The following is a 72,089-nucleotide window of genomic DNA, read 5'->3' on the forward strand; positions in this document are numbered from 1 at the left end:
CTTAATTTAACTGGAGCTGACAGGCACTGCAGTTTTCTAAATAACTCTGCACACTATTTCATACTGGGGAATCAATGTCTCCTTTCTCACTTCATAATATATATGCTGCTTTAAGAACAAGACTTTGAGCTTTAAGTTTCAAGCTTGAACTGAAGAGGATTTAACTATTTCAAAATAAAAACTGTTACTTGGTTTTGCAACTGCAAGTCTGGGCATCTTGCCAAATTCCTCTCTTACTCTGCAGCAGTTGCTCTCAATAAACACAGTTACAAAGTTGCAGCTACAAGACAACTGAAGCATTCTCTGTGACTTGTTAAAAGTATATCTCTTGCAAACCAAGCTTACTTCTTACAAGGATTAACCAACTCTCTCCTGCATTACATGTTTATTTAATGTAAGCTTAAAAAAAAAATTTTGTTCTCTCAAGTTCTTTAAATTAGAAGCATATTTTTCTTCTATCATTTTTTCATTATTTTTTCCATACTGTGCCAGTCTAACAGTATTGGAAATATTGTGCTTAGAATGATTCATGTTGTGATAGTACTAACAGCATTGAACCTCTAACTTAATATTAATTCACCACAGGTTTACTGGTCTATGCTCACCTAAATAGCCCAAAAACCCTGGTGATACAAAACAATAATTGATCTGCAGTTGCGTTCCACTTACATAGTTGAAATAGACTTTACACATGATTAGCCGCACCCAAAGCCAAAAAAAAGCCAAGCGGTCTTGGATTAACACCCATGGCTAACTCGGTTGTTTCAAGTTGTACTATTCTTAGCACTTTCATCTCATCCCTGTTACTTCCAGGCCTCTCGGTGGTGGTCTACATGGCCATCATGATTAGCCGAACAAAATACTACAATCCAACCTTAGCTCAGTCTTCATAAGGCCCTTCATTGGCTGTATTTTGGTAGTTCTGTTCTTATTAGTTTAATACCTGATACAACACCGAATGGTGGCAGCTCTATATGGCCTGCATGATTAGCCGCACCCAAAGCCAAAATAAAGCCAAGCGGTCTTGGATTAACACCCATGGCTAACTTGGTTGTTTCAAGTAGTACTATTCTTAGCACTTTCATCTCATCCCTGTTACTTCCAGGACTCTCGGTGGTGGTCTACATGGCCATCATGATTAGCCTAACCAAATACTACAATCCAACCTTGGCTCAGTCTTCATAAGGCCCTTCATTGGCTGTATTTTGGTAGTACTGTTCTTATTTGTTTAATACCTGATACAACACTGAATGGTGGCAGCTCTATATGGCCTGCATGATTAGCCGCACCCAAAGCCAAAAAAAAGCCAAGCGGTCTTGCACTAACACCCATGGATAACTCGGTTGTTTCAAGTTGTACTATTCTTAGCACTTTCATCTCATCCCTTACTTCCATGCCTCTCGGGGGTGGTCTACATGGCCATCATGATTACCCTCACCAAAATATAACAACAATACGTGCGTGCAGGGAACCATGGTAAGGTTACATCCTTTCGCAAAATCGAGTATAACAGTTGCAGACAGAGGTTCTGACCCTGCATTATGGCTGCACCTCTCCCTAAAAGAGGCATGCGTTACAGAGTCTGTGGGCATGTATGCAAAGAGCTGGCCTGCCTAATAGGAGCATCAAGGCAGTACAGGTCGTTCTGTTTCAGCTGTTTTATACGCTGTCCCATGGCCACAACCCTCAACAGCCACAACAGAATGAAACACCACATATGCCATCCTTTTGAACAATAGAGTACAGGTATGGCATTGATTTTAGTTACACAGAGATATTTATTATGAACCGTGAAATTGAAAACAAAAACATGATTGGACACCCAGTACAGGTCATTCTCCTTCGGCCTTTTTAGAAAAGTGTCCCGGACCCTCAACAAAAACAACAGCAGGAAAGAGGACATATGGCATCCTTTTGAACAATAGAGTACAGGTACATCATTGATTTTAGAAACCCAGAGATAATTTTTGGCAAATGGGAAATAGAAAAAAACATTCATGGACACCCAGTACACTTCTTTCTCCTTAGGCCTTTTTATAAGAGGGTCCCGGACCCTCAACAGAAACAACAGCAGTAAAGAGGACATATGGCATCTTTTTGAACAATAGATGACAGGTAAGGCATTGATTTAAGAATCCCTGAGATAATTTATATGAACCGGGAAAAAGAAAAAAACATTGATTGGACACCCAGTACACTTCTTTATCCTTTTGCCTTTTTAATTTTTTATAAGAGGGTCCAGGACCCTCAACCAAAACACCAGCAGGAAAGAGGACATATGGCATCCTTTTGAACAATTGATTACAGGTAAGGCATAGATTTTAGAATCACTGAGATAATTTTTATCAACATGGAAATAGAAAAAAACATTGATTGGACACCCAGTACACTTCTTTATCCTTAGGCCTTTTTAAAAGAGGGTCCCGGAGCCTCAACAGAAACAACAGCAGTAAAGAGGAAATATGGCATCCTTTTGAACAATAGATGACAGGTAAGGCATTGATTTAAGAATCCCTGAGATAATTTATATGAACCGGGAAATAGAAAACAACATTGATTGGACACCCAGTACACTTCTTTATCCTTTTGCCTTTTTAATTTTTTATAAGAGGGTCCAGGACCCTCAACAAAAACAGCAGCAGGAAAGAGGACATATGGCATCCATTTGAACAATAGAGTACAGGTAAAGCATTGATTTTAGAAACCCGGAGATAATTTTTAGGAAACGTGAAATAGAAAAAAACATTGGACAGGACACCCAGTACACTCCTTTATCCTTATGCCTTTTTATAAGAGGCTCCAGGACCCTCAACAAAAACAGCAGCAGGAAAGAGGACATATGGCATCCTTTTGAACAATAGATTACAGGAAAGGCATTGATTTTAGAAACCCAGAGATAATTTGTTGCAACCGGGAAATCGAAAAAAACATTGATTAGACACCCAGTACACTTCTTTATCCTTAGGCCTTTTTATAAGAGGCTCCAGGACCCTCAACAAAAACAGCAGCAGGAAAGAGGACATATGGCATCCTTTTGAACAATAGATTACAGGAAAGGCATTGATTTTAGAAACCCAGAGATAATTTTTTGCAACCGGGAAATAGAAAAAAACATTGTTTAGACACCCAGTACACTTCTTTATCCTTAGGCCTTTTTATAAGAGGCTCCAGGACCCTCAACAAAAACAGCAGCAGGAAAGAGGACATATGGCATCCTTTTGAACAATAGATTACAGGAAAGGCATTGATTTTAGAAACCCAGAGATAATTTTTTGCAACCGGGAAATAGAAAAAAACATTGATTAGACACCCAGTACACTTCTTTATCCTTAGGCCTTTTTATAAGAGGCTCCAGGACCCTCAACAAAAACAGCAGCAGGAAAGAGGACATATGGCATCCTTTTGAACAATAGATTACAGGAAAGGCATTGATTTTAGAAACCCAGAGATAATTTGTTGCAACCGGGAAATCGAAAAAAGCATTGATTAGACACCCAGTACACTTCTTTATCCTTAGGCCTTTTTATAAGAGGCTCCAGGACCCTCAACAAAAACAGCAGCAGGAAAGAGGACATATGGCATCCTTTTGAACAATAGATTACAGGAAAGGGATTGATTTGGGAAACCCAGAGATAATTTGTTGCAACCGGGAAATCGAAAAAAACATTGATTAGACACCCAGTACACTTCTTTATACTTAGGCCTTTTTATAAGAGGCTCCAGGACCCTCAACAAAAACAGCAGCAGGAAAGAGGACACATGGCATCCTTTTGAACAACAGATTACAGGTAAGGCATTGATTTTAGAAACCCAGAGATAATTTGTTGCAACTGGGAAATCGAAAAAGACATTGATTGGACACCCAGTACACTTATTTATCCTTAGGCCTTTTACACTTCTTTATCCTTCAGCCTTTTTATAAGAGGCTCCAGGACCCTCAACAAAAACAGCAGCAGGAAAGAGGACATATGGCATCCTTTTGAACAATAGATTACAGGAAAGGCATTGATTTTAGAAACCCAGAGATAATTTGTTGCAACCGGGAAATCGAAAAAAACATTGATTAGACACCCAGTACACTTCTTTATCCTTAGGCCTTTTTATAAGAGGCTCCAGGACCCTCAACAAAAACAGCAGCAGGAAAGAGGACATATGGCATCCTTTTGAACAATAGATTACAGGAAAGGCATTGATTTTAGAAACCCAGAGATAATTTGTTGCAACCGGAAAATCGAAAAAAACATTGATTAGACACCCAGTACACTTCTTTATCCTTAGGCCTTTTTATAAGAGGCTCCAGGACCCTCAATAAAAACAGCAGCAGGAAAGAGGACATATGGCATGCTTTTGAACAACAGATTACAGGTAAGGCATTGATTTTAGAAACCCTGAGATAATTTGTTGCAACCGGGAAATCGAAAAAAAACATTGATTGGACACCCAGTACACTTCTTTATCCTTAGGCCTTTTACACTTCTTTATCCTTCGGCCTTTTTATAAGAGGGTCCAGGACCCTCAACAAAAACAGCAGCAGGAAAGAGGACATATGGCATCCATTTGAACAATAGAGTACAGGTAAAGCATTGATTTTAGAAACCCGGAGATAATTTTTAGGAAACGTGAAATAGAAAAAAAACATTGGACAGGACACCCAGTACACTTCTTTATCCTTAGGCCTTTTTATAAGAGGCTCCAGGACCCTCAACAAAAACAGCAGCAGGAAAGAGGACATATGGCATCCTTTTGAACAATAGATGACAGGTAAGGCATTTATTTTAGAAACCCTGAGATAATTTGTTGCAACCGGGAAATCGAAAAAAACATTGATTGGACACCCAGTACACTTCTTTATCCTTAGGCCTTTTACACTTCTTTATCCTACAGCCTTTTTATAAGAGGGTCCAGGACCCTCAACAAAAACAGCAGCAGGAAAGAGGACATATGGCATCCTTTTGAACAACAGATTACAGGAAAGGCATTGATTTTAGAAACCCAGAGATAATTTGTTGCAACCGGGAAATCGAAAAAAACATTGATTAGACACCCAGTACACTTCTTTATCCTTAGGCCTTTTTATAAGAGGCTCCAGGACCCTCAACAAAAACAGCAGCAGGAAAGAGGACATATGGCATCCTTTTGAACAATAGAGTACAGCTAAAGCATTGATTTTAGAAACCCTGAGATAATTTGTTGCAACCAGGAAATAGAAAAAAACATTGATTGGACACCCAGTACACTTCTTCATCCTTAGGCCTTTTACACTTCTTTATCCTTCGGCCTTTTTATAGGAGGGTCCAGGACCCTCAACAAAAACAGCAGCAGGAAAGAGGACATATGGCATCCATTTGAACAATAGAGTACAGGTAAAGCATTGATTTTAGAAACCCGGAGATAATTTTTAGGAAACATGAAATAGAAAAAAACATTGGACAGGACACCCAGTACACTTCTTTATCCTTGGGCCTTTTTATAAGAGGCTCCAGGACCCTCAACAAAAACAGCAGCAGGAAAGAGCACATATGGCATCCTTTTGAACAATAGATTACAGGTACAGCATTGATTTTAGAAACCCAGAGATAATTTTTGGCAAATGGGAAATAGAAAAAAACATTGATTGGACACCCAGTACACTTCTTTCTCCTTAGGCCTTTTTATAAGAGGGTCCAGGACCCTCAAACAAAACACCAGCAGGAAAGAGGACATATGGCATCCTTTTGAACAATAGAGTAGAGGTACAGCATTGATTTCAGAAACCAAGAGATAATTATGGGCAAATGGGAAATAGAAAAAACATAATTTATGCTTACCTGATAAATTTATTTCTCTTGTAGTGTATCCAGTCCACGGATCATCCATTACTTATGGAATATATTCTCCTTCCCAACAGGAAGTTGCAAGAGTCCACCCACAGCAAAGCTGCTATATAGCTCCTCCCCTAACTGCCATACTCAGTCATTCGACCGAAAACATGCAGAGAAAGGAAAAACCATAGGGTGCAGTGGTGACTGTAGTTCAAATGAAAAAATTACCTGTCTTAAAGTGACAGTGCGGGCCGTGGACTGGATACACTACAAGAGAAATACATTTATCAGGTAAGCATAAATTATGTTTTCTCTTGTTAAGTGTATCCAGTCCACGGATCATCCATTACTTATGGAATACCAATACCAAAGCTAAAGTACACGGATGATGGGAGGGACAAGGCAGGTACTTAAACGGAAGTTACCACTGCCTGTAAGAAACCCTTTCTCCCAAAAATAGCCTCCGAAGAAGCAAGGTATCAAATTTGTTAAATTTGAAAAAGTATGAAGCGCAGACCAAGACTCCGTCTTGTAAATCTGTTCAACAGAAGCCACATTTAAAAAAGGCCCAAGTGAAAACCACAGCTCTAGTAGAATGAGCTGTAATCCCTTCAGTCTCATAAGCTAAATGAATTATGCTTTTTAACCAAAAAGACAGAGAGGCTGCCGAAGTCTTTTGACCTCTCCTCTGTCCAGAATAGACAACAAACAAGGTGAACGTTTGATGAAAACTGTAGTAGCTTGTAAGTAAAACTTTAAAGCACAAACCACGTCCAATATTGTGTAATAGACGTTCCTTCTTTGAGGAAGGATTAGGATACAAGCATGGAACAACTATCTCTTGAGTGATGTTCTTGTTAGATACCACCTTAGGAAAAAACCCAGGTTGGTACGCAGGACTACCTTATCCGTACGAAGGACCAGATAAGGAGAATCACATTGTAACACAGATAACTTGGAGACTCTACGAGTCGAGGAAATAGCTACCCAAAAGGAACTTTCCAAGATAAAGATTGATATCTATGGAACAAAAAAGGTTCAAACGGAACTTCTTGAAGAACCTTAAGAACCAGGTTTAAGCTCCATGGTGGAGCAACAGTTTTAAACACAGGCTTGGATCTAACCAAAGCCTGACCAAATGCCTGAACGTCTAGAATACCTGCCAGACGCTTGTGCAAAAAAATAGACAGAGTAAAAATCTGTCCCTTTTAAGGAATTAGCTGACAACCCTTTTCTCCAAAACATCTTGGAGAAAAGATAATATCCTGGGAATCCAGACTTTACTCCATGAGTAACCCTTGGATTCATAACAATCAGATATTTACACCATATCTATGTTCAATTTTCCTAGAGACAGGCTTTCATGTCTGTATTAAGGTATCAATGACTGACTCGGAGAAGCCATGCTTTGATGACATCAAGCGTTCAGTCTCCAGGCAGTCCATCTCAGATTGATTCTATTTAGATGGTTGAAAGGACCCTGGGGTAGAGGGACCTGTCTCAGAAGCAGAGACCGTGATGGAAAGGATGACATGTCCACCAGATCTGCATACCAGGTCCTGCGTGGCTACGCAGGTGCTGACAAAAACACCAAAGCCCTCTCCTGCTTGGTCTTGACCTCCGGAGGAAATCCCACTCCCCCGGAAGAAAAGTCTGACGACTTAAAAAAACCACCTCCCAGTTCTCAACACCTGGGATATGGATAGCTGATAGACAAGAGTGAGTCTCTGTCCAGTGAATTATTGTAAGACTTCTAACATCGCTAGGGAACTTCTGTTCCCCCCTGATGGCTGATGTAAACCACAGTCGTGTATATTGTCCGACTGAATATGATGTACCTCAGAGTTGCTAACTGAGGCCAAGTCTGAAGAGCATGGAATATCACTCCCAGTTCCAGAATATTTATTAGAAGGAGGGTCTCCTCCTAAGTCCACTATCCCTGAGCCTTCAGGGAGTTCCAGACTGCATCCCAACCTAAAAGGCTGGCATCTATTGTAACAATTGTCCCATCTGACCTGCGGAAGGTCATACCCTTGGACAGATGGACCCGACATAGTCACCAGAGAATCTCTGGTCTCTTGGTCCAGGTTTAACAGGGGGACAAACCTGTGTAATCCCCGTTCCTCTGACTGAGCATGCATAGTTGCAGCGGTCTGAAATGTAGACGTGAAAACGGTACTATGTCCCTTGCCGCTACCATTAAGCCGATTTCATTCATGTACTGAGCCACCGAAGGGCGCGGATGGAATGAAAAACACGGCAGAAATTTAGAAACTTTGACAACCTGGACTCCGTCAGGTAAATTTTCATTTCTACAGAATCTATCAGAGTCCCTAAGAGGGAAACCCTTGAGATTGGGGATAGAGAACTCTTTCCTTGTTCACTTTCCACCCATGTGATCTCAGAAATGCCAGTACTACGTCCGTATGAGACTTGGCAATTTGGATGTTTGACGCCTGTATCAGGATGTCGTCTAAATAAGGGGCCACTTCTATGCCCCGCGGTCTAAGGGCCGCCAAAGTGACCCCAGAACCTCCATAAAGATTCTTGGGGCTGTAGATATCCCAACGGAAAGAGCTACAAACTGGTAATGCCTGTCTAGAAAGGCAAACCTGAAAAACGATGGTGATCTTTATGCATCACAATGTGAGGATAAACATCCTTCAAATCCATTGTAGTCCTCTATTGACTCTCCTGGATCATAGTTAAGATGGTACGAATAGTTTCCATCTTAAAAGACGGAATTCTGAGGAATTTGTTTAAGATCTTTAGATCCAAAATAGGTCTGAAGGTTCCCTCTCCTTGGGAACCACAAACAGATTTGAGTAAAAACTCTGTCCCTGTTCCTCTCTTGGAACTGGATGGATCTCGTACACAATGTAAGAATGCCTCCTTCTTTATCTGGTTTGCAGATAATTGGAAAGGCGAAATCTCCCCTCTGGGATATAAATTCCAATGCCTAGGGATCCTGGGCATCTCTTGCCCACGCCTGGGCGAAGAACGAAAATCTGCCCCCTATAGGATCCGTTACCGGATAGGGGTCCGTTCCTTCATGCTGCCTTAGAGGCAGCAGCAAGCTCCTTGGCCTGCTTATCTTTGTTCCAGGTCCGATTGTCTCCAGACCGCCTTGGACTGAGCAAAAATTCCCTCTTGTTTTGCCTTAGAGGAAGTGGATGCCACACCTGCCCTGAAGTTTTAAAAGGCACGAAAATTAGACCTTTCTTGGCCCTTGATTTGGACCTATCCTGAGGAAGGGCATGACCTTTTCCTCCAGTGATATAAGCAATAATCTCCTTCAAACCAGGCCCGAATAGGGTCTGCCCCTTGAAGGGAAGTTAAGTAGCTTATTTATTAAAGTCACGACAGCTGACCATGATATAAGCCATAGCGCTCTGCGCGCCAGTATAGTAAAAAACAGAATTCTTAGCCGTTAGTCTAGTCAAATGAACAAAGGCATCAGAAAACAAAGGAATTGGCTAGCATAAGCTTGTCAAATATATTCATCCAATGGAGTCGCTAACTGTAAAGCCTCATCAAGAGACTCAACCCAGAACGCCGCAGCATCAGTGACAGAAGCAATGTATGTAAGGGGCTGCAGGATAAAACCCTGTTGAATAAACATTTTTTATCCATTGGATCTAAAAAGCACAACTGTCCTCGCCAGAGGTAGTGGTACGCCTAGCTAGAGTAGAAACTCTTCTCTCCACCTTAGGAACTGTCTGCCAGAAGTCCCGTGTGGTCGTAACTATTAGAAAACATTCTTCTAAAAAATAGGAGGGGAAGAGAACGGCACACCTGATCTATCCCATTCCTTATTAAAAAAAAATTTTTAAACCTCTTTAGTTATTGGAAAAACATCAGTACACACCGGCACTGCATATTATTTATCCAGTCTACACAATTTCTCTGGCCCTGCGATTGTACACATTCATTCAGGGCAGCCAAAGCCTCCCTGAGCAACAAGTGGAGGTTCTCAAGCATAAATTTTAAATGTAGAAATATCAGAATCAGGTTAAATCATCTTCCCTGAGTCAAAAAAAAAAAAATCACCCACAGACTAAGCATATTGTGAGGTAGTATCATACATGGTTCTTAAAGCGACTGTATGCTCTGTATCTACCCCCAGAGCTATCTGCTTTCCTTTAATTTCAGGTAGTCTGACTAATACTGCTGCCAGAGTATTATTCACCACCTTTGCCATGTCTTGTAAAATAAATGCTATGGACGCCCTTGATGTACTTGACGCCATTTGAGCGTGAGTCCCTGAAGCGGGAGTCGAAGGGTCTGACGTGGGGAGAGTTAGTCGGCATAACTTTCCCCTCGACAGAATCCCCTGGTAAAATAAACGCTATGGGTGCCCTTGATGTACTTGCCGCAATTTGAGCGTGAGTCCCTAAAGCGGGAGTCAAAAGGTCTGACACCTGGGGAGAGTTAGTCGGCATAACTACCCCCACGACAGAATCCTCTGGTGATAATGTTTTTAAAGACAACAAATGATCTTTATTGTTTAACATGAAATCAGTACATCTGGTACACATTCTAAGATGGGGTTCCACCATGGCTTTAAAACATAATGAACACAGAGCTTCCTCTATGTCAGACATGTTAGAACAGACTAATAATGAGACTAGTAAGCTTGGAAAACACTTTAAATCAAGTTAACAAGCAAATATATAAAACGTTACTGTGCCTTTAAGAGAAACAAATTTTGTCAAAATTTGAAAAACAGTGAAAAAAGGCAGTAAAACAAACGAAATTTTTACAGTACATGTAATAAGGTAACAGAGCATTGCACCCACTTGCAAATTGATGATTAACCCCTTAATGCAAAAAACAGATAAAAAAAACGACATAGACGTTTTTAAAAACAGACACAACAAACTGCCACAGCAGAGCTGTGGATTACCTTCCCTATAAACGATTTTGGAAGTCTTTTTAGCCCTTTAGAAATGTCCTGTAGTATTCATGGGACTGCTGAGGGAATCTGGATGATTCATTTTGTAATTTTAACTGCGCAAAAAAGCGCTAAATTAGGCCCTTCCCACTCATATTACAACAATGGGAAGCTTCAGTTAACTGTTTCTATGCAAAATTTAAGCCAGCCATGTGGAAAAAACTTAGGCCCCAATAAGTTTTATCACCAAACATATGTTAAAAAAAACGATTAAACATGCCAGCAAACGTTTTAAAACACATTTTTACAAGAGTATGTATCTCTATTAATAAGCCTGATACCAGTCGCTTTTACTGCATTTAAGGCTATACCAACATTACAGTGTTATCACCAATGTACGTTAAAAAACGATTAAACATGCCAGCAAACGTTTTAAAACACATTTTTATAAGAGTATGTATCTCTATTAATAAGCCTGATACCAGTCGCTATCGCTGCATTTAAGGCTTTACTTACATTACTTCGGTATCAGCAGTATTTTCTTAGTCAATTCCATTCCTAGAAAAATATTTTACTGCACATACCTTATCTGCAGGAAAACCTGCACGCCATTCCCCCTCTGAAGTACCTCACTCCTCAGAATGTGTGAGAACAGCAAATGGATCTTAGTTACATCTGCTAAGATCATAGAAAAACGCAGGCAGATTCTTCTTCCAAATACTGCCTGAGATAAACAGCACACTCCGGTGCCATTTAAAAATAACAAACTTTTGATTGAAGAATAAACTAAGTATAAAAAACCACAGACTCTCACGACCTCCTATCTATGTTGAGGCTTGCAAGAGAATGACTGAGTATGGCAGTTAGGGGAGGAGCTATATAGCAGCTTTGCTGTGGGTGGAAGGAGAATATATTCCATAAGTAATGGATGATCCGTGGACTGGATACACTTAACAAGAGAAAAACATTGATTGGACAACCAGTACATTTCTTTCTCCTTAGGCCTTTTTATAAGAGGGTCCAGGACCCTCAAACAAAACACCAGCAGGAAAGAGGACATATGGCATCCTTTTGAACAATAGAGTACAGGTACAGCATTGGTTTTAGAAACCCAGAGATAATTTTTGGCAAATGGGAAATAGAAAAAATCATTGATTGGACACCCAGTACACTTATTTCTCCTTAGGCCTTTTTATAAGAGGGTCCAGGACCCTCAAACAAAACACCAGCAGGAAAGAGGACATATGGCATCCTTTTGAACAATAGAGTACAGGTAAAGCATTGATTTTAGAAACCTGGAGATAATTTTTTGCAACCGGGAATTGGAATCAAAAAAATGATTGGATGGACACCCAGTACACTTCTTTCTCCTTCAGCCTTTTTATAACAGGGTCCAGGACCCTCAACAGAAACAACAGCAGGACAGAGGACATATGTCATCCTTTTGAACAATAGAGTACAGGTAAAGCATTGATTTTAGAAACCCGGAGACAATTTGTTGCAACTGGGAAATTGAACCCAAAAAATGATTGGACACCCAGGACACTTCTTTCTACTTCAGCCTTTTTATAAGAGAGTCCAGGACCCTCATATGAAACAACAGCAGTAAAGAGGACATATGGCATCCTTTTGAACAATAGAGTACAGGTACGGCATTGATTTTAGAAACCCAGAGATAATTGTTTGGAAACGTGAAATTGCCCAAAAAACCATGCTTGGACACCCACTACAGGTCGTTCTCCTTCAGCCTTTTTATAAGAGGGTCCAGCACCCTCAACAGAAACAACTGCAGGAAACACCACATATGCCATCCTTTTGCACAATCGAGTACAGGTATGGCATCCATTTTAGAAACCCGGAGATAATTGAGAGGAACCGGGAACATTTTTCAAAAAATGTGCTGGGGCACCCATTACAGGTCGTTCTCCTTCAGCCTTTTTTATACCATGGGCCACGACCCGCAACAGGCACAATAGCATGAAACACCACATATGCCACCCTTTTGCACAATAGAGTACAGGTATGGCATATATGGAACCCGGAGATAATTTAGAGCAACCAAGAGACGGATAAAGATGCTTGGTCGGTCCTCCTACTTCACATTTGGGGCAATTTAATGGTCCACCAGATATGAGTGGTGTGTTAAGTTGTACTATTCTTAACAGTTTAATCACTGTTATGTGCCTTATTTTTTTTGTTTGAGTTTTGTACCCACAGAGCAGCAGCAGAGGCCAGAAAAATTAGGAATGTACAAATGACTGAAAAATTTGGGTATTGTTGTAGCAACTGCTGTAGCAGCGGCCAGAAAAATTGATGTTTGTAAAACATTTAGAAAGTGCCCTAAAAGCTTGTGGCTTGAACACTAGTTGTTGGCGGATAAGTCAAGCAAGTCATCCGGCTTTATAAGAAAAAAAAAAAAGGCCAGCCTGTGTACCAGTTGTAGCCCAAGCCAGCTCATCTCATCATCAGGCCTTTTCTACTCAAATGTATCACCCAATGTCAGTCCCTTCGGGATCCATCCCTCATTCATTTTTATAAAAGTGAGATAGTCAAGGCTTTTTTGACCTAGGCGACTTCTCTTCTCAGTGACAAAACCTCCTGCTGCACTGAAGGTCCTTTCGGACAGGACACTTGAAGCGGGGCAGGCCAGAAGTTCCATTGCAAATTGGGATAGCTCAGGCCACAAGTCAAGCCTGCACACCCAGTAGTCAAGGGGTCCATCGCTCCTGAGAGTGTTGAGATCCGCTGTTAAAGCTAGGTAGTCTGCTACCTGTCGGTTGAGTCTTTCTCTGAGGCTGGATCCCGAAAGGCTCTGGGGATGCATGGGTTCCAACCATCCTTGTTGCCCGATTCATTCATGTTGACAAAGATCCAGTCAAGTTGCAGAACTAACTGCTGTTCTAAAAACCATTGAGATGGCTATTGAACAAGGTATTCATGAATTTGTGATCGGTACTGACTCAAATTATGTGCGTTACAGTTTTGTTGCATACCTGCCAACTTGGAAAAGAAATGGCATGCAGAAAACTAACAACAAACCATTCAAAAATGGCAAGTTGTTCTGCGAGATTGATAATCTGGTGGTGTCCAATGGTTTAACCATACACTGGAAAAAGACCAAAGGTCATTCCAGGATTCTAGGTCTTGATCAGGAAGGCAATGATCTTGTTTATTCATTAGCTAAACAAGGATCCATAACTGGAGAACTCCTTAATATCGACCACTTAATGTGTGCAATTCAGGTAGAAGCCATTACCAGAAACCAGGCTAAACAAGAAAGTGAGCCTAACCTGGTACAATGAAGTCAGGATTCTCCTAGTGAGGACCTGATCACTAGTCAAAAAAGACCCCATTATAGGTATCTTCTATAAACATATAGAAGATCCTGAAAACAACCCCATCTCAAGAGAGGATGGTATTGGCAAGGAAGATTGCAGAATCTTAACGAAGTCCAGATCACAATTCAAGTTACAGGATGGTTTGTTAATTAGAACCTCCAAAACTGGCATTCAGCAATGGGTGGTACCTACCCAGTTCAGAGGTCTCATGCTTCAACATTCCCATGATGCTCCCACATCTGGTCATCATGGTGCCAAATTAACATATGAAATATTGTGTGATAATGCCTTTTGGCCGCATATGTTGAAGGATGTTCAAACCTACTGTAAAGAGTGCCATTGCAGAAAAGGGGGATGGCAATGCCATGGTCAGATATACAAATTGTTTTTATTGGTCCAGTAACTAGGTCATCAAGAGGTAACAGATACATGTGATATGTCTATTCACTAAATGGATAGAGTGCATCAGTGCAGCTAACAATAGTGCTGAAACATGCATAGCATTGCTCATCAACCACATATTTTCTAGATTTGGTTTACCCCAGAGAATCAAATCCGATCGGGGAACCCACTTCACATGCAAAGTAATGACTAAAATGTGGAAAATACTAGGGGTTAAAAGGAAGCTCCATATTGCATATAGAGCTGCCTCTAGTGGTGGTGTAAAGCATTACAACCAAAAAGTTTGTGAGTGAAACTGGTAAAGATTGGGATGTAAAATGACCTCTAGTCCTAATGGCATTAAGAGTAACTCCAAGTAGTACTACTAAGTCACCTTTTGAATTGATGACTGGTAGAAGAATGGTTCTACCTCAGCATCTACTGTACCGTTCATCAGACCAGAACTTGATAAATGCCACCAATACGCATCAATATGTGGAGAACCTAAGGAAGCATCTGCAATATGCCTTTGCATTTGCTCAAAGGAACATACAGAAGGCCGCAACTGCCGCTAAAACCTATTATGATCTCAAAACGTCCAAAAAGTTATCTTTATAACTTTGGAAGAGATTAGGTTAAGGAGAAGAAATGTCTTCCTTCATGGAAGGGTCCTTTTGTCATTACTGACAATATATCTCCAGTTGCCTATAAAATTAGGATACCTAAAAATTATACTTTTATGGATAAATGGGTCCATATTAATCAATTGCGAGCGTGCCATCCTAGATCCCAACTACAAGCCATAGAGGGAGAATGAAGTGTCATATTCCCCTAATGCACTAAAGAAATATTGTAGTTTAATGGTGCCTAGCTAACAAGCATAAATATGAGGATATGAGGATTCAAAATAATGGACTCTCTTCATAATAAGATTGTCTCTGGTGGATACCATCAATACACTCACTAAATAACACTGGCTTTAAGCCAATTCAAAAACATGTGTCCTACATATATTGAAATTGGAAGGGGGAATAGATCGTCTGGGGTTGTCATGTTCCTTGTTCAGAGGAGAATTGCCTGGTATTTCAGGGCTGGACTGACCTTACTTGGCGGGATCAGACTGATATACTTCAAGAAAGTTTTCCTTTGTGAAAAGCACACTGGTCTAAAAGAGGCTGCTTCCGGGTGGTAAATCGCCATAGAACTAGCCGATGAGCTGTTGTTCGTTCCTGGTAGAGTGCTTCTCTCTTTGTATGCAAATTAATATGACCCTGGGGAAGTCTCCCTATGGGTGATGGGGGAAACCAGACGTGGACTCCTTTCCCAGTGTGCTTAGAGGAATGTGGCTACAAATTAATATGACCCTGGGGAAGTCTCCCTATGGTTGATAGGGGAAACCAGACGTGGACTTCTTTCCCAGTGTGCTTAGAGGAATGTAGCTGCACGTCACTGACGAGACCCATAGGAGGCCGAAATGATCGTCTGGGGTTGTCATGTTCCTTGTTCCAGCCTGGTATTTCGGGGCTGCACTGACCTTACTTGGCGGGATCAGACTAATATACTTCAGGAAAGTTTTCCTCTGTGAAAAGCACACTGGTCTAAAAGAGGCTGCTTCCGGGTAGTAAAATTGCCATAGAACTAGTTGATGTGCTGTTGTTCATTCCTGGTAGAGCGCTTCTCTCTTCATGTGCAAATTAATATGACCCTGGAGAAGTCTCCCTTTGAGTGATGGCTGAAACCAGACGTGGACTCCTTGCCCAGTGTGCTTAGAGGAATGTGGCTGCACCTCACTAACGAGGCCCATAGGAGGCCGCAATGATCATCTGGGGTTGGCATGTTCCTTGTTCAGAGGAGAATTGCCTGGTATTTTGGGGCTGAACTGACCTTACTTGGCGGGATCAGACTGATATACTTCAGGAAAGTTTTCCTCTGTGAAAAGCACACTGGTCTAAAAGAGGCCGTTTCTGGGTGGTAAATCGCCATAGAACTAGCTGATGAGCTGTTTGTTCCTAGTAGAGCGCTTCTCTCTTCGTATGCAAATCACACACACTTGCAACAAGATTGGGATATTTTCCCTAGAAAGAAATGCTATATAGCACTCTCTGCCCAGACTGGGGTAGAGCCACTGATACCTTTAAAATTTAACTTTTATTATTCACTTTAAAAAAATGGGTGAACACAAACAAATTAAAATGTCTCTATCTCTAAATAGCTGATGTCAAAAGCTTCAGGTTATTACCAAATTATTCAAGTAACCGGTTGATTCCCAAATACTTTTATATATAGTTATATTAGATCAATCGGTATTCCCTTGTATTGGTCAAGTAAAATTGGTAGGAGCTTAGTAATGGGTGTTTATTTCGTTTGAATGTCTCATATATTTTTTGAGGCTTGTATTGGTGTAAAATTGGTTTGAATTGAGCCTGAGTGACAGTAGGGATTATCAACTTTTATTCACGTTTATACATAGATTTCAGTTGTGGTTGAGTGTTTTAAAGATTTGTTTTTCTTGGTTATGTTGGTGTGCAGATGCCCTGGTTTGGGTATCCCTTACATTCAGATTTTTTGTGTGTATTCCAATTTTTTATATACACTCTTAAATTATTAATTAAGTAACAACACTGGTATGCGAGAATTCCTTGATACTAATAGTTTTTTTCCCTAAGACCCACTGTTTACAATGTTTCTTTCTATAGTTACTCTTATTCTTATGGGTAACTGGGCTATTGTATTTGTATATGTTTCATTCCTTCATAGGTGCTCAACAATTGTTTTTAGTTATAATAGCAATATCCACCTTGGGATTTTATTCCATTTTCCTGCTAATTTGCTTTTTGTGTTGGGTATATTATTCGGGTGGCTATATAAATCCTATGAACATATAGTCCAGATTTGTTATATATCTTACTGCTGGGTGATACAATAATCGTGTAAGTATATTGCGTATTCTTATTCCAACATTCTTAGGCAATCTGTTTGATAATACTGCCTGTCTGCATCTATTTCTTTGCTTGATACTATATGTGCCCCCCTGATAGCAATCTTATCTTGCTGTTACCATTGTTTGTGGGGTTACTATGCTGCTATATTTTGTATTGTTACTTTTAAACCACAAGTATTTTGTAGTTGTAAAGTGTTATAATAAGTATACAATGTTGCAACACTCTAACTCTGGTTCCTTGCTAGGGACTCCAACATTGATTTTCCTTGTAATTAAGGTTCCACCTCTAAATTCGGTTACACTCTGTGCTTATTTGACTGTACCTATTAATTATACCACTCGATGAGTCTTTCGGATTACCTACAACCCGGTACTATGTCTTCATAAATTATTCTAATGATATTTACGATAATATCCTAACTGCCGCTCTGCGCCGTTTACACTACAGCTAGGTTTGGCAGTCTGTCACTAATATAGAGTCTAGTTCGATTGAGATCCGTTGGCAATCGATACTTCTATTTGGCTAAGCCCCTTATGGACACTAGTGGGGATGCACTTGGGTTAATTATTTAAATAAGGTTACCCATAAGTTATATTCCGGTTTTTATCGTAGTTTAACCATTAACCCCCAACATGCATTCACACACTGTTTGATATCTTCCCCATTACTTTTGCAAATTTTCGCTATTTGAGATAGATTGATTTAAAATACACACATAACACACTAGTGGGACCCCATTGTCCCACGCAACCCCCTGACGCGTTTCGCCAGTTACGGCTTTATCAAAGGTGGCGGGCCGCCGATTTTCAAAGCCTTTATTTATTTTCAATTGCGGAAGTTCCGCCTCTACCATAATTTCATTCGTTGATCTCGGCTGTCAATCATGCGTGTACAGCCTATTGGGATCGATGTATACGATGCTGTATTTTGTTTAAGGTCGACTGCTGATTTTGTATCTTAAGGTGGACCTATTCCTCTGCTGGATTTCTTCTGCTTCTATTTTTTTATCTAAGTCCATTATTGTAGTAAATTCAATGGATCTTAGATATGCCGTGTGTTCTTTTGTTATGTGGATGTATTTTCCTCCTATTATATACTGTATTTCGAATAACATTGCTTATATAAATGTCGTAACCGACATGATATACTTATATGTGTGTTCACTGTTTGCTCTTAATTGTATATGTCTTGATTTGAAATGTGGTTTTTAGTTTATGTTTTTATCATTAGTTTGTAATCTTAATTGTTTCGTTCTGAACACATTATTTTTCCTTTATTTTTCCTTTTTAAATATCACAACATCAAATCACAACATTTAAATCTACTATGCATTAATATCGTTTTTTATCACATCAGTCACGAGGCACAATAGAACACAATCACCCAGGTAATATCATAAGTTCACTTGGGAACACACACTGTTATTGAGAGCACCACAAGGTATACGACACTAAGTAAGATATTTAATAAGTAAAAGAAAATGATTTGATATAAAGATTGTAAATACACTGTTTTAATGTATGACGAACCAAAATGACACCCAAGGCACTAAAAACGAATAAATAAAAATTCACAACAACACAAGTCACAACAAGAACAAGTTAGATGGGTATGTAAGCACCAAAAATGAAAAGAATGCTATTTCCTTTCAATATGAGAACATTGTTACCAGTAGACATAGACGAAAGCACGAAAATACACATATGGAAAGATAAAATCTCACTCAGAATTGCAGGTCAATAAAAATTAAATTATACAATAATACTTGAATTGAAGTATATTCAACACAGTCAAAACAAGGACTAAGATGATAAGAAATAAGTCAAAAGCAAGATCTGAGAGAGGAAAAAAGGAAGGATAGTGAAAAAATAACAAACACATGTACACAGGAAAATACACAGATAGTGAAAAATATTAAAACATGTACATAGTAAAACGACGATTATAAAATCTCATGGAGGGGAACAACATCACTAATGCTATCAGTAGAAATAACCATCACAATCATTTGATCATAGTTGTGTTATTGTTAATCATGCGATTTATTTAAAAAGGAAAAATAATGTGTTCAGAACGAAACAATTAAGATTACAAACTAATGATAAAAACATAAACTAAAAACCACATTTCAAATCAAGACATATACAATTAAGAGCAAACAGTGAACACACATATAAGTATATCATGTCGGTTACGACATTTATATAAGCAATGTTATTCGAAATACAGTATATAATAGGAGGAAAATACATCCACATAACAAAAGAACACACGGCATATCTAAGATCCATTGAATTTACTACAAGAATGGACTTAGATAAAAAAATAGAAGCAGAAGAAATCCAGCAGAGGAATAGGTCCACCTTAAGATACAAAATCAGCAGTCGACCTTAAACAAAATACAGCATCGTATACATCGATCCCAATAGGCTGTACACGCATGATTGACAGCCGAGATCAACGAATGAAATTATGGTAGAGGCGGAACTTCCGCAATTGAAAATAAATAAAGGCTTTGAAAATCGGCGGCCCGCCACCTTTGATAAAGCCGTAACTGGCGAAACGCGTCAGGGGGTTGCGTGGGACAATGGGGTCCCACTAGTGTGTTATGTGTGTATTTTAAATCAATCTATCTCAAATAGCGAAAATTTGCAAAAGTAATGGGGAAGATATCAAACAGTGTGTGAATGCATGTTGGGGGTTAATGGTTAAACTACGATAAAAACCGGAATATAACTTATGGGTAACCTTATTTAAATAATTAACCCAAGTGCATCCCCACTAGTGTCCATAAGGGGCTTAGCCAAATAGAAGTATCGATTGCCAACGGATCTCAATCGAACTAGACTCTATATTAGTGACAGACTGCCAAACCTAGCTGTAGTGTAAACGGCGCAGAGCGGCAGTTAGGATATTATCGTAAATATCATTAGAATAATTTATGAAGACATAGTACCGGGTTGTAGGTAATCCGAAAGACTCATCGAGTGGTATAATTAATAGGTACAGTCAAATAAGCACAGAGTGTAACCGAATTTAGAGGTGGAACCTTAATTACAAGGAAAATCAATGTTGGAGTCCCTAGCAAGGAACCAGAGTTAGAGTGTTGCAACATTGTATACTTATTATAACACTTTACAACTACAAAATACTTGTGGTTTAAAAGTAACAATACAAAATATAGCAGCATAGTAACCCCACAAACAATGGTAACAGCAAGATAAGATTGCTATCAGGGGGGCACATATAGTATCAAGCAAAGAAATAGATGCAGACAGGCAGTATTATCAAACAGATTGCCTAAGAATGTTGGAATAAGAATACGCAATATACTTACACGATTATTGTATCACCCAGCAGTAAGATATATAACAAATCTGGACTATATGTTCATAGGATTTATATAGCCACCCGAATAATATACCCAACACAAAAAGCAAATTAGCAGGAAAATGGAATAAAATCCCAAGATGGATATTGCTATTATAACTAAAAACAATTGTTGAGCACCTATGAAGGAATGAAACATATACAAATACAATAGCCCAGTTACCCATAAGAATAAGAGTAACTATAGAAAGAAACATTGTAAACAGTGGGTCTTAGGGAAAAAAACTATTAGTATCAAGGAATTCTCGCATACCAGTGTTGTTACTTAATTAATAATTTAAGAGTGTATATAAAAAATTGGAATACACACAAAAAATCTGAATGTAAGGGATACCCAAACCAGGGCATCTGCACACCAACATAACCAAGAAAAACAAATCTTTAAAACACTCAACCACAACTGAAATCTATGTATAAACGTGAATAAAAGTTGATAATCCCTACTGTCACTCAGGCTCAATTCAAACCAATTTTACACCAATACAAGCCTCAAAAAATATATGAGACATTCAAACGAAATAAACACCCATTACTAAGCTCCTACCAATTTTACTTGACCAATACAAGGGAATACCGATTGATCTAATATAACTATATATAAAAGTATTTGGGAATCAACCGGTTACTTGAATAATTTGGTAATAACCTGAAGCTTTTGACATCAGCTATTTAGAGATAGAGACATTTTAATTTGTTTGTGTTCACCCATTTTTTTAAAGTGAATAATAAAAGTTAAATTTTAAAGGTATCAGTGGCTCTACCCCAGTCTGGGCAGAGAGTGCTATATAGCATTTCTTTCTAGGGAAAATATCCCAATCTTGTTGCAAGTTCAGTATCAGATGCTAGCACCACTCCTCAAAGGAATATAAAATATAGATACTATAAACTAAATACAGTATCTTAAATAATTGAAACTAATGAGGAGCTTGCCTATATAGTGCCCTTGTTATCCTTGTGTGTTGAATAAATCACACACACTATTTACTACTGCCAAATCACAAATAGTACTCATTACTACCAGATCACAAACACTATTTACTACTGCCGAGTCACAAACACTATTTACTACTAGTACTCACTACTGCCAACTCAAAAACACTACTCACTACTGCCAAATCCCAAAATAGTACTCACTACTGCCAAATCACAAATAGCACTCACTACTGCCAAATCACAAATAGTACTCGCTACTGCCAAATCACAAGCACTAATCACTACTGCCAAATCACAAATAGTACTCACTACTGCCAAGTCACAAATACTACTCACTACTACCAAATCACAAACACTATTTACTGCCAAATTACAAATAGTACTCACTACTGCTAAATCACAAACACTACTCACTAATGCCAAATCACAAACACTATTTACTGCCAAATCACAAAGAGTACTCACTACTGCCAACTCACAAACACTACTCGCTACTTCTAAATCACAAACACTACTCACTACTGCCAAATCACAAACACTACTCACTACAGCCAAATCACAAACACTATTTACTGCCAAATCACAAACAGTACTCACTACTGCCAAATCACAAATAGTACTCACTACTGCCAAGTCACAAACACAACTACTGCCAACTCACAAACACTACTCACTATTTCCAAATTACAAACACTAATCCCAAACCACAAATAGTACTCACTACTGCCATATCACAAACACTACTCACTACAGCCAAATTACAAATAATACTCACTACTGCCAACTAAGAAACACTTCTCCCTACTGCCAATTAAGAAGCACTTCTCACTACTGCCAACTAAGAAACACTTCTCACTACTGCCAAATCACAAATAGTACTCTCTACTGCCAAATCACAAACACTACTCACTGCTGCCAAATCACAAATAGTACTCACTATTGCCAAATCACAAATAGTTCTAACTACTGCCAAGCTGGGCAATTATGGGCAAAAAAAATAAAATGTGATTGCGATTTAATTGCGATTTTCTTATAAATGACTATAACACCTTCATTTTGCATTATAAAGTTTATTTAACACTACAGAATCTTAATGTACATGTTTCTCAATGTTCAATACATTCTTGGAGCATAAAAATACAAACCACAAAATAGTTCAAATAAATTTTTTTTAAATAGTAGCCACTAGCCAGTTATTAGGTCTTATGACACACAACATTGTCATGTTTTCTTGGACAGTCATTCTAACTGTGGACAGTGGTATGATTAACAAATGAAGCAGTGTAAGCCACATACACACACACACACACACACACATATATATATATATATATATATTTATATATATATATATATATATATATATATATATATATATATATATATAGAGAGAGAGAGAGAGAGAGAGAGAGAGAGCTAGAGAAAGGCAATCTGCCGAAACGCATTGCTCCTTTTTTTGTCCTTACCCGGCTTCCGTAGCCACAAAGACTGAGTCAAGAAAGTTACAGCTGAGTTCTGATTACGGAACAGCGTAAGCCGCTACATAGTAGCAATTCAAGTGTGAAAGACTGAGCGCCTAAACGGCCACCCACGTTTACCATTCAAGTCACAACTTCAACGTACAGCCGGAGCTTCCAACAAAAGATCCCTAAAGTCTGGATTAGAGATCGATATTCCACCTGGTAACAAGATACCCCCAGAAGCAGAATAACCGGCATGAGGATACAAGACACCACTCCGGTGTAAGTAAGCATTTATACCTTTTTATCACAACTTTTATACTTGGTGACAAGGAATTCCTGTCTCATTTCAGGAATCCCAGAATATCTGTGCAGTTCTTTAAGATTGCAGCTGCTCTGAATAACTCACATCTTCAACAACCAACGATATTGGACTTACTGTATATAAAAAATACTTTTTCGTTGCATATAATTATCTCAATTGAATTTATAGGATTGCTTTTATATGATCGTTTTATACTGCTTTAGTATCTTTTTTTATATATTATCCTGTGCACATGTGTGTTCTTTATATATACTAAAATAGTTTTTTATTTATTGAAATAGTTTTATTCATTAAAATAATTATACTTAAGCCGGATACTATTCTTATTAAGCTCTTTGCAGAGCACCGCAGCTACATATTTGGTGCAACTTTGATTGCACTAAATCTATTGTTTTAAATCTGAGCCACAGCCACATACACACACACACATATATATATATATATATATATATATATATATATAATATTTTTTTTTTCTTCTTTTTTAAACAATTTAATTTGACTGAAAATGAGCCCTGCTCCTTTCCAGGAATCCATTACAGGCAAATATCAGTAGGGGTGGGGGCTGCTCCCTTCAGAAATGCTGTGCCTTTCTGATATAAAATACATTGTAGATGCAATTAAGTTATCCCAGCAGTAGAGGGGACTGCAGTTTTAGCATTTTGGGAGCCGTGGGGTTAACTGCATCTGCTATGTATTTAAGCAGTTTCTCAGAGAGCAGGAGATTGTGTGGGAGGTTCCATAATGTTTACATACCCTAAGTTTCAGACTGCAGATGTCCCTATGGGGAAATATAAGTAAGTGGCTTTCTCTGCTCTTCATTCCTGCATGGGCTCTGCTTTTAGATTTCTAGATTGATCGGCTGCTTATGAGAACAGAAAGTGAAAGTAAAAGAGCCATTTTACAAATGTGTGCTAAAAGCAACCACTAGATGGAGCTGGTTTGCAAGAAATCACAAATAAATCAATGCATTACAGCCACTTCTAAAGGATTTTTTTATGTAGGAATACGATTAATCGCGATTTTAACTCGCATATGTGATTAATCGCGCAACCTTACTGCCAAATCACAAACACTACTCACTAATGCCAAACCCACAAATAGTATTCACTACTGCCAAATCACAAATAGTACTCTCTACTGTCAAATCACAAACACCTACTCACTGCTGCCAAATCACAAATAGTACTCACTTATGCCAAATCACAAATAGTACTCACTACTGCCAAATCACAAATACTACTCACTACTGTCAAATCACAAATAGTACTCACTGCTGCCAAATCACAAATACTACTCACTACTGTCAAATCACAAATAGTACTCACTGCTGCCAAATCACAAATAGTACTCACTTCTGCCAAATCACAAATAGTACTCACTTCTGCCAAACCAAAAATAGTACTCACTACTGCCAAATCACAAATAGTACTCACTACTGCCAAATCACAAATACTACTCACTACTGTCAAATCACAAATACTACTCACTGCTGCCAAATCACAGATAGTACTCACTGCTGCCAAATCACAGATAGTACTCACTACTGTCAAATCCACACATAGTATTCACTACTGCCAACTAAGAAACACTTATTACTACTGCCAGTTCACAAACACTACTCACTACTGCCAACTCACAAACACTACTCACTACTGCTAAATCATAAACACTACTCACTTCTGCCAAATCACAAATAGTACTCACTACTGCCAACTCACAAACACTTGCATTGAGAAAGCCTTTTTTTGTTTTTAGCCCAAAAGATCTGAAATAACTTTAGATCAATGCCCTACAAAAATCTCCTTCCTAGGGCAATCTTTTTTAGGCTAGTGTTTTTTTATTAGAATTTTTTTAGAATAGGGATTTTTTTATTTTTTAAATTGCAAGCTTTGTTATAATAGAAAGTCAACATTACAAGGCAATGGATACAAGAACATCTGTAGCATTTAGGCAAGGGTTACATGAGTGGCATCTGGGGGGAGTGTTCAATAGGTATTGTGAGTCCACTAAGTTTCCCATCCCAGAGGGTCCGAAGGGGGGGTGAGTATTCCTTTTCTGCCTGGTCACAACCGAGGGGATAAGTAATGAGTTCCACTCAAAGTAAAAAGTCCTCTTGCCTTACATAGTCAGCATGCAAAACATTTTATAAGTTGTGCAAACTATATCCCTAAATCGGGATACGTACAGTTAAACACTGCCCAGGAAACCGAGAACGAGAAGAATCAGTTAAAAGGTTAGTTGGTAGAAAGAGAGGGGGCAAAGGGATCGAAGGTCAGGCATGGGTAAGGGTGTTTAACAATGTTGGTTCAAGGGCTGGTGTGCCATTAAGGGGGGGAGGGTCACGTCGGGAGAGGGTTTACACTGGTGTACCTTCCCATAGTAAGCGCATAATTTTGTTGGTATCCGATTTACCAATTTTCAGGTAGTCATATCTTTCAAGATGTAAAGGATTGGTGACGTTTGTCTTCCACTCATAGAAGAGTGGGGGGCTTGGTTTTTTCCAGTATCGAGGAATGATCTCCTTGGCACGGTTGAGCATGATGATGAAAAGAGATCTTTTGGTGTTCTCTTTGAATTTTGGTAAGTTGTGGTATAATAGGAGATCGGGTGTGGTGTGAATGGGGAAGTCCAGGACCATGCTCATTTCCTCAAAGACCTCCTTCCAGAAACTTTCCAATTTAGGGCATTGCCACCAGATGTGGAGCATGGTGCCTTCTCAACCACATCCCCTCCAGCAACTCCCAGAGGCATTTGAGTAAATTTGAGCAGCTGCAGTATTTAAAATGCTAGTGCACTAAGAATATCTAGCTACAGTATATTTCACATGCAGAGAAAAATGATTTTTTATTTTTTTTTAGATATCATTTTTATTAACCAACAATGGGTACAGTTATATAAATCACAGAACAATGCACCATGCAGTGGACAATGTCATAGTGTGTGGTAGATAGATAATTATACAGTAAGTATGATACAGTAAACACAATCATGTAAGTGGCATAAATATATTATCTATGCTAATACAATACTTATACTTTTAGATAGCTTCCACTTTCAGTTTCAAACAATAGAGTATTTACACCATGTTGGGATTTTTGTACCAATACCAAAATAAACACAAAAACAAAAGAAAAACAGAAAATCTCCTTTGGAGTAAATAGCACACAATATCAACATTAGTTTACCACCACTTGCAGGGATTAAACAGATTTACATTAATCTGTTTATAGTCAGCTATATAGTAAAAATAATATGGATACCATAAAATACAAACTAAAACAGAAAAATATTTCTTTCATGTAATTAGCAAGAGTCCATGAGCTAGTGACGTATGGGATATACATTCCTACCAGGAGGGGCAAAGTTTCCCAAACCTCAAAATGCCTATAAATACACCCCTCACCACACCCACAAATCAGTTTTACAAACTTTGCCTCCTATGGAGGTGGTGAAGTAAGTTTGTGCTAGATTCTACGTTGATATGCGCTCCGCAGCAGGTTGGAGCCCGGTTTTCCTCTCAGCGTGCAGTGAATGTCAGAGGGATGTGAGGAGAGTATTGCCTATTTGAATGCAATGATCTCCTTCTACGGGGTCTATTTCATAGGTTCTCTGTTATCGGTCGTAGAGATTCATCTCTTACCTCCCTTTTCAGATCGACGATATACTCTTATATATATACCATTACCTCTGCTGATTTTCGTTTCAGTACTGGTTTGGCTTTCTACAACATGTAGATGAGTGTCCTGGGGTAAGTAAATCTTATTTTCTGTGACACTCTAAGCTATGGTTGGGCACTTTTTTAATAAAGTTCTAAATATATGTATTCAAACATTTATTTGCCTTGACTCAGGATGTTCAACATTCCTTATTTTCAGACAGTCAGTTTCATATTTGGGATAATGCATTTGAATCAATCTTTTTTTCTTACCTTAAAAATTTGACTTTTTCCCTGTGGGCTGTTAGGCTCGCGGGGGCTGAAAATGCTTCATTTTATTGCGTCATTCTTGGCGCGGACTTTTTTGGCGCAAAATTTTTTTCTATTTCCGGCGTCATATGTGTCGCCGGAAGTTGCGTCATTTTTTGACGTTTTTTTTTTGCGTCAAAAGTGTCGGCGTTCCGGATGTGGCGTCATTTTTGGCGCCAAAAGCATTTAGGCGCCAAATAATGTGGGCGTCTTCTTTGGCGCTAAAAAAATACGGGCGTCACTTTTGTCTGCACATTATTTAAGTCTCATTATTTATTGCTTCTGGTTGCTAGAAGCTTGTTCACTGGCATTTTTTCCCATTCCTGAAACTGTCATTTAAGGAATTTGATCTATTTTGCTTTATATGTTGTTTTTTCTATTACATATTGCAAGATGTCCCACGTTGCAACTGAGTCAGAAGATAATTCAGGAAAATCGCTGCCTGGTGCTGGAGCTACCACAGCTAAGTGTATCTGCTGTAAACTTTTGGTATCTGTTCCTCCAGCTGTTGTTTGTATTGAATGTCATGACAAACTTGTTAATGCAGATAAAATTTCCTTTAGTAAAGTTCCATTACCTGTTGCTGTTCCGTCAACATCTAATACTCAGAGTGTTCCTGATAACATAAGAGATTTTGTTTCTGAATCCATTAAGAAAGCTTTGTCTGTTATTCCTCCTTCTAGTAAACATAAAAAATCTTTTAAAGCTTCTCATTGTTCAGATGAATTTTTAAATGAACATCATCATTCTGATTCTGATAATGGTTCTTCTGGTTCAGAGGATTCTGTCTCAGAGGTTGATGCTGATAAATCTTCATATTTATTTAAAATGGAATTTATTCGTTCTTTACTTAAAGAAGTTCTAATTGCTTTAGAAATTGAGGATTCTGGTCCTCTTGATACTAAATCTAAACGTTTAGATAAGGTTTTTAAATCTCCTGTAGTTATTCCAGAAGTTTTTCCTGTTCCTAGTGCTATTTCTTAAGTAATTTCCAGGGAATGGAATAATTTGGGTAATTCATTTACTCCTTCTAAACGTTTTAAGCAATTATATCCTGTGCCATCTGACAGATTAGAGTTTTGGGACAAAATCCCTAAGGTTGATGGGGCTGTCTCTACTCTTGCTAAGCGTACTACGATTCCTACGGCAGATGGTACTTCCTTTAAGGATCCTTTAGATAGGAAAATTGAATCCTTTCTAAGAAAAGCCTATTTGTGTTCAGGTAATCTTCTTAGACCTGCTATATCTTTGGCGGATGTTGCTGCAGCTTCAACTTTTTGGTTGGAAGCTTTAGCGCAACAAGTAACAGATCATAATTCTCATAGCATTATTATTCTTCTTCAACATGCTAATAATTTTATTTGTGATGCCATCTTTGATATCATTAGGGTTGATGTCAGGTATATGTCTCTAGCTATTTTAGCTAGAAGAGCTTTATGGCTTAAAACTTGGAATGCTGATATGTCTTCTAAGTCTACTCTGCTTTCCCTTTCTTTCCAGGGTAATAAATTATTTGGTTCTCAGTTGGATTCTATTATTTCAACTGTTACTGGAGGGAAAGGAACTTTTTTACCACAGGATAAAAAATCTAAAGGTAAATTCAGGTCTAATAATCGTTTTCGTTCCTTTCGTCACAACAAGGAACAGAAACCTGATCCTTCATCCTCAGGAGCGGTATCAGTTTGGAAGCCATCTCCAGTCTGGAATAAATCCAAGCCTTCTAGAAAATCAAAGCCAGCTTCTAAGTCCACATGAAGGTGCGGCCCTCATTCCAGCTCAGCTGGTCGGGGGCAGATTACGTTTTTCAAAGAAATTTGGATCAAATCCGTTCACAATCTTTGGATTCAGAACATTGTTTCAGAAGGGTACAGAATTGGCTTCAAAATAAAACCTCCTGCAAAGAGATTTTTTCTTTCCCGTGTCCCAGTAAATCCAGCGAAGGCTCAAGCATTTCTGAAATGTGTTTCAGATCTAGAGTTGGCTGGAGTAATTATGCCAGTTCCAGTTCTGGAACGGGGGCTGGGGTTTTATTCAAATCTCTTCATTGTACCAAAGAAGGAGAATTCCTTCAGACCAGTTCTGGATCTAAAGATATTGAATCGTTATGTAAGGATACCAACATTCAAAATGGTAACTGTAAGGACTATCCTGCCTTTTGTTCAGCAAGGGCATTATATGTCTACAATAGATTTACAGGATGCATATCTGCATATTCCGATTCATCCAGATCACTTTCAGTTTCTGAGATTCTCTTTCCTAGACAAGCATTACCAGTTTGTGGCTCTACCGTTTGGTCTAGCAACAGCTCCAAGAATTTTTACAAAGGTTCTCGGTGCCCTTCTGTCTGTAATCAGAGAACAGGGTATTGTGGTATTTCCTTATTTGGACGATATCTTGGTACTTTCTCAGTCTTCACATTTAGCAGAATCTCATACGAATCGACTTGTGTTGTTTCTTCAAGATCATGGTTGGAGGATCAATTTACTAAAAAGTTCATTGATTCCTCAGACAAGGGTAACCTTTTTGGGTTTCCAGATAGATTCAGTGTCCATGACTCTATCTTTGACAGACAAGAGACGTCTAAAATTGATATCAGCTTGTCGAAACCTTCAGTCACAATCATTCCCTTCGGTAGCCTTATGCATGGAAATTCTAGGTCTTATGACTGCTGCATCGGACGCGATCCCCTTTGCTCGTTTTCACATGCGACCTCTTCAGCTCTGTATGCTGAACCAATGGTGCAGGGATTACACAAAGATATCTCAATTAATATCTTTAAAACCGATTGTACGACACTCTCTGACGTGGTGGACAGATCACCATTGTTTAATTCAGGGGGCTTCTTTTGTTCTTCCGACCTGGACTGTAATTTCAACAGATGCAAGTCTTACAGGTTGGGGAGCTGTGTGGGGGTTTCTGACGGCACAAGGGGTTTGGGAATCTCAGTAGGTGAGATTACCGATCAATATTTTGGAACTCCGTGCAATTTTCAGAGCTCTTCAGTCTTGGCCTCTTCTGAAGAGAGAATCGTTCATTTGTTTTCAGACAGACAATGTCACAACTGTAGCATACATCAATCATCAAGGAGGGACTCACAGTCCTCTAGCTATGAAAGAAGTATCTCGAATTCTGGTTTGGGCGGAATCCAGCTCCTGTCTAGTTTCTGCGGTTCATATCCCAGGTATAGACAATTGGGAAGCAGATTATCTCAGTCGCCAAACGTTGCATCCGGGCGAATGGTCTCTTCACCCAGAGGTATTTCTTCAGATTGTTCAAATGTGGGGACTTCCAGAAATAGATCTGATGGCCTCTCATCTAAACAAGAAACTTCCCAGGTATCTGTCCAGATCCAGGGATCCTCAAGCGGAAGCAGTGGATGCATTGTCACTTCCTTGGAAGTATCATCCTGCCTATATCTTTCCGCCTCTAGTTCTTCTTCCAAGAGTGATCTCCAAAATTCTGAAGGAATGCTCGTTTGTTCTGCTGGTAGCTCCAGCATGGCCTCACAGGTTTTGGTATGCGGATCTTGTCCGGATGGCTTCTTGCCAACCATGGACTCTTCCGTTAAGACCAGACCTTCTGTCTCAAGGTCCTTTTTTCCATCAGGATCTCAAATCCTTAAATTTAAAGGTATGAAGATTGAACGCTTGATTCTTAGTCAAAGAGGTTTCTCTGACTCTGTGATTAATACTATGTTACAGGCTCATAAATCTGTATCTAGGGAGATATATTATAGAGTCTGGAAGACTTATATTTCTTGGTGTCTTTTTCATCATTTTTCCTGGCATTCTTTTAGAATTCCAAACATTTTACAGTTTCTTCAGGATGGTTTGGATAAAGGTTTGTCTGCAAGTTCCTTGAAAGGACAAATCTCTGCTCTTTCTGTTCTTTTTCACAGAAAGATTGCTAATCTTCCTGATATTCATTGTTTTGTACAAGCTTTGGTGCGTATAAAACCTGTTATTAAGTCAATTTCTCCTCCTTGGAGTTTGAATTTGGTTCTGGGGGCTCTTCAAGCTCCTCCGTTTGAACCTATGCATTCATTGGACATTAAATTACTTTCTTGGAAAGTTTTGTTCCTTTTGGCCATCTCTTCTGCCAGAAGAGTTTCTGAATTCTCTGCTCTTTCTTGTGAGTCTCCTTTTTTGATTTTTCATCAGGATAAGGCGGTGTTGCGAACTTCTTTTGAATTTTTACCTAAGGTTGTGAATTCCAACAATATTAGTAGAGAGATTGTGGTTCCTTCATTATGTCCTAATCCTAAGAATTCTAAAGAGAAATCATTGCATTCTTTGGATGTGGTTAGAGCTTTGAAATATTATGTTGAAGCTACTAAGACTTTCCGAAAGACTTCTAGTCTATTTGTTATCTTTTCCGGTTCTAGGAAAGGTCAGAAGGCCTCTACCATTTCTTTGGCATCCTGGTTGAAATCTTTAATTCATCATGCTTATGTCGAGTCGGGTAAAACTCCGCCTCAAAGGATTACAGCTCATTCTACTAGGTCAGTTTCTACTTCCTGGGCGTTTAGGAATGAAGCTTCGGTTGATCAGATTTGCAAAGCAGCAACTTGGTCCTCTTTGCATACTTTTACTAAATTTTACCATTTTGATGTGTTTTCTTCTTCTGAAGCAGTTTTTGGTAGAAAAGTACTTCAGGCAGCTGTTTCAGTTTGAATCTTCTGCTTATGTTTTCATTTAAACTTTATTTTGGGTGTGGATTATTTTCAGCAGGAATTGGCTGTCTTTATTTTTATCCCTCCCTCTCTAGTGACTCTTGCGTGGAAAGATCCACATCTTGGGTAGTCATTATCCCATACGTCACTAGCTCATGGACTCTTGCTAATTACATGAAAGAAAACATAATTTATGTAAGAACTTACCTGATAAATTCAATTCTTTCATATTAGCAAGAGTCCATGAGGCCCACCCTTTTTGTGGTGGTTATGATTTTTTTGTATAAAGCACAATTATTCCAATTCCTTATTTTATATGGTTTCACACTTTTTTCTTATCACCCCACTTCTTGGCTATTCGTTAAACTGATTTGTGGGTGTGGTGAGGGGTGTATTTATAGGCATTTTGAGGTTTGGGAAACTTTGTATATCCCATACGTCACTAGCTCATGGACTCTTGCTAATATGAAAGAAATGAATTTATCAGGTAAGTTCTTACATAAATTATGTTTTTGTCACAGCAAGATACTTTCATTAGTACCCTAGATATAGAAACAAAGGAGGGAAAAAGAAAGGAAGAAAAAAAAAAGGGAAAGGGGGGGGAACACTTCACTCTATTCCGGCATTCCTTCACTCAATTAAAACAAATCAATTATGGTGCCATGTTGACGTTAAAATATTATTTAACATTAAAACTTCAAAATAAGGGGTTCTATGGAATTGTGAAGTAAGCATATATTGTGTATTGAGATTATACGTCTGGATAATTTATCAAAAAAGTAAGCTATCTGCTTATTGTGCCATAAGGAAATATTATATTGTTCAAATATGATCTGAAAATTGATGGTATTAATAAATGCTCCTATTGCTGGGGCTGTCTATCTCTTCCAGTTTTTGAGAATCAGATTTCGACCGATAAAAATGGCAGTATTAGGGGGGGGGCGGAGCTTGCCAGCAAGGAGAACAGACGTGTGTCCCTGGAGCTCGTCTGCTAAAGCTGATCAAAAATGGGCATATGTCTAATTTTATAACTGACCAAATTACCAAAAAGCTCAGTGATTAGAGGTAACTACATTCTTCAGACCTCTAAGTAGCAAAAATCTGATATTTGTTGATTTTGTAGCTACCTCAGCAACATTATGGGTCTGGAGCCTACAACATCTAACGAGACAGCGTGGACACGACCTCCCTTAACATTTTAAAAAGTACTTTCTCCAAGTGTTTACAAAAGAGGGCGAGCAATCTTATCTTTATGGACACAGAGACCTAATAATCCACCAAAGCCGAAAGACTCAGACAACCCGGCCATCCATGGGGATTTCACTCCCTACACAAATTTCAAAAAACTCCAGCCACCATGGTGGCTGGAGTTTTTTTAAATTTGTGATTGTGCTGAGGACTTGGCAAGTCTGTTGCTCCGTGCCCCACAAGAGAAGATTCAGGTGTGCTGTTTTCCACTTTTTTGATTTCACTCCCTACACAGTGCCATCAATTGCACCATCAGGCAGCGATCATCTCAACTGAACAATTAACCTCAGTAGCCGGTTCAACTCAGCGGACATCTCAGGGACCGGCTCGACTGCACAGTTATTAACTTGGGGGTGATTGTCGGCAATCCACGATCTCCGGCATCTGCTGGCTTGAATCACCATTTTGGAAAGACAGCAGTCTAAGGCCTACAGTGGAGAGAAGCTGGAGTGATTACATTGTGGCTCCATCAAACTGATCCACAACCTACAAGACTGTAGTAAGTTACCCACATTCACTTTTGGGCAGGGGATCACTCTAATAAGAGCACATACATTCTATGGCTGCACCTGTAAATGTACAAATCTATGGCTGGGCCTAAAAATCAGCAGCCCTAGGTTTGGGAAGAGGCCTATATCACCAAACCCATTAGCACCTGATCTGAAATAATGGCTTCAAATGCAAAACTAAAGGAAGCAGTGATCCTTGCCATATTGGAGGATCACTTTAAGCACCTCCATTTACTTATTGGTCAGTGTTTTGTGCCGATAGACTTTCAGTGGCCGTATGTGGCGCAGACTTGAGCAAATTTCACATTTCACTATTTTTCATGCCTCAGGTCCGGTCTCATATTGGTAAGGCCCTTTGAACTACCACCTGGAATACCTTTACTCCTACTTGAGCCATTCTTCTCTGCTCAAGAATTGGGCTGCCAACATTATATCAGGCATTGGAGATTGGTTAGCTGTGGTCGCACCGGTGTGGGCTAAGTGACAAGCTTTTTTTCCCCCTCAGCCCTTATGTGACTGTCTTGGCCTCTCCTACAACTGTTTATTTGAAATGGTGGAAACACTGCTGTATTTACCCCATTGTCCACCCCCACCCCCCATAATATGGTTCATGTGTTTTATACACCTTGTTTTAGTAGTTTGTTTTGCACTTATGGTTATATGTTCTGGGGTTACCACTATAGTTAATATTGTGTCCTATATTTGATACTTGTTAATTCCCTATACATTTTCTGATTCTCGGTTCTGCCTGTCATGGAGGGTTATACATTAGTTATATATCATACACATACATCATATACCCTATCTATAAGCCTATTTTATCATTAACGTGTTTCAACATAATAAGGTATCCTTGATTGGGGTGACCAGATTATTGAAGATGTTTTTGGCTTGGTCCTAGGTTCCACAGTTTCATAGATTTTATATTATAGATTTTGAGACTTCCAGTACAGTGTGTGCTAGGTACAGTGTATGCTAGGTACTGCTTGTGCTAGGTACAATGGGTGATAGGTGCTGCCTAGGCTAGGTACAGTTTGTGCTAGGTACAGTTTATGCTAGGTACTGCTTGTGCTAGGTACAGTGTATGTTAGGTAATGTTTGTGCTAGGTATAGTGAGTGCTAGGTATATTGTGTGCTAGGTATTGTCTGTGCTAGGTACAGAGTGTGCTAGGTACTGTTTAAGCTAGATTTGTGCTAAGTACGGTCTGTGCTAGGTACTGTTTGTGCTAGGTACTGCTTGTGCTAGGTGCTGTTTGTGCTAGGTGCTGCTTGTGCTAGGTACTGTTTATGCAAGGTCCAGTGTGTTACGTACAGTGTTTGCTAGGTACTGTTTGTGCTAGGTACAGTGTTGTTAAGTACTATCTGTGCTAGGTACTGTTTGTGATATACACTATTTGTGATTGGTACTGTTTGGGCTGGGTACTGTTTGTGCTAGGTGCTGGTTGTGCTAGGTACTGTTGGTGCTAGGTACTGTTGGTGCTAGGTACTGTTTATGCAAGGTCCAGTGTGTGTTACGCACAGTGTGTGCTAGGTACTGTTTGTGCTAGGTACAGTGTGTGCTAAGTACTATTTGTGCTCGGTACTGTTTGTGATATACACTATTTGTGATTGGTACTGTTTGTGCTAGGTGCTGCTTGTGCTAGGTACTGTTGGTGCTAGGTACTGTTTATGCAAGGTCCAGTGTGTTACGTACAGTGTGTGCTAGGTACTGTTTGAGCTAGGAACAGTGTGTGTTAGGTACTGTTTATGCAAGGTCCAGTGTGTTACGTACAGTGTGTGCTAGGTACTGTTTGAGCTAGGTACAGTGTGTGTTAGGTACTCTTTGTGCTAGGTATGGTGTGTGCTACGTACAGGGTGTGCTAGGTACAGTCTTAAGATCACTTCCAATCTATGCTATCCCTTCCTCATGTTGCTATGTATTGTTGTTTTAGATTATATTAATAGTATATCGAGAGATCGATATAATACTATGTATCGCTGGAATATAATCTCCTCCTGAAGTACAAACGTTTTTGTTCTAAGAGCCTCTATGTATCTATCTCACATATACTTTACCCTGGCTTTTGGAGCACTAAACTTTATACTGTATGTACTAGCTCCCCCCCCCCATTCAATTTAGGCAAATTATTTTCACCAGAAACTCCCTTATTTTACCAATTCTTCCCTTTTGATCCCCTTCCCCAAAAATATTGTATTATAGAAGTGTGAGTTCCCCAAAGGTCAGATCTATCTTGGTTTCTTTAAAACAGAACATTGCGAGTCAATCTGATGTGTATGTATATATATACATGGAGAAGAAAATAATCATAAGCAATGTATCGCCTTTTATAGGCGATACATAGATGATCTCTTGCTTGTCTGGCAGGGTACAGATGAAGAAATGTCTGACTTCATGTTCAAATTGAATAATAATAGCACAGGTCTCAGATTTACTCATGAGACAAACATTAGTCAGATAAATTTTCTAGACCTTACATTAACAGCTGCTGAAAATGGCAGAGTTAGAACAAGTACCTATCGGAAACCAATTACAAAAAACACTTTGCTTCATGCAAAGAGTTGCCATCCAAAGCAAGTTCCGCTGGCAGTGGCCAAAGGTGAACTCATCAGAATAAAAAGAAACTGTACGGATGAGAACACTTATCAGGCACAAAGCAGAGATCTGGAGAAGAGACTCCTGCAAAGGGGCTATCCCAAATATACTGTCAAGCAAGCAAAGTCACAGGTAGACAGACTGGATAGGAAGGCACTTTTGCAAGGATCGCTAAGATCCCCTAATCCATCCACTCAGGAAGAAAAAGTTACATTTGTAACAGATTATAGCACAGAGTATAAGAACATCTGTGGTATAATTAACAAACACTTCCATCTACTTAAAGCTGATGACAGACTTGTAGACAGTGTGGACAGGGGTCTTAGATGCTCTTATCGAAAAAGCAAAACTATAGGAAATTATGTGGCACCATCTGAATTGCCCAGGATAACAGGCACAGACGAAAGTTCTTGGCTAAGGCACAGGGGGATGTACAGATGTGGTAGGGCCAGATGCAAACCGTGTGAGAAAGCAATTATCTCGAATGAATTTCGTTCAGAAGTCACAGGTGAAGTGTTCAAAATAACCTCCTGCCTAAACTGTACATCCTCCTATGTCATATATGTTTTATCCTGTGTAGAATGCAAGTTGCAATATGTAGGACTCACCTCAACTGAGGTGAATGTCCGAATACGCAATCACCTGTCTACCATCAAATTGGGAGAGGCAACCACCCCATTGGTCAGACATTTCAAAGATACACATAATAAAAACAGTGCCACTCTGAGATGGCAAGCCATTGAAAGAATCAAAACCCCTTTAAGAGGTGGGGACAGAAATCTAATTTTGGGAAAAAAAGAGATGTATTGGATCTTTAAACTCCAAACAAGAGTGCCAAGGGGGTTGAACTCCGAATATGATCTAATAAACTATTGGCAATAGTAACAAATTAATAAACAGTACTGTAGGGTTTCACTCTTATTCACACTTCACCATAAAGCAAATACTAAGTAACTTAGACTTTTAAATTCCCCAAAATTTTACATCAAATTCTTGGGAAGTCTTTGATTGTTAGATTAAAAGTTCAGATAGATCTGCGTTACACATACACTTTCATGTACCTCAGCAGTAACAAAATAAATCATTAGATAAGGATATGAAGGGTCTCTACTATGCATTTGCATAAAGACATTAATCAGTAAGTTTAATGTATAATAAGTCAACAGTCCAGTGAAACTTATTAGAGGTCCTCCAAGCAGGAAGACTAAAACTTCATGATTTAATTTAATATAGGTTCTTTCTACAATCAGTTAAAGTTATAACATAGGTACTTAACCTTCACATAAATGGAAATAATGTGCCAAACAGAATGCTTAGAAACATCGCAAAATTGAGATGTTTAATTCATTTCATATATTTTAACAAGGGTCTAATAGCTTATTAGATTCCAAATCTTCATATAACACCTTCTAATAATCTCCCGAGTCTACACTAACATGCAAACATAAGTATGTAATTTTTCAACAAAGGATAACAGTTGCCCATCAGCACAAACAAATAATCAGGTAGGGTATTAGTTAACACAGCACTCGAGTTCTAGCATTGCAAATGTGTAATTAGGTTTTAGCCAATTGGAACTAACATTGTCTTTTAAATTGTTAGCACTGATGCACTCAATCAAGCTATGATTACGGCACACAGCCGAAACATGTCAGCTTGAGTACACAGTGCTCGATGTTTTTCTGCTGCAGGACCCCTCCAGGGACTTTTTAATGGATTACCAATAAAGCTGTTTTTACTTACACATTTGACCCACGGATCGAATTCTTTCTTCAATTCTTGTGTATATATATATATATATATATATATATATATATATACAGTATATCTTATATGACTGACTGAACTTTTATACCCTAGTTTGACCTTGGGGGCGTATCCTATTTATTGTGTATGTATGTACTCAAGGGACCTGTGAGTCCTATTCAGTGTTTGACTGTATTGATCTGTGTGCATTTGCCCATTATTGTACATTTCATTCTAAAATAAAAATGATTAAAATAAAAAAATAAAATGGTAGTATTAATTAAATTAAATTTAGTCAAATCTGCCGCCCCATATAGAAAAACAATAAGTTTAGGTTCAAAAACAAAAACATTCCCCACTATTTCATTAAGCCAATAGTTAATTTTAAACCAAAACTGAATGATTTTTGGACAAAGTTAAAGACAATGTAAAAGGTCAACATTGGGGAGATTACATTTAGAACAATTGGCAGAGCTTAGAGTGGACCATTTGGCTAGTCTGGGTGGCGTGATATAAACCTTATTGAGTATTTTTATATGAGATTCTTTCCAGGAGGAAGAGAGGAGCGCCTCTCTAGACCACTTAATACTTGCTTTAACTTTGTCCAGATCCAGATCCTCATTTTGCCTTGCCCAATTAGCAAGAATACTATCTAAATATATTTGGCCTTGTTTGGCCAATAAAATTTTGTAAAATAGTGAAATTGAGTGAATGCCTGCCCTATATATATTAATAAAGTCCCCGATTTTAGCAAAATTAACCTCAATTATTGTATTCTGAATTTTCCCGCTAATAAAGTGACGTAATTGGAGATATGCATACAAATTCTTGTTGGGTAGTTTAAACTCTTTGGATATACTATCAAAAGTCCTTATATTATACGCTTCATCTAATAGTTGTGTTACATAAGTCAGACCTTTCTGTGCCCATATCCTGGATATTTCTGAATTCACCCCAGGTAAAAAGTCTGGGTTACCTCTAGTAGGTAGGAATTTAGAAATAGAAAAGTTAAAGGGACACTGAACCCAAATTTTTTCTTACGTGATTCAGATAGAGCATGCAATTTCAAACAACTTTCTAATTTACTCCTATTATCAATTTTTCTTCATTCTCTTGCTTTCTTTATTTGAAAAAGAAGGCATCTAAGCTATTTTTTTGGTTCAGTACCATGGAAAGCACTCGTTTATTGGTAGGTGAATTTACCCACCAATCAGCAAGAACAACACAGTGTGTTCACCAAAAATGGGCCGGCATCTAAACTTACATTCTTGCATTTCAAATAAAGATACCAAGAGAATGAAAAGAATTTGATAATAGGAGTAAATTTAAGTTGCTTAAAATTGCATGCTCTATCTGAATCACGATAGAAAACATTTGGGTTCAGTGTCCCTTTTAATGTCAAGTATCTGGCATATTTTTTGCCATGCCTTAACTACATTGTATATTCCCAAAATTATTTTAATATTGTCTGGAAGCTGAACAGAGGAACAATGTAGAATAGCCTGGAGTAAAAAAAGGATAAATTAACTTTTCCTCTAAAGAAGTATTAGTCAGATAGTTCTTTGTTGTTAACCAATCTACTGCAAACCTAGCTAAAATTGTCAGATTATAGGATTTAATATCAGAAAAGGAGAAACCTCCAAGTTCTGAGAGCTGAGAGAGTTTTAATATAGATATCTCTTCTCATTCCAGGTAAATTTAGCACAATCTTTAATGAAACAATATCTTTAGTTAGGATAAATAATGGTAGATTATTCATGTAGTATAGTAACTGAGGAAAGAGAATAAACTTAAGCATCATTATTTTTGCAGAAAGAGAGATAGGGAATGTGCTCCATCTTTGTAATTTAGAGGATGCCTTAGAAAAAAAAGCGTATAATTCATTCTATGCCATTTGTTTGGGTCTTGATGTAAATAAATTCCTAAATATTTAAAGTACTCTACTTCTTTAAATGAGTGTTGGGTTTAGCTATCTTTACCTTTATGAATCCATAGTACTTCTGTTTTATCTCTGTTAACTTTATATCCGGAGAAAGAACTAAAAAGATCCAAAGAATTTATAGCTAAAGGCATATTTTCTTAAAATATAAGAGCAGGTCATCTGCATAGAGAGACAGAAATATATTTTGATCTCCAAAAGCAATACCTTGCAATTCCTGTCTAAGAAGAATAGCAAGGGGTTCTATTGCAATATTAAATAAAAGAGGGGAAAGGGGGCAACCCTGTAGAGCTACCATTAATGAGAATGGAAGATATAGGGTGATTATAAATAAATTTAATTTAAAAAAGTATATTTCCAGAAAAAACAAAATTAGATTGAGGGGTATATAAGTGATCCCATACGATTGAATCAAATACCTTCTCAGCATCCACTGTCACTATAGCAAAATCTTGTTAAATTAATTTATTCCTTTGTACCTTATTCCACAAATGTTCCAATAGTAGATAGGTCCTGCGTATATTTTTAGTTGGTGATCTTCCAGACATGAAGCCTGTTTGATCATTGTGTATAACTACATCTAAACATGATTTAAATGTATTAGCAATTATAGAAGTAAGTAATTTGTAATCTACATTTAAAAGTGAAATAGGTCTATAGGATCCAGGACCAAAAGAGTTCTTAACTTTTTTCAAAATTAGAGTAATAAGGGATACAGAGAAGTAGTCCGATATGACCTGTTTTTTAATGAAATAATTATTAAATAGATTAGTTAGAGTATTGGCCACTTTTAATTTAAAATTTTGTAAAATTCTGAGGGCAATTGTTCTGGCCCAGGAGCTTTATTTAGCGGCCTTTATGGCTTCCAACACTTCATCCAGCGTGATAGGAGAATTTAATCACTCTAAATGATGGGAAGAAACTTTTGGAGTATTAATTTTATTACAAAAAATATCTTTATTAACTAATTGATCTCTTGAGATGCGTATACCTTTTGATAGTAATTACAGAATACCTCTTTAATGTTAGGAAGATCAATAAATCTATTGTTTCCTTCTTGAATAGCCTCAATCATATTCATTTTTTTTCATAGCTTTATCCATTCTGGAAAGATATTTAGCAGATCTGCCATATTGACCTCTATAGACCGCACTTAATTTAAGTTTCTCACGGATAGATTTTTGAAGAAGAAAAAACATAATTTATGCTTACCTGATAAATTCCTTTCTTCTGTAGTGTGATCAGTCCACGGGTCATCATTACTTCTGGGATATTACTCCTCCCCAACAGGAAGTGCAAGAGGATTCACCCAGCAGAGTTGCATATAGCCCCTCCCCTCTACGTCACCCCCAGTCATTCGACCAAGGACCAACGAGAAAGGAGGAACCAAGGGTGTAGTGGTGACTGGAGTATAATTTAAAAATAATTACCTGCCTTAAAAAACAGGGCGGGCCGTGGACTGATCACACTACAGAAGAAAGGAATTTATCAGGTAAGCATAAATTATGTTTTCTTCTGTTAAGTGTGATCAGTCCACGGGTCATCATTACTTCTGGGATACCAATACCAAAGCAAAAGTACACGGATGACGGGAGGGATAGGCAGGCTCTTTTATACAGAAGGAACCACTGCCTGAAGAACCTTTCTCCCAAAAATAGCCTCAGAGGAAGCAAATGTGTCAAATTTGTAAAATTTGGAAAAAGTATGAAGCGAAGACCAAGTTGCAGCCTTGCAAATCTGTTCAACAGAGGCCTCATTCTTAAAGGCCCAAGTGGAAGCCACAGCTCTAGTGGAATGAGCTGTAATTCTTTCAGGAGGCTGCTGTCCAGCAGTCTCATAGGCTAAACGTATTATGCTACGAAGCCAAAAAGAGAGAGAGGTAGCAGAAGCTTTTTGACCTCTCCTCTGACCAGAGTAAACGACAAACAGGGAAGACGTCTGTCGAAATTCTTTAGTTGCCTGTAAGTAAAATTTTAGGGCACGAACTACATCCAGATTGTGCAGAAGACGTTCCTTCTTTGAAGAAGGATTTGGACACAAGGATGGAACAACAATCTCTTGATTGATATTCCTGTTAGTGACTACCTTGGGTAAGAACCCAGGTTTAGTACGCAGAACTACCTTATCCGAATGAAAAATCAAATAAGGAGAATCACAATGTAAGGCTGATAACTCAGAGACTCTTCGAGCCGATGAAATAGCCATTAAAAATAGAACTTTCCAAGATAACAACTTTATATCAATGGAATGGAGGGGTTCAAACGGAACGCCCTGTAAAACGTTAAGAACAAGATTTAAACTCCATGGTGGAGCAATAGTCTTAAACACAGGCTTAATCCTCGCTAAAGCCTGACAAAAAGCCTGAACGTCTGGCACTTCTGACAGACGTTTGTGTAACAGAATAGACAGAGCTGAGATCTGTCCCTTTAATGAACTAGCAGATAAACCCTTTTCTAAACCTTCTTGTAGAAAAGACAATATCCTAGGAATCCTAACCTTACTCCAAGAGTAACCTTTGGATTCACACCAATATAGGTATTTACGCCATATTTTATGGTAAATCTTTCTGGTAACAGGCTTCCTAGCCTGTATTAAGGTGTCAATAACTGACTCAGAAAACCCACGTCTTGATAAAATCAAACGTTCAATTTCCAAGCAGTCAGCTTCAGAGAAGTTAGATTTTGATGTTTGAAAGGACCCTGTATCAGGAGGTCCTGTTTCAGAGGTAGAGACCAAGGTGGACAGGATGACATGTCCACCAGGTCTGCATACCAAGTCCTGCGTGGCCATGCAGGTGCTATCAGAATCACTGATGCTCTCTCCTGTTTGATTCTTGCAATCAATCGAGGAAGCATCGGGAAGGGTGGAAACACATAAGCCATCCTGAAGTCCCAAGGTGCCGTCAGGGCATCTATTAGGACTGCTCCTGGATCCCTGGATCTGGACCCGTACCGAGGAAGCTTGGCGTTCTGTCGAGACGCCATGAGATCTATCTCTGGTTTGCCCCAACGTCGAAGTATTTGGGCAAAGACCTCCGGATGAAGTTCCCATTCCCCCGGATGAAAAGTCTGACAACTTAAGAAATCCGCCTCCCAGTTCTCCACTCCCGGGATGTGGATTGCTGACAGGTGGCAAGAGTGAGACTCTGCCCAGCGAATTATCTTTGATACTTCCATCATTGCTAGGGAGCTCCTTGTCCCTCCCTGATGGTTGATGTAAGCTACAGTCGTGATGTTGTCCGACTGAAACCTGATGAACGCCCGAGTTGTCAACTGGGGCCAAGCCAGGAGGGCGTTGAGAACTGCTCTCAATTCCAGAATGTTTATTGGCAGGAGACTCTCCTCCTGACTCCATTGTCCCTGAGCCTTCAGAGAATTCCAGACGGCACCCCAACCTAGAAGGCTGGCGTCTGTTGTTACAATTGTCCAGTCTGGTCTGCTGAATGGCATCCCCCTGGACAGATGTGGCCGAGAAAGCCACCATAGAAGAGAATTTCTGGTCTCTTGATCCAGATTCAGAGAAGGGGACAAGTCTGAGTAATCCCCATTCCACTGACTTAGCATGCACAATTGCAGTGGTCTGAGGTGTAAGCGAGCAAATGGCACTATGTCCATTGCTGCTACCATTAAGCCGATTACCTCCATGCATTGAGCCACCGATGGGTGTTGAATGGAATGAAGGGTGCGGCAAGCACTTTGAAGTCTTGTTAACCTGTCCTCTGTCAGGTAAATCTTCATTTCTACAGAATCTATAAGAGTCCCCAGGAAGGGAACTCTTGTGAGTGGAACGAGTGAACTTTTCTTTTCGTTCACCTTCCATCCATGTGACCTTAGAAATGCCAGTACTAACTCTGTATGAGACTTGGCAGTTTGAAAGCTTGAAGCTTGTATCAGAATGTCGTCTAGGTAAGGAGCTACCGAAATTCCCCGCGGTCTTAGTACCGCCAGAAGAGCACCTAGAACCTTTGTGAAGATTCTTGGAGCTGTAGCCAATCCGAATGGAAGAGCTACAAACTGGTAATGCCTGTCTAGAAAGGCAAATCTTAGATACCGGTAATGATCTTTGTGAATCGGTATGTGAAGGTAAGCGTCCTTTAAGTCCACTGTGGTCATGTACTGACCTTCTTGGATCATGGGTAAAATTGTCCGGATAGTCTCCATTTTGAATGATGGAACTCTTAGGAATTTGTTTAGGATCTTTAAATCCAGGATTGGTCTGAAAGTTCCCTCTTTTTTGGGAACCACAAACAGATTTGAGTAAAACCCTTGTCCCTGTTCCGACCGTGGAACTGGATGGATTACTCCCATTAACAATAGTTCTTGTATGCAGCGTAGAAACGCTTCTTTCTTTGTTTGGTTTGTCGACAACCTTGACAGATGAAATCTCTCTCTTGGAGGAGAGTGTTTGAAGTCCAGAAGGTATCCCTGAGATATTATCTCTAGCGCCCAGGGATCCTGGACATCTCTTGCCCAAGCCTGGGCGAAGAGAGAAAGTCTGCCCCCCACTAGATCCGATCCCGGATCGGGGGCCCTCAATTCATGCTGTTTTAGTGGCAGCTGCAGGCTTCCTGGCCTGCTTGCCCTTGTTCCAGGACTGGTTAGGTCTCCAGCCTTGTCTGTAGCGAGCACCAGATCCTTCTTGTTTTGGAGTAGTGGAAGTTGATGCTGCTCCTGCTTTGAAATTTCGAAAGGAACGAAAATTAGACTGTCTAGCCTTAGGTTTGGCTTTGTCTTGAGGTAGGGCGTGGCCCTTACCTCCTGTAATGTCAGCGATAATTTCTTTCAAACCAGGCCCAAATAAGGTCTGTCCCTTGAAAGGTATATTAAGTAATTTGGACTTAGAAGTTACATCAGCTGACCAGGATTTTAGCCACAGTGCTCTGCGCGCTTGAATGGCGAATCCGGAATTCTTAGCCGTAAGTTTAATTAAATGTACTACGGCTTCCGAAATGAATGAATTAGATAGCTTAAGTACTCTAAGCCTGTCTGAAATGTCGTCCAGCGTAGCTGAACCAAGATTCTCTTCTAGAGACTCAATCCAGAATGCCGCTGCAGCCGTGATCGGCACAATGCATGCAAGGGGTTGCAATATAAAACCTTGTTGAACAAACATTTTCTTAAGGTAACCCTCTAATTTTTTATCCATTGGATCTGAAAAGGCACAGCTATCCTCTACCGGGATAGTGGTACGTTTAGCTAAAGTAGAAACTGCTCCCTCCACCTTAGGGACCGTTTGCCATAAATCCCGTGTGGTGGTGTCTATTGGAAACATCTTTCTAAATATTGGAGGGGGTGAGAACGGCACACCGGGTCTATCCCACTCCTTAGTAATAATTTCAGTTAGTCTTTTAGGTATAGGAAAAACGTCAGTACTTGTTGGTACAGCAAAATATTTATCCAACCTACACATTTTCTCAGGTATTGCAACTGTGTTACAATCATTCAGGGCCGCTAACACCTCCCCTAGTAAAACACGGAGGTTTTCCAGCTTAAATTTAAAATTTGAAATATCTGAATCCAATCTGTTTGGATCAGAACCGTCAGCCGCAGAATGAAGCTCTCCGTCCTCATGTTCTGCAAGTTGTGACGCAGTATCTGACATGGCCCTAACATTATCAGCGCACTCTGTTCTCACCCCAGAGTGATCACGCTTGCCCCTTAGTTCTGGTAATTTAGCCAAAACCTCAGTCATAACAGTAGCCATATCTTGTAATGTTATTTGTAATGGCCGCCCAGATGTACTTGGCGTCGCCATATCGCGAACGTCCCGAGCGGGAGATGCAGGTACTGTCACGTGAGGCGAGTTAGTCGGCATAACTCTCCCCTCGTTGTTTGGTGAAATTTGTTCAATTTGTACAGATTGACTTTTATTTAATGTAGCATCAATACAGTTAGTACATAAATTTCTATTGGGCTCCACCTTGGCTTTAGTACAAATAGTACAGGTCTCATCTTCTGAATCAGACATGTTTAACAAACTAGCAAATAAACTTGCAATTTGGAAATACTATACAAGTAAAATACAATGAAAAAAAAAAAACGAACTGTGCTTGAAAAGCACTGAATATATATAACAGATGAAATCAATCAGCTTTGTAAAACAAAATGCAACTTAGCAAAGGCTTGTACCCAGTAGCAAGAAATAACTAACCCTGAGGCATAAAAAAGTTAAAGAATAAACGTTTTTTATCACAGTCAACTACAATCTTACAGCTCTGTTAGATTACTTCCCTCAAATTAGCTTTGAAGATCCCTGGGTTCTGTAGAGATAAACCGGAACATGCAGGAAAAAACAATGAGCTTTTGACTGAAATTTTTGATGCGTAGCAAAAGCGCCAAAAAAGGTCCCACCCCCTCACACACAACAGTGAGAGAGATTAAAAACTGTCAAAATTAGATCCAGCAACTGCCAAGTGGAAAAATAGTGCCCAAACATTTTATTCACCCAGTACCTCAGAAAATGAAAACGATTTTACATTCCAGCAAAAACGTTTAACATAATTAAGAGTTATTAAAAAGCCTGTTGTATTTCTATTAGGCTAAAGTCTTACATACACAGTGTAATTCCAGTGAAGTACCATTCTCCAGAATACTAAAATGTAAATTATACATACATGATATAATGTCGGTATGGCAGGATTTTCTCAGCAATTCCATTGTTAGAAAATAAAAACTGCTACATACCTCTTTGCAGAATAAACTGCCCGCTGTCCCCTGTTCTGAAGTTTACCTCTCCTCAGATGGCCGAGAAACAGCAATATGATCTTAACAACTCCGGCTAAAATCATAGTAAAAACTCTGGTAGATTCTTCTTCAAACTCTACCAGAGAAGGAATAACACACTCCGGTGCTATTAAAAAATAACAAACTTTTGATTGAAGAAATAAACTAAATAAAATCACCATAGTCCTCTCACACATCCTATCTAGTCGTTGGGTGCAAGAGAATGACTGGGGGTGACGTAGAGGGGAGGGGCTATATGCAACTCTGCTGGGTGAATCCTCTTGCACTTCCTGTTGGGGAGGAGTAATATCCCAGAAGTAATGATGACCCGTGGACTGATCACACTTAACAGAAGAAAGATCTCTATCTTGCCTAGCAATTTTATATTTGTCAAAAAATGTCTTAATCGGTGTATTGATGTATTTCTTATATGCATTCCTAACTCCATTTGAGAGTTGGAGTTCTCGTGCTCTAGTTTTTTTCTTAATTTTGACCATATATGCCTTAATTTCACCTCTAAAGTAAGCTTTAGCTGCTTCCCAGAATATCTCCGTTCTGTCAATATAAGCAAAGTTATTACCTTTATACTCTCTCCATTTATATATTAACCAGTTTTTGAATTGAATATCATTACCTAGCTATTTAGGGGAAAAAAGTTAGCTGTAGGATCTGGATGGGATAATCTTAACGGTATTGCTAATGATATGATGGCATGATCAGAAATAATAATGTCATGTATTTGTGACTTAACCTCCAAAAACCAAATTAAGTAGAGAGCTAGATATTAGAAAAAAATAAATCCTAGATAAGGATCTATGCGACTTAGACTCACAAGAATATGATTTAGTGTCAGGAAATTGAATATGGCATATATCATGGACCTTTAAGTATTTACATAAGTGCATGAATATTTTAGATTTCTATGAAAAAATCACTTGCTTAGGAGATAATTTATCCATGGTTGCTGACAGGATTAAGTTAAAATCACCGGCCAATATTAAATTCTTCCCATTATATTGAGACAGCTTAACTTCTATTAAATGTGTTTCTTGAACTATATCAGGATTATGTTTACCTAACTGTCTTATTATTAATTTTCTTTTGATAGGCGAAGTTATACCCCCTACATTCCAGGATAGGCACTTGATCATATCTTTCATATTAAAAATAGAGAGAGATCATCACACAGAATAGCATAGAAGCGGGGTGGGGGGGGGGGGGACCCAACCAACTAACCAACCAACCAACCAACCATAAAATAATACAAGTAACCAAAAGTCTGCATCGACAATAAAAACAAAATCTTAATGTAACAATCAACAAAGCCATCAAGTACATCTTTTATGTTTAGAGAAGCTTTAACATTTTCAAGAAAGTGGAATATTTACCTACCTAAAGTACTCTCTAGCTTCTCTATCATTAGTCAAGGTGTAAGTAACATCGTTATCTATTAGTATTTTAGCTGGGTAAAGGAGTCTAGCCTTATAGTGTTTTGTGCAGAAAGGAGCCATCTCCTTTTCTTTTGAGCTGTCTCACTAGAGTAATCCTGAAAGAGGAGGATTTTGGCTTCCCCTATCAGCACACTACCCATTTTCCTATACAATCTCAGGATGGTCATTTTGTCTTGATAGTTCTGGAACTTAATCATTATTGGTCTATGTAAATTCTTCCCAGCTATATTTTTTTGAGGGGGGCCTATTCTATGAGCTCTCTCAACACAAAGAGATATATTTTGCTGCTGAACACCCAATATTTGAGAAAGCATTGTAGACACAAAATATAATAGATCTGAAGATTCATTATTTTCTGGGAGGCCAATAATTTTCAGGTTATTTCGTCTGGATCGATCTTCTAGATCAGCTAATCTAGATTGTAATGCTTTGATACTATTAGTTTGTTCAGTGGATATCTGTGTTTGATTATTTAAAGTATCTTCTACCTCAGAAACTCTGTTTTCGACTTTAAGTCGAGTAGAAAAACACAATTTATGCTTACCTGATAAATTTATTTCTCTTGTGGTGTATCCAGTCCACGGATCATCCATTACTTGTGGGATATTCTCATTCCCAACAGGAACTTGCAAGAGGACACCCACAGCAGAGCTGTAATATAGCTCCTCCCCTAACTGTCATAGCCAGTCATTCGACCGAAAACAAGCTGAGAAAGGAGGAACCATAGGGTGCAGTGGTTACTGTAGTTTAAATTTAAAAATTACCTGCCTTAAAATGACAGGGCGGGCCGTGGACTGGATACACCACAAGAGAAATAAATTTATCAGGTAAGCATAAATTGTGTTTTCTCTTGTAAGGTGTATCCAGTCCACGGATCATCCATTACTTGTGGGATACCAATACAAAAGCTAAAGTACACGGATGAAGGGAGGGACAAGGCAGGTACTTAAATGGAAGGAACCACTGCCTGTAGAACCTTTCTCCCAAATATAGCCTACGAAAAAGCAAAAGTATCAAATTTGTAAAATTTTGAAAAAGTATGAAGCGAAGACCAAGTCTCCGCCTTGCAAATCTGTTCAACAGAAGCCTCATTTTTAAAGGCCCAAGTGGAAGCCACAGCTCTAGTGGAATGAGCTGTAATCCTTTCAGGAGGCTGCTGTCCAGCAGTCTCATAGGCTAAGCAGATTATGCTTCTTAGCCAAAAAGAAAGAGAGGTTGCCGAAGCCTTTTGACCTCTCCTCCGTCCAGAGTAGACAACAAACAAAGCAGATGTTTGACGAAAATCTTTAGTAGCTTGTAAGTAAAACTTTAAAGCACGGACCACGTCCAGATTGTGTAATAGACGTTCCTTCTTCGAAGAAGGATTAGGACACAAGGAAGGAACAACAATCTCTTGATTGATATTCTTGTTAGATACCACCTTAGGTAAGAACCCAGGTTTGGTACGCAGGACTACCTTATCCGTATGAAAAATCAGATAAGGAGAATCACATTATAAGGCAGTTAGCTCAGAGACTCTACGAGCCGAGGAAATAGCTACCAAAAAAAAAAGAACTTTCCAAGATAAAAGTTTGATATCTATGGAATGAAGAGGTTCAAACGGAACTCCTTGAAGAACCTTAAAAACCAAATTTAAGCTCCATGGTGGAGCAACAGGTTTAAACACAGGCTTGATTCTAACTAAAGCCTGACAAAATGCTTGAACATCTGGAACATCTGCCAGACGCTTGTGCAAAAGAATAGACAGAGCAGAAATCTGTCCCTTTAAGGAACTAGCTGACAATCCTTTTTCCAAACCTTCTTGGAGAAAAGATAATATCCTGGGAATCCTGACCTTACACCATGAGTAACCCTTGGATTCACACCAATAAAGATATTTACGCCATATCTTATGTTAAATTTTCCTGGTGACAGGCTTTCGTGCCTGTATTAAGGTATCAATAACTGACTCGGAGAAGCCACGCTTTGATAAAATCAAGCGTTCAATCTCCAGGCAGTCAGCCTCAGAGAAATTAGATTTGGATGGTTGAAAGGACCCTGAAGTAGAAGGTCCTGTCTCAGAGGTAGAGACCATGGTGGAAAGGATGACATGTCCACTAGATCTGCATACCAGGTCCTGCGTGGCCACGCAGGTGCTATCAGAATCACTGATGCTCTCTCCTGCTTGATCTTGGCAATTAGTCGAGGGAGCAGAGGAAACAGTGGAAACACATAAGCCAGGTTGAAAGACCAGGGCGCTGCTAGAGCATCTATCAGTGTCGCCTTGGGATCCCTGGACCTGGATCCATAACATGGAAGCTTGGCGTTCTGGCGAGACGCCATGAGATCCAGCTCTGGTTTGCCCCAACGATGAATCAGTTGTGCAAAAACCTCCAGATGGAGTTCCCACTCTCCCGGATAAAAAGTCTGACGACTTAGAAAATCCGCCTCCCAATTCTCTACACCTGGGATATGGATAGCTGATAGGTGGCAAGAGTGAATCTCTGCCCAGCGAATTATTTTTGAAACTTCTAACATCGCTAGGGAACTTCTTGTTCCCTCTTGATGGTTGATGTAAGCTACAGTCGTGATGTTGTCCGACTGAAATCTGATGTACCTCAGAGTTGCTAACTGAGGCCAAGCCTGAAGAGCATTGAATATCGCTCTTAGTTCCAGAATATTTATTGGAAGGAGAGACTCCTCCTGAGTCCACGATCCCTGAGCCTTCAGGGAATTCCAGATTGCACCCCAACCTAGAAGGCTGGCATCTGTTGTTACAATTGTCCAATCTGGCCTGCGAAAGGTCATACCTTTGGACAGATGGACCCAAGATAGCCACCAGAGAAGAGAATCCCTGGTCTCTTGGTCCAGATTCAGTTGAGGGGACAAATCTGTGTAATCCCCGTTCCACTGACTGAGCATGCATAGTTGCAGCGGTCTGAGATGTAAGCGTGCAAACGGCACTATGTCCATTGCCGCTACCATTAAGCCGATTACTTCCATACACTGAGCGACCGAAGGGCGCGGAATGGAATGAAGAACCCGGCAGGAATTTAGAAGTTTTGATAACCTGGACTCCGTCAGGTAAATTTTCATTTCTACAGAATCTATCAGAGTCCCTAGAAAGGAAACTCTTGTGAGTGGGGATAGAGAACTCTTTTCCTCGTTCACTTTCCACCCATGCGACCTCAGAAATGCCAGTACTACGTCCGTATGAGACATGGCAATTTGGAAGTTTGACGCCTGTATCAGGATGTAGTCTAAATAAGGGGCTACTGCTATGCCCCGCGGCCTTAGGACCGCCAGAAGCGACCCTAGAACCTTTGTAAAGATTCTTGGGGCTGTAGCTAATCCAAAGGGAAGAGCTACAAACTGGTAATGCCTGTCTAGAAAGGCAAACCTGAGAAACCGATGATGATCTTTGTGTATCGGAATGTGAAGATAAGCATCCTTTAGATCCACTGTAGTCATATATTGACCCTCCTGGATCATTAGTAGGATGGTACGAATAGTTTCCATCTTGAATGATGGAACTTTGAGGAATTTGTTTAAGATCTTTAGATCCAAAATTGGTCTGAAGGTTCCCTCTTTTTTGGGAACCACAAACAGATTTGAGTAAAAACCCTGTCCCTGTTCCTCCTTTGGAACTGGATGGATCACTCCCATAACTAGGAGGTCTCGTACACAGTGTAAGAATGCCTCTCTCTTTATCTGGTTTGCAGATAATTGTGAAAGGTGAAATCTCCCTTTTTGGGGGGGAAGCTTTTAAGTCCAGGAGATATCCCTGGGATATAATTTCCAACACCCAGGGATCCTGAACATCTCTTGCCCATGCCTGGGCGAAGAGTGAAAGTCTGCCCCCTACTAGATCCGTTACCGGATAGGGGGCCGTTCCTTCATGCTGTCTTAGAGGCAGCAGCAGGCTTTTTGGCCTGCTTACCTTTTTTCCAGGTCTGGATTGGTCTCCAGACCGTCTTGGATTGAGCAAAAGTTCCCTCTTGTTTAGCATTAGAGGACGTTGATGCCGCACCTGCCTTGAAGTTTCGAAAAGCACGAAAATTAGACTGTTTGGCCCTAGATTTGGACCTGTCCTGAGGAAGGGCATGACCTTTTCCTCCAGTGCTATCAGCAATAATCTCCTTCAAACCAGGCCCGAATATGGTCTGCCCCTTGAAGGGAATGTTAAGTAGCTTAGATTTTGAAGTCACGTCAGTTGACCATGATCTAAGCCATAGCGCTCTGCGCGCCTGTATAGCAAAACCAGAATTCTTAGCCGTTAGTTTAGTCAAATGAACAATGGAATCAGAATAAAAGAATTGGCTAGCTTAAGTGCTCTAAGTTTGCCAAGTATGTCATCCAATGGAGTCGCTACCTGTAAAGCCTCTTCCAGAGACTCAAACCAGTACGCCGCAGCAGCAGTGACAGGGGCAATGCATGCAAGGGGCTGTAGGATAAAACCTTGTTGAATAAATATTTTCTTAAGGTAACCTCTAATTTTTTATCCATTGGATCTAAAAAAAAAAAGCACAACTGTCCTCGACAGGGATAGTAGAACGCTTTACTAGAGTAGAAACTGCTCCCTCCACCTTAGGGACTGTCTGCCATAAGTCCCGTGTGGTGGCGTCTATTGGAAACATTTTTCTAAAAATAGGAGGGGAAGGGAACGGCACACCTGGTCTATCCCATTCCTTATTAATAATTTCTGTAAACCTTTTAGGTATTTGGAAAAACATCAGTACACACCGGCACTGCATAGTATTTATCCAGTCTACACAATTTCTCTGGCACTGCAATGGTATCACAGTCATTCAGAGCAGCTAAAACCTCCCTAAGCAACACACGGAGGTGTTCAAGCTTAAATTTAAATGCAGAAATATTAGAATCAGGTATCTTTCCTGAGTCATTAACATCACCCACTGACTGAAGCTCTCTTTCCTCAGCTTCTGCATATTGTGAGGCAGTATCAGACATGGTTCTTAAAGCGTCAGTATGCTCTGCATTTTGTCTCACCCCAGAGCTATCTCGCTTACCTCTCAGTTCAGGTAGTCTGGCTAATACCGCTGACAGTGTATTATCCATGACTGCCGCCATGTCTTGTAAAGTAAACGCTATGGTCGCCCTAGATGTCCTTGGCGCCATTTGAGCGTGAGTCCCTTAAGCGGGAGTCAAAGGGTCTGACACGTGGGGAAAGTTAGATGGCATAACTTCCCCCTCGTCAGATTCCTCTGGTGATAATTTTTTTAAAGACAGAAAATGATCTTTATTGCATAAAATGAAATCAGTACATTTGGTACACATTCTAAGAGGGGGTTCCACCATGGCTTTTAAACATAATAAACAAGGAGTTTTTTCTATGTCAGACATTTTTATACAGACTAGAAATGAGACTAGCAAGCTTAAAAAACACTTTAAATCAAGTTAACAAGCAAATATAAAAAACAGTACTGTGCCTTTAAGAGAAACACATTTTGTCAGAATTTGAAAAACAGTGAAAAAAATGCAGTAAATCAAACTAAATTTTTACAGTGTGTATAATAGGCTAACAGAGCATTGCACCCACTTGCAAATGGATGATTAACCCCTTAGTTCAAAAAACGGATCAAAAAAACGAAATAGACATTTTTTAACAGTCACAACCAACTGCCACAGCAAGCTGTGGCCCTACCTTCCCCAATAAACGACTTTGGAAAGCCTTTGGGCCCTTTAGAGATGTCCTATAGCATTCAGAGGGCCTTTGAGGGAAGCTGGATGTCACAGTTTGTAATTTTAAGTGCACCAACTGTAACTTTTTATACTACAACAGTGGAAAGCCTCAGGTTTCTAGTCAAAATTTAAGCCAGCCATGTGGAAAAAACTAGGCCCTAATAAAGTTTTATCACCAAAGCATATATAAAAACGATTAAACATGCCAGCAAACGTTTTATATTGTAAATATCATAAGGGTATTACCCCTGGGAGTAAGCATGATACCAGTCGTTATTAAATCACTGTATTCAGGCTTAACTTACATTAATCCGGTATCAGCAGCATTTTCTAGTGTTTTCCATCTCTAGAAAAAATTATAACTGCACATACCTGATAGCAGAATAAACTGCACGCCATTCTCTCGCTGAAGTTACCTCATCTGTGTAATCCCCTCAGACATGTGAGAACAGCAATGGATCTTAGTTACAACCTGCTAAGATCATAGAAACCTCAGGCAGATTCTTCTTCTATTTACTGCCTGAGATAAAATAGCACAACTCTGGTACTATTTAAAAATAACAAACTTTTGATTCAAGAAAATAAACTAGCTATATTTAACCACTCTCTCCTACAACGTCCTTTCTAGTTGAGAGTTGCAAGAGAATGACTGGCTATGACAGTTAGGGGAGGAGCTATATTACAGCTCTGCTGTGGGTGTCCTCTTGCAACTTCCTGTTGGGAATGAGAATATCCCACAAGTAATGGATGATCCGTGGACTGGATACACCTTACAAGAGAAATTGCCTTATCTCTACCGTTAAATCAGCCAATTGTGTTTGTAATAGCTCGAATTGAGGTAAAAAAAATCTCTGATAGTTGACTAACTAATGGTTGTAACTCATCCCTAGGTGTTATGGGTTCACTAGAGGTTTCGGAAGACACATCTGAGATGTGATTCTTCCTGTCTTTCTGTTTAACAAGCATGGTTAATGAGTTAGATTTAGATGAAATAATGAATCTTTCCATGCGCAATGTACAATTATTTTTACTCTTACTCGATCAACAAAAGTGCATAAGTGATGGTTCATACGAATCATATACTTTGTGGGGTGTCTATTATGTGTATATTAAATGCTAAGATGTTCAGGCAGCTGGATATGCTGCAATCAAGTGAGAACCAAGTATGTGTGTTTTTTTTAAACTTAATAATATTAATAATAATGTGAAGGAGGGGAAGTGTATGCTGTGATTTGACTGCCACACTGTATTGTTCCCTGTAAAAAAAAAGGGTGAAAACAAAAAGTAAGAAAGCACAGAGAAGAGAGGAAAAAAAAAAAGAACAACCTGTCTGTTAAATTAGTATATCAAATAACAGTAGATGTGACAGCATAAAGCAATTTATTTGTGTTAAAACCACAGGGTTACAGACAGCAACGTTTCGAGAAACATCCCTTAGTCATGTTTCCCAAAACGTTGCTGTCTGTAACACTGGTTTTAACACAAATAAATTGCTTTATGCTGTCACATCTACTGTTATTTGGAATACATTTTTGGGTTTTGAAAAGTGGCCCACCGTGACGTGCAAGCATACCTGTGTGCTGGACTTATTTTCTGTTGGTTTACTCACTTCAAAGTAGTATATCAAACTGGCGTCCGTTAATTCATATTCAGATTACACAGAAAGCCAGAAGAAATATAAACTGAGAACAGACTTATAGTCTTATAGCCTAAGAACTTTATGCAAATCACATTTGGGATGAAAATAGTTAGAATTAGCTATACACCCATCTGAGTGCACATACAGAGATTTCAGGTCCAAACTCTTTAAGGATCTGCTGAATATAAAAGATATATATAGCAAATTAAAACAAAAACAAAGAGTACTTAGAGATACTCCTATATCTTAGGTGGAGATAGATACTGGTGGTTGTTGCATTGTTCCACTTTAAGACCATGAAGATATATATATGACAGTGTCTCTTGCCTTCTTTTAAAGGTGTAGCATTATAGCAGGGAGTCCACTTTTTTAGATAGTCACATCCAGCAGAGAAGTAGAACAATCCTTAGACACTGTTATCATTTAAATATAGCATTAACTGTGAAGCCGTATAGAAATAAAAGGTAAACGGCTTATGTAGGTATGACATCCAACATAAGGACCCTTACTCCAAAATCATATAAAGGGGTCAATGTAGGGGATCACAACCTTGATAAACAGGTTCAGTTATATGCAAAGTAATGATGAGACATATAGCGAGAGTGGAAAAATACTTGCAATTTTCACATATCTGTACCCCGGTGGAGAAACGGTTCCATCAGCTCTCTTTTACTGCACAGCCTTCAGACTCCTCACCTCCTCTATACTGGCTTCTGGAGATCTTCCTTAGCCCAGGATTTAGGGTGTCTTTACCAAGTGCTTAGGTGTGGTGTGCTTGCCTGCAGGAGAATAAACTTGTATCTTAGCAGTGGCGAGCTTCCCAGCTTTAGCCAGCTTCGCAGTAAGCTGCCTTGACAAACTAGGTCTATACCCTAGGGAATGTTACCGCGCCACAACGGGTATAAACATGCCAGAATAAGTACTTGAGGCGTTGCTGGATTGCGGCCCTGGCGATGGAGCCTGTTACTCGGCTCTAGAAGACTTTGTGGTCAGGCCTCAGGATGCAAGAGACTAGCTCCCTAGGATGCGTTCCCCACACCAGCAACGGGAGGAAAGACTAAGGAGATGGATGTTGACGAGCTCTCCAGATACCACACTTAGCTCAGCGTGCTCCGCTTAGCTCCTCCTACCGGAAGTAGGAAATAGAAAGTCAACATTACAAGGCAATGGATACAAGAACATCTGTAGCATTTAGGCAAGGGTTACATGAGTGGCATCTGGGGGGAGTGTTCAATAGGTAAATCAGTGAAAACCTTTACTAGAAGCATGTTTGCCAATACATGTATATTGCAAATATGTTTCTATCCAAAGATGTAATTAATCTATATGCATTTAAATTTTGACCGGACTGTCCCTTTAAGTAAAAGAAACTGCATAGCAAATCAGTTAGCCATCATGATTTACTTTGGCTGTGAGGCGAGAAGGAAACTACTGCATGAAATCACATTAAAAAATATATATCTAAAACCAGCTTCAGAAAATACATTCTTGCTGATTTGGGTTTTACATAGTTTGCACCATAAATTGTAGGTACATGCCTAATCAATTCATTATAGCATCAAACAAATCATAATGTGTAGAATATTGGTAATACAAGATTTATTTTATAATAATCCACAGTTAACTCAATTTTATAGTGTGGAATTAATATTTCAGTTTATTGTTATTTTCATTACATCCTTTTTGGCAATAAGCAATAAGAGATAATGAATCTGAGAACTAAAATGTAATTTCTCTGGGGAAGGGAGAATGCAGATTTGAGCAATATTACATTTCAAGGGACTTACATGATTGTATTGCATGTAACAAGCAAAATTCTTATTTTATAGTTGTGCCTAGTTTTTGTGAAGTCATATAGGAAAGGAATGATATTGCAGTCTAATATCAAATAGCAATATAAGACTAAACTCTCTATTGAATTTTGTGCAAATCAATCAATAAAATAAAAATAAAAAACATTTTGCATTCGCACACATTTTTGTTTTATTCTAATAATGTTCGCCTGTGCACTTCTCAAATAATATTCTTCAATAGTGTTATAATATCTATCTCTCTCTCTCTCTGTCTGTCTGGCTGTCATCAGACCTCAGCTGTTGTTTGTTCTCATTAGGAGGTGGTAGAGAATCCTTTATGGCGTTGCTCTAGCTCCTATATGGAACTAATGTTTGCTAAATATTGCAGATGGAGTCACCATAATTTATAATTTGCATAAATAAAAAGAGAGAAACGCTCAACCTGGGAACGAACAATAGCATAATAGCTTGTTCTATGGCTAGTTACCACCCAAGAAGCAGCCTCTTTTTGCTCAACATGTGCCTTTCACAGAGGAACTTTCCTGTAGCATATCAGCCTGCTCCTGACTTAGCAGTACAGTCCAGCCCTGAAATACCAGGCAATCCTTCTCTGAACGAGAGAAACAGCAAAACTCTAGATATACGTTACGGCATAGTGGGCCTCGTCAGTGAGGTGCAGCCATATCCCTCTAAGCACACTAAGCAACGGGTCCACATCTGCATTCCCGCATCACGCTTAGGGAGACTTCCCTAAGAGTCATATTTTGCATTAAAAAATTAGAGAAGCGCTCAACCTGGGAACAAACAATAGCATAATAGCTTGTTCTATGGCTAGTTACCACCCAAGAAGCAGCCTCTTTTTGCTCAACATGTGCCTTTCACAGAGAAGAACTTTCCTGTAGCATATCAGTCTGATCCTGACTTAACAGTACAGTCCAGCCCTGAAATACCAGGCAATCCTTCTCTGAATGAGAGAAACGGCAAAACCTCAGACGTACGTTTCGACCTAGTGTGGGCCTCGTCAGTGAGGTGTAGCCATATCCTTCTAAGCACACTGAGCAACGGGTCCATGTCTGGATTTCCGCATCACGCTTAGGGAGACTTCCCTAAGAGTCATAATTTGCATAAATAAAAAGAGAGAAGCGCTCAACCTGAGAACAAACAATAGCATAATAGCTTGTTCTATGGCTAGTTACCACCCAAGAAGCAGCCTCTTTTTTCTTGATTAAAGTGATTTATTGTTTTAGGTTTTTATATATTTTACATATTTAAATACCTTTTGTTTGAGGCATTTTTGGAGCTGCCTGATTATACAAATACCGAAGGTAAGCAATGTTCCCCGCTTTTTATTACTGTACTGTAACTACTATGGCTTTGTGTGCCCTGTAATTGGTATGTGAAATTGAAGTTTTCTAGCAATGAATCGTTGTATTTATTCAAATACTTGGGGGGCTTGAATTTATTAAATAATTTTCATTAACTAGTGTGAATTTTTAATTTTCTTTCCAAAAGAATATTATAAAAGTGACACAATTTTTCTTGACTCATCATTTTTTCTAATTTGAAGATGTTTTCTATCAACAAATACGATGAGCGGCACTTGGGGGCTATGTTCCACATCTTTGGCGATGATAACATCTAGGATTTGATTGTTGTCTATAGATGTTATATAGATGTCTATTTGATTTTGATTTGGTCTGGTACTTATAATACAACAGTTTTACATGAATTATTAAAATCTACCTAAATTTTAAACATGAGACCAACCCTCTTCAAATAAACATTTTAAATGTAACTTTTCGGTCAACACCATTAACAGGTAGAATTGTGGTGTTTCTGTTTTATAAACCTATTTCTAGGAACACACTTCTTCATGCTAACAGCAACCATCCGAGAGATGTACCCTTTTCAATAACTAATGATCAGTTTATAAGAGCTAAAAGAAACTATTACAATTCCGATGTGTGGATGTTTTGGTGCTGGTTGGACTATGCAGTTTAAGGGAATTGATGGGATGGATGGGGAGTAGTTGGGTTCCTTGTGTGAGTGGGTTAGGTGGTTTTGGGCCATCTGGGTGGTGTGGGCAGCAGTATCTAAAAAAGGGATTTCTTTTACAAAGATATGACGAGTCCATGGATTTCATCCTTACTTGTGGGATATTAACCTCCTGCTAACAGGAAGTGGCAAAGAGCACCACAGCAGAGCTGTATATATAGCCCCTTCCCCTCCACCACCAGTCATTCTCTTTGCCTGTGTTATACTAGGAAGACATAGTAAAGTGAGGTGTTAGTTTTAGTTTCTTCAATCAAGAAGTTTTTTATTTTAAATGGTACCGGTGCGTACTATTTTCCTCAGCGGGATATGGAAGAAGATTTCTGCCCTGAGGTTTGATGATCTTAGCATTTGTAACTAAGATTTACGCTGGTTCCCACAAGACTTCTGAAGGTAACCATGAGACATCTTCAGTGTGGAGACCGGTTTCATGCTACAAGCAGCATTAAGGTATGTGTAGCCTTTTTTTCTGAGGAGACTTGGTGTATCAGAACTGGCTGGCATTATTTCCTTGTATGGGGATGGGGTAAGCAGTAAAACCTATTTTAATAAGAGGGGTGTTACTGGAGTTCCCTATATTATATTTATCATTAGTTGATATTTGGGCATTATGTGACATGGGAGACAATATAAAAAACGAAGTTTTATGTTTTTTATTTTTGGCACTTAAAACTTATTGGTTTTATGCTTGAGGGTTGTATTGTGTGTGTATTTCTACTTTAGTGCAAAACTGCATTCCCATGAGGTGTTGTTTGGGCCTACTCCAACTTTTGACCTTAAGGGGCGGAGCCTATTTTGGCACATTTCCTTCAGGCTTAGCAGCAACAAACAGTAACTCGGTGGCTCCTGGACTGTGTAGCTGGTCTGAAGGGTTGGAAACTTGATTTGAAGTACTATGGGGGCAGGTAGGCGCCACAGCAGAACTGTGGCGAGGTGTAGAGGGTATTTTTATCTATCTTTTGACTAGATGTTGATATAAGTACTTCTAAAGCCTTATTTCTGCCCTTGCTTCTGGGTGCAGTAATTTTTGGATTAACCAACGATATTTAAGTTAAATTTGGGAATAATTTAACGTTTTTTGTGCGGTCATCAATACTTTTATATAGGCTAGAAAGCCTGTCACTAGAAAAATCTATCATAAGATATGGTGTAAATATCTTTATTGGTGTGAATCCAAGAGTTACTCATGGAGTAAAGTTGGGATTCCTAGGATTCTGTCTTTTCTCCAAGAAGGATTGGAGAAAGGGTTATCAGCAAGTTCCTTAAAGGGACACTGAACCCAAATTTTTTCTTTTGGGATTCAGATAGAGCATGCAATTTTAACCAACTTCCTTATTTACTCCTATTAGCAATTTTTCTTTGTTCTCTTGCTATCTTTATTTGAAAAAGAAGGCATCTAAGTTTTTTGTTTGTTTCAGTACTCTGGACAGCACTTTTTATTGGTGGATAAATGTATCCACCAATCAGCAAGGACAACCCAGGTTGTTCACCAAAAATGGGCCGGCATCTAAACTTACATTCTTGCAGTTCAAATAAAGATACCAAGAGAATGAAGAAAATTTGATAATAGGAGTAAATTAGAAAGTTTCTTAAAATATCATGCTCTATCTGAATCACAAAAGAAAAAATTTGGGTACAGTGTCCCTTTAAGGGGACAAATTTCAGCTTTGTCAATTCTGTTTCACAAACGTTTGGCAAATGTACCAGATGTTCAGCCTTTTTGTCAGGCTTTATCTAGAATTAAGCCTGTATTTAGACCCATTACTCCTCCCTGGAGTTTGAATTTAGTTCTTCGAGTTCTTCAAGGGGTTCCGTTTGAACACATGCATTCCATGGATATCAAATTGTTATCCTGGAAAGTTCTGTTTTTAGGTTGTTTCAAATAAGAATATTAATCAGGAAATTGTTGTTCCTTCCTTATGTCCTAACCCTTTTTCTAAGAAGGAGCGTATGTTACATAATTTGGATGTGGTCCGTGCCTTAAAGTTTTACTTATAGGCAACTAAGGATTTCCGTCAATCTTCTTCTTTATTCATTGTTTATTCTGGAAAGCGTAGGGGTCAGAAAGCTACGGCTACCTCTCTTTCTTTTTGGCTGAGAAGTATCATCCGGCTGGCATATGAGACTGCTGGACAGCAGCTTCCTGAAAGAATTATGGCTCATTCTACTAGGGCTGTGGCTTCCACATGGGCTTTTAGAAGCGATGCATCTGTTGAACAGATTTGTAAGGCTGCGACTTGGTCGTCCCTTCACACTTTTTACAAATTTTTCAAATTTGATACTTTTGCTTTTATCTGAGGCTATTTTTGGGAGAAAGGTTCTTCAAGCAGTGGTGCTTTCTGTTTAGGTTCCTGTCTTGCCCCTCCCTTTCATCCGTGTCCTATTGCTTTGGTATTGGTTTCCCACAAGTAAGGATGAAATCCGTGGACTCGTCATATCTTTGTAAAAGAAAACTAAATTTATGCTTACCTGATAAATTACTTTCTTTTACGATATGACGAGTCCACGGCCCACCCTGTTCTTTTTAAGACAGTTTTTCTTTATATTTTTTGTAAACTTCAGTCACCTCTGCACCTTTTAGCCTTTCCTTTTTCTCTTCCTATACCTTCGGCCGAATGACTGAGGGTGGAGGGGAAGGGGAGGGGCTATATATACAGCTCTGCTGTGGTGCTCTTTGCCACTTCCTGTTAGCAGGAGGTTAATATCCCACAAGTAAAGATCAAATCCGTGGACTCGTCATATCGTAAAAGAAATTAATTTATCAGGTAAGCATAAATTTAGTTTTTAAAGGGATTTAAAAAAAAAAAGTAGAGTTTCTCCAGTGTATGGCATGTGATTATGTGACTATATAAGTATGTCCTTTTCATCCACTGTTAAAGGTAACATTTACCAAAATAGATTCAGGTAAAAAAAAATGGTCTACATATTCTATTTAGTTTCTTACATTTACAAATTTTTCTCTACAATATGTAGGGCAGACATCCAGAGAAACCAGGTTTATAATTATGGAAAATGTGGGAGACATTACCACAGGTAATCCCTCATCTACCCTTTGATACCACTTTAACCACGAACAAGACAAATTCATTTTTTTTTTATTTTTTAAACTTGGACTATTTTTCCACTACTGACTTTGAAAACATAAATATATTTTTCCAAATTATACATTTATGCTTAAAATAATAAAAAGAACAAGAAAAAAAGCAGCTTAAAGGGACATTAAACCCACATTTTTTCTTTCATGATTTAGAAAGAGCATGCAATTTTAACTTTCTAATTTACTTCTCTTTTCTAATTTGCTTCATTCTCTTGATATCCTTTGCTGAAAAGCATATCTAGATAAGCTCAGAAGCTGCTGGTTGGTGGCTGCACATATTCGTCTTATGTGATTGGCTCACCCATGTGCATTGCTATTTCTTAAACAAAGGATATCTAAATAATGAAGCAAATTAGATAATAAAGTAAATTTGAATGTTGTTTAAAATTGTATTCTCTATCTGATTAATGAAAGAAAAAAAATGGGTTTAATGTCCCTTTAAATTCTATGCAATATTTAAAAAAATATGCATTATGCATGAAAATAATTTTAACATTGTATTTAAATGCATTGACATAACTCCTATAGTTATAATAGGGAGGTGTATTTTTTTCTCTTTATTAGTCAGGTATAGCGAAGACATGATGTAGATGTAGGCATTCTGTGGGAGTTAACTGGACAATCCAGAGGCGTAATCTGTAATGCAATTTATTCCAAGCGCAGCCCTGCAGATAAGGCTGCCACCTCAGCCATGTTTTCTTGGACACGTATGAGTTACACATGCTGCAGGGTAAGGTGGGCGGAACACGTATTGTGCCTCTGGACATCACATGAATAGTGCTGATAAACAGCATAATACATGTTCCTCCCTGCACACACTACAGCATGTGTAACTCATATGTGTCCAGGAAAACATGAAAGAGGTGGCAACCCTACCTGCAGGTTAAGTATAGGGTTTCAGGCATTTTCCACTGTAAAGGAAGATAGTGTAGGTTTAGTTTAGAGTAAGGCATTATTTGAGGTGTTCCTACACAGAAACTGTGTTTGGTTTCAGTGAGCTCACTGTCTGTCCTGTCTAGGAACACTTCGTATATGCCCCTGCTAATAGTGCCAGTGTCGGCGGAGTTAAGGCACAAACCGCAATCCCGATTATTATCTTTGGGAGAAACCGCCACTCGCCAGCACATAGCGGGTCACCTCCTTTTTTTGAATATATAGTCAGTCTGTTGATGTTTTGAATATTGGAACCTCAGGTTTGATTCACACAATCATTAAGGCTTGATACATACATCACTAAGACTTGATACACACAATCATTAAAGGGACAGTCTTGCCTAAAAAAAACTTTCATGATTCAGATAGAGCATGTAATTTTAAACAATTTTCCAATTTACTTTTATCACCAATTTGTTTTTGTTCTCTTGGTATTCTTAGCTGAAAGCTTAACCTAGGAGGTTCATATGCTAATTTCTTAGACCTTGAAGGCCACCTCTTTTCAGAATGCATTTTAACAGTTTTTCACCACTAGAGGGTGTTAGCTCATGTATTTCATATAGATAACACTGTGCTTGTGCACGTGGAAGTTATCTGGGAGCAGGCACTGATTGGCTAAACTGCAAGTCTGTCAAAAAAACTGAACTAAAGGGGCAGTTTGCAGAGGCTTAGATACAAGATAATCACAGAGGTTAAAAGTATATTAATATAACTGTGTTGGTTATGCAAAACTGGGGAATGGGTAATAAAGGGATTATCTATCTTTTAAAACAATAAAAATTCTGGTGTAGACTGTCCCTTTAAGGCTTTATAGTTACAATCAGTAGAACCTGATACACACAATCAGTAAGACTTGATACATACAATCAGTAAGGCTTGATACATACAATCAGTAAGACTTGATACACACAATCAGTAAGATTAGATACATACAATCAGTAAGATTAGATACATACAATCAGTAAGACTTGATACACACAATCAGTAAGACTAGATACATACAATCAGCAAGACTAGATACACACAATCAGTAAGATTAGATACATACAATCAGTAAGACTTGATACACACAATCAGTAAGACTAGATACACACAATCAGTAAGACTAGATACATACAATCAGTAAGAATTGATACATACAATCAGTAAGACTTGATACATACAATCAGTAAGACTTGATACATACAATCAGTAAGACTTGATACATACAATCAGTAAGACTTGATACACACAATCAGTAAGATTAGATACATACAATCAGTAAGACTTGATACACACAATCAAGTAAGACTAGATACACACAATCAGTAAGACTAGATACATACAATCAGTAAGAATTGATACATACAATCAGTAAGATTAGATACATACAATCAGTAAGATTAGATACATACAATCAGTAAGACTTGATACATACAATCAGTAAGACTTGATACACACAATCAGTAAGATTAGATACATACAATCAGTAAGATTAGATACATACAATCAGTAAGACTTGATACACACAATCAAGTAAGACTTGATACATACAATCAGTAAGACTTGATACATACAATCAGTAAGACTAGATACACACAATCAGTAAGACTTGATACATACAATCAGCCTCCTTTTTTAATATACAGTAAGTCTGTTGTTGTTTTGAAATATTGGAACCTCAGGTTTGATTCCCACAATCATTAAGGCTTGATACATACATCAGTAAGACTTGATAAACACAATCAGTAAGACTTGATACATACAATCAGTAAGTCTTGATAAATACATCAGTAAGAATTAATATACACAATCAGTAAAATTTGATACATAAAATCAGAAAGATCAGATACACACAATCAATAAGATTTAATACATACAATCAGTAAGACTTGATACATACAATTAGTAAGACTTCCTACACACAATCAGTAAGACTTGATACAAATTCGGCATTATCTGACAACTTTTGAAAGTAATCAAATTTCTAAGAGGTACGCTCGCCACTATTCCGGCCCAGCATACCTGGTTTTAAATCCGCTACCCTGGAGGCTGCGGGATTCCATAGGAATCAATGGGAGTCTGAAAGCAGCGAAAGCTTATGTTTGATACTGCCAGATATCTCATTGATTTCTATGGTAGAAAACAAGTAACGTTTACACCTAACACACTAACATAAACCCTGAGTCTAAACACCCATAATCTGCTGCCCCGACATCACCGCAATGAAATAAAAGTATTAACCCCTATCCAGCCACTCCTGGACCCCGCCGCAACTAAATAAATGTATTAACCCCTATCCCACAGCTCCCGGACCCCACTGCAACTAAATAAATGTATTAACCCCTATCCCGCTGCTCCCGGACCCCGCCGCAACTGTAATAAAATTATTAATCCCTAAACCCCTGGCCTCCTACATCACTACCACTAACTAAACATATTAACCCCTAAACCGCCAGCCCCCAACATCGCCCAATAAACTAAATTAAGCTATTAACCCCTAAACCTAACAACCCGCTAACTTTTCATTAAATATTAACTCATCCCTATCTTATAATAAATTAAAACTTACCTTTAGAATTAAAATAAACCATATTAAACTATTAATAAACCTACCCTGACTATTATCTTACAATTAAATTTAAACTATATTAAACTATTAATTAACCTACCCTAACTATTATACTAAAATTACATTAAATTATATTAAACTATTAATTAACCTACCCTAACTATTATACTAAAATTACATTAAACTAACAATTAAATTAACTATATTACATATTTAAAAACCTAGCCCTACTCAATTTATTTAAATCTACTATTTAGATTTACAAAAAAATAAAAAACAATTACACCTAATCTAAGAGCCCTATCAAAATAAAAGACCCCCCAAAATAAAAAAAACCCTGGCCTACACTAAACTACCAATAACCCTTAAAAGGGCCTTTTGCAAGGCATTGCCCCAACAGTAAAACCCACCACCCAACCAACCAACCAACCCCCCCAAATAAAACCCTATCTAAAAAAACCTAAGCTCCCCATTGCCCTGAAAAGGGCATTTGTATGGGCATTGCCCTTAAAAGGGCATTTAACTCTTTTACTGCCCAGACCCTACTCTAAAAATAAAACCCACCCAATAAACCATTAAAAAAACCTAACACTAACCACCGACGATCCACTTACAGTTTTTGAAGACCGGACATCCATCCTTATCCAAGTGGCAGAAGTCCTCATTGAAGCCGGCAGAAGTCTTCATCCAATCGGGCCGAAGTCTTCATCCAAGCGGGCAGAAGTCTTCATCCATACGACGGCATCTTGTCAGGGTACAGGTAAATGACATATATTATATATATATATATATATATATAGTAATCTGCAACATAGGACTGCACTCACTGGATTTATGTAAAAAATCTCTTTAATTAGGTAACGTTTCGGAGCACGCAGGCTCCTTCCTCAGACCAATACAAAACATGCAACTAAACACTGTGTCTTATAAACATATTGAGCCCCACCCACCACCAAATTAACTGTGCATTGCGGCAAAACTGGGGTTGTCATAGTGATAACCCCTAACCCCCTCAGTGTTACCATACTACTAATCAAACAATTCCTAGGATAATTCATAAAAGCTTCAAAGTTGTATAGGTGGTACAATAAATGCATGAGCCACAAAAAGTGCCTATTACTAAATGTAAAGCTAAACATCCATGTGTTCCAGTACATACATAAATGGATTAATTAGATAAGAGATATATGACTGCCAAAACATTTCATATTGGTGTAAATTAGACCTTCATATGTGATATATAGACATATAGACATATATGGCAGTACAGCAGTGCATTACATATAGTCACATCGGTTATACATGTATTAGTCATTACATCAGAGTAGCACTGTGTAACCCTCTTATTGTGTTGAACTGTGAGTTCATATTAACGTTTATGATATGCCGTTCCCACTAGGTGATAATGTATCTGCAGCTGATCTCTATTCAATCATATTTAGGGACTCGTACTGTAAACCCTTAAAGCAGCATTATCACTCTTACCTTATGTATTACTTTATAATATGTCTGTATATATTGTGTTTTAAGGTCAGATTAGGCTCCCAATCTTCTGTAGGACAGATCGTTGCATGAACAAAAACGTAGCTAAAAGAACGGGCCACTAGATTGTATTAGGCGCCCAGAGAAGCAGCTCCGGCGCCCGTACTGCTCATTAGCATAGCGCATGGCTAATTTACATAAGTTGATGACGTATGCGCGTGTATCTGCGCGTCGTCATGGTGACCCAGCAGGGCGTTAGGCAATATGCGATCGTGACCGCTTGTGTTACATCGTGTTAGCTATAGTCAAAGCCTTAATATGGGACACACTTAAAGGAATATTCCTTTAGCAAGGGCATACAAAATAAAAAATAAAGATTTAAAATTTATATTTCACACTGAGTGGGCTGAGAGCATCGTAATGGATGTATATATATGTGTCACCACTGTATTACTGACATACATCTAAGTGTCTCATAAGGCTAACCACATTATGTATAAAGTTTGTACATATACTTTAAGTTAGGCACACTAAGTATGACAGACTACGTGTGGGGTCAGTTCAGATAGAACTGAAAGTTTTTTACATTAACACATATGTGTATACAAATATTTAATAATAGTACAGTCTAGGACCTTGTGCAAGAAATCCATAGAAATGCAGAAGGCTGTGTAAATCTTTGTAGCCTATTCAACAATAAAACAGCCATAGGGTTAGACTACGTGTGGGGTCAGTTCAGATAGAACTGAAAGTTTTTTACATTAACACATATGTGTATACAAATATTTAATAATAGTACAGTCTAGGACCTTGTGCCTGGACCCTCATGAGTCCATTCAGTAAAACCTCAAAATATATCATTGGTTTACTGTTATAAATGGCAATCAAAGTGACATCACATTCTCCCGAATAGCTTAGTATAGGTTTAGCAATATAGTGTTATTAGATTGTTAATGTCTTTAGGTCAAAAAAAAGTCTGTATCAGTCCTACTGAAAACAGATCCTGTGTTAGGTTGCCAGGAACAAACACAGTGTACTCCAACTAGTTCAAGAATACCATAGGTGTCCCATTAATACCCATATGTCACGTATTAAAGTGACCTGCTTCCATCACTAAGTAGCCAACACACAGGCCCATAAATGACACTTAAGTTGGACCCACCAAGTGTGTATCACACTAGGGCATATGAAACTCACTGGTTAGCTAATCAACTATAGTGTGTCCAGGCAAGTCCTGTACCTTATCTGTGCTCCGCTGGTCCAACATCATGACCTGACTTGTGTCCCACAATCGCGGGTGGAATGCACCAGGTGCCTCATCACAAGATCGGAATGTAAAGTAGCCATTGTAGCTTAGTTTCAGAGGAAGCAGTGCCAGTCATTGGACATATTCAGGCCTTTGGGGTATAGGGTACCAAGTCTATGAATCCATCTCGCTTCTATCTGGAGTAGGGTTCTATCTCTGTCCCCACCTCGTTTGAGGGATGGAACGTGGTCAATCAAGATGAACCTTAAATCTGTTACTTTATGTTTGGCCATAAGGAAATGTCTTGCCACAGGTTGGTCCGAAGTTCCTTTATCCAGGGCGCTTCTTATGGCTGATCTATGGTTCGCCATTCTGAGACGTGCATTGTCCGTCGTTTTTCCTACATAAAATTGGCCACAGCAGCAACTCAATAGATAGATCACATGAGTCGTCGTACAGGTGATATAATGTCTTATTGTGTACTTTTGAGTAGTGTGTGGATGTCTAAACACTTTACATGGGATCATTCCACTGCACGTTGTGCATCCCAGGCATCTGTAGCAGCCCTTTTTCTTTGTCATAAGCCATTGCTGTTTCATATAGCATTGCTGTGGGTCTGTAGCCATGAGTAGATCCCTTAGACTCCTTCCACGTCTATACCCCATAATGGGGGGGTCCATATGTGTAAATGGTAAACTCTGGTCAGTCGCTAGGATCTCCCATCTATTTCTGATGTCCTGTGCCATCTTGTCTTTCCCTTTATTATAGGTGGTGGTGAATATCATCCTTTCCTTTTTGGTCTGTGCCAGACATTTAGACTGGTGATCCTCCTGAGTAATGATCTCATCAATGACACCCTGTATGAGCTCCATCTTGTATCCCCTTTGTAGGAACTTCTCTGTCATCATTTGTAGTTGTGGTTCACGGTTACTATTTTCAGTATTATTTCTTAATACTCGGATCATCTGTGACTTTATGATCGCCTTTCTGGTGTGTGGAGGATGGTTACTGGATGCCTCAAGAATAGAGTTTCGATCAGTTGGTTTGGTGTATAGAGTTGTGAATAGTTTGCCTCCTTTCTTATAGATTCTTAGATCCAGAAAGTCAATACTGTTCAGGTCATATTTCAACTCGAATTTAATTGGGGATTCAAGTGTGTTAAGTTGTACTACCCATTCCTTCAAGGATTCCTCCGTGCCCTGCCATATGAGGAAGACATCATCAATGTACCTTTTGAAATGTCTTATTGTATCAATATTGTATACATCTATGATATCACGCTCATAGCGCTCCATGTACAAGTTAGCGTAAGATGGGGCCATGTTCGACCCCATTGCTGTCCCCATAAGCTGTTGGTAGAACGTACTTTCAAAGCGAAAGTAGTTGAGGGTTAAACATTTCTCCAGTAGGTCAAGTATCAGGGAAAGCGGAGGTCCCACATATGGGAACCTTGACAGGGCTAGTGTGACCGCCTTGAGTCCATCTGTGTGGGGGATAACCGTGTATAGGCTCCTTACGTCCATAGTGACCAACAGGTCACTGTCGCTAATTGTGTCCACGGTACTAAGTATGGTAATGAGGTCACCTGAGTCCCTAATATATGAGTCCATTGATCTCACCAGTGGCTGTAGGATTGCGTCAACAAATATTGCTAGGGGTTGCAGCAGGGACCCCCGTGCCGATACAATTGGCCTCCCAGGGGGGTTCTTTTGGTCCTTGTGTATCTTGGGGAGGGTATATAGAATTGGATGTATGGGATACATACTATTGAGAAAATTAAATTCATCACTGCTGATCCAATTCAGCCGTTTTGCTTCAGATAGAGTCATATCAATGTCCCTTTTAAAAGAGTTAGTTGGATCTCGGGTAAGTTTTTTGTAAGTCTGATGATCATTAAGTTGGCGAAGAATTTCCTTGCGATATTGGTCATAGTTCATCACAATAATGGCTCCTCCCTTGTCCGCTGGGCGAATGACTATCCCAGTGTCATTGGATAATGATTTGAGTGCCATTCTTTCAGCTCTATTGAGGTTAGGTCTGTGTTTCATCTGTTCCAGTTCTTTACTGTCATTGCCAATAAGTCTGGTGTAGGTTTTGATGCTTGATCCGCATGTTTTTGGTTCGAATTTGCTTTTTGGTTTAAATCGCTTAATTTCTTTCTCAGTTGGAAAGTCTTTGAAATGTTCTTTTAATTTAAGGTTCCTTTGGAATCTGTGTATATCCAAATAATTTTCAAAGTCATCATTGGTAAATGTGGGGATAAACGTCAGACCTTTGTTTAACAGGCTAACTTCACCCTCATCCAAAGTCCTGTCACTCAAGTTGATTACAATGTCAGGGATTTTTATCTTCGAGGTAGGGGGGGTCTTCTGCCCACAGTAAAGAACTGGAATTTAATTTTCTCAATAGTATGTATCCCATACATCCAATTCTATATACCCTCCCCAAGATACACAAGGACCAAAAGAACCCCCCTGGGAGGCCAATTGTATCGGCACGGGGGTCCCTGCTGCAACCCCTAGCAATATTTGTTGACGCAATCCTACAGCCACTGGTGAGATCAATGGACTCATATATTAGGGACTCAGGTGACCTCATTACCATACTTAGCACCGTGGACACAATTAGCGACAGTGACCTGTTGGTCACTATGGACGTAAGGAGCCTATACACGGTTATCCCCCACACAGATGGACTCAAGGCGGTCACACTAGCCCTGTCAAGGTTCCCATATGTGGGACCTCCGCTTTCCCTGATACTTGACCTACTGGAGAAATGTTTAACCCTCAACTACTTTCGCTTTGAAAGTACGTTCTACCAACAGCTTATGGGGACAGCAATGGGGTCGAACATGGCCCCATCTTACGCTAACTTGTACATGGAGCGATATGAGCGTGATATCATAGATGTATACAATATTGATACAATAAGACATTTCAAAAGGTACATTGATGATGTCTTCCTCATATGGCAGGGCACGGAGGAATCCTTGAAGGAATGGGTAGTACAACTTAACACACTTGAATCCCCAATTAAATTCGAGTTGAAATATGACCTGAACAGTATTGACTTTCTGGATCTAAGAATCTATAAGAAAGGAGGCAAACTATTCACAACTCTATACACCAAACCAACTGATCGAAACTCTATTCTTGAGGCATCCAGTAACCATCCTCCACACACCAGAAAGGCGATCATAAAGTCACAGATGATCCGAGTATTAAGAAATAATACTGAAAATAGTAACCGTGAACCACAACTACAAATGATGACAGAGAAGTTCCTACAAAGGGGATACAAGAT

This window comes from Bombina bombina, chromosome 2 (assembly GCF_027579735.1).
Source record: "Bombina bombina isolate aBomBom1 chromosome 2, aBomBom1.pri, whole genome shotgun sequence".
Lineage (NCBI taxonomy): Eukaryota > Metazoa > Chordata > Amphibia > Anura > Bombinatoridae > Bombina > Bombina bombina.